General features: G+C 37.9%; 1 protein-coding gene and 1 long non-coding RNA gene across 2 annotated transcripts; one reads left to right on the top strand and one right to left on the bottom strand.

Annotated features, from left to right (window-relative positions):
* The first annotated feature begins 6,877 nt into the window (after positions 1-6,877).
* Positions 6,878-12,276, top strand: LOC124898200. Its single transcript, XR_007055176.1, has 2 exons — positions 6,878-8,308; positions 11,873-12,276. It is a non-coding gene; the product is annotated as an uncharacterized LOC124898200 (long non-coding RNA).
* A 15,101-nt stretch (positions 12,277-27,377) lies between these two features.
* On the bottom strand, positions 27,378-67,987 carry LOC107867996 (AUGMIN subunit 5). The gene is made up of 10 exons (XM_016714530.2): positions 67,003-67,987; positions 61,596-62,132; positions 60,494-60,635; positions 59,965-60,141; positions 54,942-55,151; positions 52,712-52,897; positions 50,602-50,761; positions 33,792-33,987; positions 33,438-33,573; positions 27,378-27,878 (listed from the first exon to the last, which is right to left on the bottom strand). The coding sequence occupies exons 1-10, from the start codon at positions 67,536-67,538 to the stop codon at positions 27,753-27,755; spliced, it is 2,406 nt and encodes an 801-aa protein (XP_016570016.1). The 5' UTR covers positions 67,539-67,987; the 3' UTR covers positions 27,378-27,752.
* Between the last annotated feature and the right edge of the window lie 4,102 nt (positions 67,988-72,089).

The following is a 72,089-nucleotide window of genomic DNA, read 5'->3' as shown; positions in this document are numbered from 1 at the left end:
ATTCTCTAAATTTTACTCAATTAGCCAGATATGCCCCTCATGTGATTGCAGACGGTAGAGCCAAGATGAGTAAGTTTGCTTCAGGGGTAAATGATAGTGTCGTTAATGAGTACAGACCCACCATGCTAAATAGTAACACGACATTAGCCAGACTTATGACCCATACTCAGATAGAGAAGCAGAAGATTAAGCAGAGGGAAAAGCAAAATAAGAAAGCTAGGACAGGTAGCTTCAATTTTAGTCAGCCTAAGTTAGGAGAAGGAAACCGTTCTCAGTTTCATCCTAAGTCATCATTTCTAGATCCTTCTTCAACCAGTGATCCAGCTTTAAATTCATAGATAGAGTGCCAGGCTCTAAGTCTCAGGGCTGTGTCAGCAATAACCAAATAAATCCCCTTTGTCAGACTTGTGGTAAGAACCACAAGGTGCTTGCAGAGCTGGCAGTGATGTCTTTTTTAGTTGTGGAAAGACATGCCACAGAGTTAAAGACTTCTCTCAGTCAAGTTATCAGAGTCATCTCCGCTCCTCAGCTCAATCCAGTCACCCGAATCAGTAGGGTGCCATCACCAGTGCTACTAGCACGTAATGCCCAAATAGATAGTAAGATCATCAAACCCAACAAGATCAGGAAAATTCTCCTGATATAGTTACTGGTATGCTATAGATCTTTCATGTGCATATTTACACTTTGTTAGAGCCAGGAGCTTCTTTGTCTTTTGTTACTCCCTATATAGCAGTTGATTTCAGAATCAGTCCCAAAATTCTAGCAGATCCCTTCTCAGTCTCTACCCTAGTGGGAAAAATAATCATAGCCCGGTGGGTATATAGGAACTGCCCGATTATGATATTTTAGAAAGTCACTTTAGTAGAGTTAGTCGAATTAGAGATGACCAATTTTAATGTCATTCTTGGCATGGATTGGCTTTATTCCTGCTATGCCACAGTCGACTGTAGAAATAGAACAGTCCAGTTTCAGTTTCCAAATAAACTCGTCCTTGAGTAGAAGGGTAGTGTATCCGCTTGTAGGTGTCAGCTTATTTCCTACCTTCAAACAAGGAAAATGATATCTAAAGGATGTATCTATTATTTTGTTCGATTTAAGGACACTGGTTCCAAAACTCCTAGCCTTGAATCAGTCCCAGTAGTGAATGAATATTTTGATGTCTTTTCCAAAGATCTTCCAGGAAGTCCTCCCAAAAGGGAAATAGACTTTGGCATTGATCTTCTTCCAGATACTCAGCCTATCTCTATTCCGCCATATAGAATGGCACCAGTAGAACTCAGAGAATTGAAAGAACAGTTGAAGGATCTCTTAGATAAGGGATTCATCAGACCCAGCATTTCTCCATGGGGTGCACCAGTCTTATTCGTGCATAAAAAAGAAGGTTCTCTCAAAATCTGCATTGATTACCGTCAACTCAATAAGGTCACGGTCAAAAATAAGTATCCTCTTCCCAGAATTGATGACTTGTTTGACCAACTTCAGGGTGCCAGCTATTTCTCTAAGATAGACGTTAGATCCGGCTATCATCAGCTCAGAGTTAGAGAAAGTGACATTCCAGAAATATCTTTTCATACTTGGTATGGTCACTTTGAATTCTTAGTCATGTCATTTGGTCTTACCAATTCCCCAGCAGCTTTCATGGACCTGGTGAACTGCGTGTTCAAGCAGTACTTGAACATGTTTGTCATAGTCTTTATAGATGATATTTTGGTCTATTCCCGCACTGAGCACGATCATGCAAACTATCTCAAAACAGTACTTTAGACTCTCAAATATCATCAGCTATTCTCCAAATTTAGTAAGTGCAAATTTTGGCTAAGGTCAGTAGTATTCCTTGGTCATATCATTTCTGGTGATGGCATTAGAGTTGATCCTCAAAAGATCGAAGCAGTAAGAAATTAGCCAAGAATTGTCTCTCCATCAGATATCAAGAGTTTCTTGGGTTTGGCTGGCTATTACAGACGGTTTGTTAAAGGATTTTCATCTATTGTATCCCCTATGTCAAGATTGACTTAGAAAAAAGTCAAGTTTCAATGGTCAGACCCTTACGAAAAGAGTTTTCAGGAGTTAAAGACTCGACTTACCTCATCCCCAGTCTTAGCTCTTCCAGATGGTTCAGATGGGTTCATGGTGTATTATGATGTATCCAGAGTAGGTTTGGGTTGTGTCCTCATGCAGCATGGTAAGTTCATAGCCTATGCCTCTAGACAGCTTAAACCCTATGAGAGGAATCATCCTTCTCATGATCTTGAGTTAACTACCGTAGTCTTTTCCTTAAAAATTTGGAGGCATTATCTCTACTGAGTTCATGTAGATGTCTTCACAGATCACAAGTGTCTTCAGTATGTCTTTTCTCAAAAAGATCTCAATCTTAATAAGAGAAGGTGGTTAGAGCTCTTGAAAGACTATGACATAAGTGTTATCTATCATCCGAGCAAGGCTAACATAGTGGCCAACGCTCTCAGTAGGCTATCCATGGGTAACATTTCTCATGTGAAGGATAGTAAGAAGAAGTTAGCTCAAGAAGTCCATCAGTTTGCCAGACTAGGCATTCTCTTAGTCGATTCTTCAGAGGGTGGTGTATGTTTTTAGAGTAGTTCAAAATCATCTCTAGTCTCTGATGTGAAAGAAAAGCAAGATAGAGATCCCAGCCTTTTCAAGTTGAAAGAGTCAGTTCAGGATCAAAAAGTAATGGTTTTCTCCAAAGGGGGAGATGGTGTTTTGCATTGTTAAGGTCGTTTGTGTGTTCCAGGTGTAGACGACTTAAGGCAGCAAATTCTTGTGAAAGCACATGGCGCGCGCTACTCTATTCATCCAGGGGCCACAAACATATACCGCGACTTGAGGGAAATCTATTGGTGGAGTGGGATGAAGAGAGACATTACAGAGTTTGTGGCTAAGTACTCTACATATTAGAAAGTTAAGATAGAGCATCAGAAGCATAGAGGTCCATGCAGGAGTTCATTATTCCTACTTGGAAGTGGGAAGTTGTGAACATGGACTTCGTGATGGGTTTACCTCGAACTCGTCATTAGCATGATTCAGTCTAGGCCATTGTAGACAGAATGACCAAATTAGCCTATTTCCTTCCAGTTTATACCTCTTATTTAGCCGAGTATTATGAAAACTCTATATCAAGGAGTTGGTCATATTACACGGTGTTCCATTGTTCATTATCTCAGACAGAGGTACCTAGTTTACCTCTTATTTTTGGAAATCATTCTAAAAGGGTCTCGGTACCCTAGTTCATCTCAGTACAGCCTTTCATCCTCAGATAGATGGTTAGCAGAAAGGACCATTCAAACTTTAGAAGATATGCTAAGGGAGTGTACAATTGATTTCAAGAGAAGTCGGGATGACCACTTGCCTTTGATTGAGTTTGCATACAATAATAGCTATCATTCCAGTATTCGGATGTCTCTATTCGAATCTTTCTATGGTAGGAGATGTAGATCACTAATTGGTTGGTTTGAAGTTAGTGAGGCCTTATTCATAGGTCCTGACTTAGTATTCGACGCCTTAGAAAAAGTCCAGTTAATCAGAGAAAGACTCTAAGCTACTCAGAGCCGATAGAAGTCTTATGCAGATGTTCGTAGAAAAGGTCTCGAGTTTGAGGTTGGTGATCATGTCTATCTAGAGATCTCTCCCATGAAGGGAGTGAAGAGATTCGGCAAGAAGGGAAACCTTAATCCCCGATATGTCGGTCCCTTTAAGATTCTCAATCGTTTTGGTAAGGTAGCTTATGAGCTCGAATTGCCTTCAGATATAGCCTTAGTTCATCTAGTTTTCCATGTCTCTTTGCTCAAGAAGTGTATAGGTGACACATCAGTCGTAGTCCCTATTCAGAGCATTAATGTTCTGAACAATCTCTCTTATAAAGAGATTTCAGTCAAAATCTTAGACTGTTAGACTCATAGATTGAGGAACAAAGAAGTCCTTCTAGTTAAAGTTCTTTGGAAAAATGAGTCTGTCGTGGGAGATACTCGGGAAGCAGAAGAATACATACGTACTAAGTATTCTCACCTCTTCTCCGCCAACTCAGATCAAGCTCAAGGTAACAGTTCTCCTTAAGCTTACTCAGTTTCATGATTAGTGTTCATCACGAACTTGGTATTAAATTTCATGTTCCTATTACCAGTATAAACTTGGTATCAAGTACCATTGCATATTCAGTCATCCATTCATGTATCAGCTCAGTTATATAATTATGCATTAAAAATGCATTCTCATTGTGAGAAACTTTATTCCTCGGAACATTCAGTCATCATTCATGAATCAGTTACACATGCATCAGATATGCATGTTCAGTATGTTATGTTCAACTTGTCAGTCATGAGATCATGTTCCATTTGTTCATGTTCAGTTCATTTTCAACTTATTGTTTCCCCTCTCAGTCAGTCTCATTCGAGGACGAATGTTCTCAAGGGGGAGATATTGTAATACCCAAAGATTTCTAGCAAATTTCATTCCAAGAATGCCTAGTATTGGCTTCTAAAGTGAAGGATAATTATTCAAAGATGAATTTTCAAGTTTTTCATTTTTTTCATGTGGAAAATTCAATAAGCTTTCCATCGATAGATGATTCACTTAAATCCGATAACCGGGTAAGAAGTTATGACTATTTTAAGTTCTCATCATAAATTAGCGCCATATTAGTCAGTGGCACACCGCGCCACAAGAAGAAATGGCATTTGGAAATTTCCAATAGGATTCCATGATTATGGCGCATCGTGCTACCACTCAAATTCAAAATTGTCCTTTTTCAGTGGCTCAACACGATTTCCCCCACATTGCACATAAGTTCCAGGTCACGAAGGAAGGGGCAACGCAATGGCTCCATGTCGTGCCATCCCTCAATTTCCCAATTGTCAAATTCCAATTACATAGTGTGATAGCGTCGCATCATATCAGGGTTTCAATTTGGAAAATTTTTACTGAAATTAAAATGTGTCCAAGGTTAAAAGGGTCAATTTCCCAGCCCTATTTAAGCCATTTAACATGTGATTCAGCCATTTTTCACCCAAAATACACTCTCTTTTCTCAAGTTTCTCTCAAGAACAAGCTAGGGTTTTCATAAAAGATCCAATTTCAAGGAGGTTTCACCATCAATCTTTACGAAATCATGAACTAAGGTATGCATAGTGTTCATTCATGGACTCCTTTCATCTATGAATCCCAAGAATCCCTTTTCTAAATTCAAGTTATGGATTTTCTTATTAATTTCATAATTGGGTTGTTTTTGTTCATGTTGATAATGAGTAATTGAATTGTATTCCATGAATGAGTATTAAATTCCACATGGGTTAATTTGTATCGGTATAAATTCATGAAACCCTTGGGCTAAACCCTTGAATGATTAAATTGGAATTGAATCATGACAGTTAATTGTTGTATGATGTTGTTTACACATTATACGACTACTATGTGTTTGGTTGAATGCATAGATGAAGGAAAAGTGTCTAATTAGCATGATATCATGAAATCCCCATGTACGTACAAGCTTATGCCTATCACATGTTTGATGAAATGCTTCAGTAAATGTATTATGATGATTATTACGTATTAAAGTAAGTCATGCTTTGTCTGTTTTCTTCCATCGAGTCCTGGGGGTACTTCTACCCGAAACATTAGCTGTGTACCTAGAGCCATGTCATATTTTCACGATACTCACAGTCAATCTATGAATTCTTAGACTTCAGATTGTCTTATGACTCGGCAAAAAAATCTCTTTGATCTCATGACTCAGTCAGTTGTCAGATATCAGTAGTATTTCATCAGTCAATGGAACCTAGTAACTCAGCTCATGTTCAGTTCAGTAAATCATATTCAGTGTCCATTCAGATGGGAGTAGGAATTAGCACCGAGTGAACCCAAGGATGAGGACACACACTATCATATAAGGGTGTGATCCTTAAAAGTTATCCTTGCATTTCATAACTATGCACCCAGCATAGTTTGAGACATCAACACTATCCGATGAGGGTTGATAAGGTGGATAAGCACTGTCAGATAAGAGCCCTACCATTTTCTTTTGGGGACACTATTAAATAAGGGTCGCACATAGCTTGTCCTTACCAGTGGCATGGTATTAATACCCTTCAAATTGGGGTTATAGATTGGACCCCAACTAAGCCATAATGGCGTATCAGGAGCATATCGGTTAAATACTACCTCCTATAATTTCAGTACCAGTCTCAGTAAAAGAACTCAGATAGTTCTTCAAATTCAAGACTATTAAATACAGGACTGTCAGATTCAATCACCCACGTTATCAGTTACATTCAGATATAGCTATTTATGCTATCAGATATATCAGTTTTAAGTATGTTATGTCATCAGTATTCAGATTCAGTAATTGTGATATCACAGTGTCAATTACAGTTACGTATTTATATATGCATTCTTCCATTCATGTTAGATAGTCAGCTAGTATTATTCATGCATGTTAACCCTTGCGTTAGCCTACCTCACATGTATACTCAGTACATTACATTGTACTGACATATTTGCACTATGGTGCTTTCTTTTTATGTTACATCATAGGTTCAGAGACACGAGTTCCAGAGCAACAGTAGATTCCAGTCTCCGCAATCAGAATAGTAGTGAGTCCTCATCCTTTGAGAACATAATTATTTCTCCACTATTTCATTGATTAGTTATTAGTTGGAGTTAGTTGGGGACATATCCCATCAACTCTTTATTCAGATTATTCAGATAGTAGAGGCTTTCAGACTAGATGCAGACTATTATGTTTCGGACTTCAGTGTTTATAGTTTTGTTTTGGGTATTGTATTACCCCACAGATGTTAGCTCATCCATGTTATATTTAGTATTAAACCTTATGGCCTTTCAGTGCATGTTTCCATATTATTCAGTATTTTATTCAGTATACAGGTACAGATATCAGTCATGGGTTAGCTTGTGGTCTTTCGGGGTCATGAGCAACATGTAGCATTCTGGTTCAGCAAATTGGGGCGTACACAAATCCTTAAAACAGTTAAGATAAGTATGAAAAAACAACCAAATATTATAATAAATCCAAATAAATTCAATTCATAATAATAGCAAACATGTTCTTGGCCTTAACCTCAAAAAGGGGGTGTTTAGCCACTAATGGACAAAACCATAATTCAAATACATGAATACATGGTTAAATCTATTAAAAAGCTAGAGTTAAAGAATATAAAACCTAAAAAACATTTGTATATTCCTCCTCACCACCCCAAGACGTCCAAAAGTATATAACAATAAGTACATGAATCCTATTTATATTGGAAGATTTTAGCCGGTAGGGGAATAAAGGGTGTGTCGTATTGGTGAGCCCTTATAGAGGGAGAAGCACATTGCTTGGATTATTCCAATAAATATAGCAGTGTGGAATTTTTCTTATCCCACCAGGGAGAGGTCCGCATCGCGGCTAATTCGCGTGGGCTCTCTGGAAAGTGTCTTTTTGATGTTAAGCTTCACCTTGTGCTTTCCTCTTCCATCTTGTGGTGTTATTTTCATTCAATTACCAGATTTTATTTTGTTCATATATCCTCAAAATCAACTAATCAAGCATCCTACATCAACATACCCCATGGATTAGAGCTCAAAACAACACAAATCAATAACGGTGAACTAGAAACATGAGCTAAGACTAGGCTTGCCCACATTGATCTTTAACTTATTGTTTGGACTCTTTGCTTGAGCCAATTTAACTTTGCACATTCTAAACAAGTTTTTCACTCTTATGTACACACTCAAATCAGTAGGAACTCATTTAACACAGTAGAAACCACCATGATAGATTCGAGCAGCACCTATCTCAAGTTAGTTAAACTAGCTTTCTTATTTCATCTCTAAATGATCAATTTGGATCCAAATTTGTTTGAAAACACCTATAAACATCATAATTACATGCTTAAACACTTATATGCTTATTTATATCATTATTAACACATAAAGAACACAAATCATCCTTACAAGGCTAAATAAGCAAGAATAACAAGATTAAAGTGCATAGATACATCCAACATCACTACTCTTGGGCACATACTTCTAAGAGATATATACAACCTATTTTAGTTAAGTCGTACCCTAATATAATATGATGGTCCTAATAAAATAAAATACATATATATTGTTGGCATGTGACAGTATATATAAGTAGGTGATAGAGCAGCTTGCCAAGAAGGTGGATCAGCAGCTTGTAAGCTCCTTACAAGCCGGTGTCTACCAAGTAGCTGGTTAAGAAGCTAATAGTCAAACCAACTAAAAGGGTAGGATAACCCAATAGTGAGGGTTTCATGGTAAACTCTAGAAGGTAATTCCATGTGGCTTGTAGTAAAATGGTACTTCTTACATATGTTATCTAGCGTCATATGTTAGGTAGTATTGGATGTTGTCGGTGATGAACTCATGTATCCTTCTTCAATACACCAGACGACGCCATGTTTGATGTGTCGTCAGATGAGGTTGATGGCCGATTTTATATTTTCCATTTTTGTTGAATAGTGTTTGCAAGAGAATTCCTTCAGTCTTGATAGAAAGTCTTCCATGATGTTCTCCTTTCCCTTCATGTGTTTTACTTGGAATTTGTAGAGAGAAAACTATTGAGACCTTTGGAGAATCTACAGATTTGGTATGAACTTTGGATTTAGCTGGACCATTTTCAAAAAAGCTCGCATATCTATTTCAATCTAAATTCAGTGTGAATTAAAAAGAAGTTAAACTTTTTATTTCCATTCTTTACAGAAAGAATTTCTTTGAAGGTGGAGTGGTAGTGTCGTTCTCCTTCTTTGAACTTTCCACTTGCATATCCGCATAATATTTGCTGGCCATCTTTTTCTTCTAGGAGAAATGCGGTCCAGTAATCATTGCTGGAATCAATTTGTAATATCATCCTTCAATCTAATGGGATGTGGAGTGTCCTGACTTCTTTGGATATCCCTTTTATTTCTTAGATTGCATCATCTTAGTCCTTTCCCTAGGCTTGTGCATTTTTCCTTAGCATCTTTGTAAGTAGAGAGAAATATGTAGGGACGTCGAAAATAAAATCTCTAACATAATTAATTATACCAATGAACTGTTGGAGCTGTTTAGCAGTTCGTGGCATATATGTGGTCCTGGAGTGTAAGACCCATGGGTAAAGTGCATTCCCAAAAAGTCAATTTCATCTCGCATAAGGGCCATCTTTTTTGTTGAGAACATAACTCTATACTACTTCACCAGGCCATGAAATTGACGAAGGAGGGCAAGGTATTTTTATAAGGTATTGTTGAAGAGTAGTATATCGAAGATATAGACTAATGATGTATAGAGGAAGGGATGGAATATCCTAATCATGGACTTTTGGAAAAATAAAGGGGAGAGTTTGAGTCCGAACTACATAAACTTCCTTTGGTAATGGGCGGTCGGGAATGCAGAAGGTCATCTTAGCACTATCCTCTAGGTGTATGCCTAGCTACTAGAAGCTTAATTTGAGATCAAATTTGGAGAAATGTGTGGTTTTTGCTAAGTGAGAGAATAGGGTCAGCTTTTTTAGAATAGGGAATTTATCGTCTAGAAGGAAGTGGTTTAGAGGTTGGTAGTTTATGAAGAGATGGAGCTTTCCCCTTGTCTGTTCAGCATGTTTGATGACATAGAATGTCTCGCAATCCCATTGGGAATTTGATGGATAAATGAGCCTGAATTCTAAGAGCTCTGTACACTCTTTTTTGGAATTTGGAGATGTTTGGGAATTATGCTTGAATGGCTAGCCTTTGTAGGATTAATATTTTATTTATTCTTGAATAGGAGCTGATTAAGAACCCCTGATTGATCCATAAGGGATTTTTATTATTTCTAAGAAACTCTTTGTCATATTCTGCACAGACTTATTCTATTAGCTGGTTCTCAATCTTCTTTACTGGATCTTAATCATCAAACTAGAACAACCTTGGTATGGTAGAATATTGCTTTAATCAGACCATGAAGGCTAACCTTCCGTCAGGATGAGGAGGTGGTTCCTATGTTGCCTATATATGTCGAATCTAATAATTAAGTCCTTCCTTGGGATATTAGAGCCAAAGAAGTTTTTTCGGTAGAGTACTCCTAGGAAGAATTCAATCATGATCAGCTACATCGTTATTACCCTAATTGTGAGGACTCCTCCTTTTGATGTTGTGCCAAAGGTCCTGAAGTGAGGAACCTATTAATCTCTAGGGATGATGTCAGGATTTAGTATTGAGACCGTTATTTCAGTGTCCATGAATGCGATGACCTGAAGGGGTTTTCCCTATTTTGATGGATATATTCTTAGTTTGACGTGAAAGGTTCCTAGGTTAGAGATCATGTTGATTCCTTTGGTGAGCATATTGATCCTATTGATCTGTTCCATCATCTGATTAAGCTCACTTTTATTGATAGGCAATGATACCTTATCTAAGTAGTTATTAATAATAAGGTGCTAAGGTTGGCTGTTAATAAAGAGGGATAGTGAATCCTCTGCCTTGTCAATGGCTGGGGGTTGAGCAGTCATCATTTTATCTGAGGATTGAGTCGCCCTTTTAGCCTTCCTAGATTAAGTAAATGCTTTTGAAAAGTGGCCCTTGTCATGGCAGATAAAGTATTTGTCCTTACCTGGATTCTCTTTATGGAGGATCCTGTCATTTTGTTGCTTGTGGGTTCTTTATCCGTTGGTTTCTGCTTTTTGGCTTGTCGATATTTCATATACCTCTTGTTTCTTTCTTGGTATTTTGAGAGCTGGTGAGACTCGTCTGGTTTTGGATCTTGAATCAGCTTAATTGATAGAAATCAGACCAGTAATTTTGTCATTGTCTCCGAGAGGGGCGTGATCTAGATTTATGGGCGGCGAAATAGAACTTGAGATCATCATGTGTGCCAGATCAACTAAATGGGTATTCATATTATGTTGTCGTTGTCCTTCTTCCTCTAGATCAGTGTCATCAATAGGGTTAGTATCCCTTAGATATTCCTCAATAGGGTCATCATTGAATTGTTGAGGAGTGTTATTCCTGGTTTCTGCTTAGTCTGGATCTAGGATAGAATAATCTGGCATAGTGGGATTATCAGTCCAGAAGATCTGTAGACATGACTAGTCATTATTGAGAAGGCATAGTTTGGTGGATTCCCAGACTTTATCTAGTGGTGGATCTTTCTCATCTGGTATGATAGGATCTAGACTAAAGAAAATATCATCGTGTAATGAGGGAGAAGACATTGCGTTCATGTTATTTACATCATATGGGACCTTCTTCCTTTTAATCTGACCTAGTGCCTTATCAGCTTGCTTATGGTCTATCATGGCTTCTTTTCTCTTTCATGAGAACCTAGCAAGGGTAGATTCTTGTTCCATAGGTGGAAGAGTCAAAAATGGTTGATATAGTTCTTGTAATGATGTGGGAAATATGGTATTTGTTTGGATATTGTGTGGATTAGTAGTACCGTACTTCAAAAGAGTAATCTATTCCTCGGATGATGTCATTTGTCTTTATTATAGGTAAATAAAAGATAGTATTAAGGTTCCTAGCGGACATATTTCAGCTTGGATAGTCTGTCGCCTTTCTTTGAGTATTTTGATGAGTCTGGCACATGGGTTGGATTCTTGATGGCCCTTGCATGGCATTTCTAAAGCATGGCTTAGGTTATTTCTTTTGGGTTATAGGCTCCACTCCTAGTATTCATCCCACACTATTTCATTGTCTTCATAATCATAATCCTGTAATTGGTACTTGTCACATTTCACACAGTTACAATTATTAACCCATGGACTGTGTTTTGTAAAAGGATATTTGAACCAGTGTACGTTGCTTCCCTCATTATTGCATTATTGTATCCAATTATTATTTCTCATGGCTTCTTCAAGGAGATTTGTGATATGTGTCAGGTCTGGATTTTTTTCGTTGGATATTTACCAACAGGGATAAGCATGCGGATAGGCAGATATATGTGATGAGGTTTAGTAGCTGGGATGGGGTAAAAGGATCTGAGACATCGAGGATATACTCTCAACCTCTCATAGTTATTAACCCATGGAATTGGAAGACTTGTGAGCAATTCCTCTCTAGATAGGTGCCTTGAGATTTGTGCACCCAGAGTAGAGTTATTGGTGGCATCTATGACTAGATATAAGGAGGTCCGGTCACCTAGCATGGATATGGTTTATCATGGTTTGCTAATGTGTGAATTAGGATACACAGAATTGAATATGTAAATGTATCTCGGCATTTGTCGATATCCATCAGTCGGACCACCTCTAAGCATTTCTATAGGACGCTCTTTTACTAGCCATACCTTCATACAATTAATATCAACACCATAAACCACTTTCATTTCTTCAATAATGCCTCCTGTCCTGCGTTTTCTCTTATGATTAACTAACTTAGGTGCTATGAATTCACTTACAAAATCCATTGTCACCAATACATTTTTCAGCACCAATCGGAACGTATGTTCCGTATTAAATCTCTGAAAACATCACAGTTTTTGATGTATATGTAAGTTCTTCTACATAATATTTTTTTTAATATACAAACCACAAAAAAAAATCATCACATCAACACTTATAAAAATATGCTCAAAAGAATTCATTGTACAATAAACTATAAATAACAGCAGATAGAAGTTATTTACACATAGTTGATTGTATATGTTTAATAAAATATATTAAGACACCAAATTTAAGTTAATCATAAAACAAAAAAGTACTAGACATAATACCTCTTTTTGTCAGGACGTTTAGTTCTGAAATTAAAACCATGGGTTAATGCATATTTTGCCATTAGTAATAAAAGTGTTGACTTATCCTTATGCAACTGTTTCACTTTCACATCAATACTTTTGCTCTCACAGATTAAGTTTTTAACCTCAAACTATGGCACGTACAATCTATATTGGTTTTCTCTCTCAACGACGAAAAGAGCAAGCACATCTGTTTCCATCCCTTCTAAACAAACCACAACTTCCATCGAGCTCTATATCCTCTGCATATTTATCCATTGTGGTTATGCACAACAGATACATTATGAATCCAGGAAGAGTTTTCTTCAACTCGACATATACTTTAAAACTATTATCATTCCTAATAACAATAGGTGAGTCATTTCCATCAACAACATAACGGACATCAATTGTTTTTTTAAACTCTTCAATGTCTAATTCAGCAGTAATTGATGAAATCAACCTAAAATAACTAATTATTTTTGCAACAATAATTCCTTTACTTTTATATCCTACATATTGTATATCAAATTTCCATTCACCTGAGTTCCTAAATAGAATTGGAATATTCATCTTCTTTATGTTCTTTTCTAAAAAAAAAAATAATAATAATAAATTTTGCGTTTGGAAGCAATCTGACAACAACAGCCTGATTGTTGTGAAGTATGTGTTCTTTTGATGTTTGTATTTATGTTTTTAAATTTTTGAATTTGTATGACTGTTACAAAATTTAAGGGATACAGTAATCCAATACTAACCAAATTGGCATTAATTGCATTCCTTAATAATAGGATATCCATTATTTTCCTTATTAACCATTGTTGTAATTAGTTTATATACATAAGGTTATCATGTATATATTTGGCTACTAATGCATAAGAAAAGGGAGAGAAAATTAAATCTACAAAAAGGGAAAGAAGGTAAATAAGTTTCAAGAAGGTGTGTTTTATGTTATTTATACCAAAAAAATTTGTATATGCATGGCTTGGCCTAATAATGACTCGAGCCCAAATGAAATAACAAAGTAAATATATAATGCCACTAATCATCCTAACAGATCCTACAAATAAATGTATATCAAATGACATAACTAAGAGATAGAATTCTAGGAATATTAGGCGATTCATCCCTGAGTTCGGAGCCTAAAGGATAAATTTTTTTATTCAAAACTACAAAGGGTTATATGAAAATGAAAATATTTTAAAATGGACATGAAAAACAAAAGTGTTTCTTTGTCCATTAAAATTTAAAAACATTAGGTATCTGGTAAAGGGCAAGGTAAAATCACAAAGATTTTACCTTGCAAGGTAAATAGCATCATTTATCTTATCATTGGACTGAAAAAGTTTGTGGGGCTAAGAATTTAATGACACCAATGTACTTAACCTTTTCACTTGAAAACGGCTGAAGTCACTATAACCTTACAAAATATGAAACTCATGTTTGGAATGGTCTTAGATGAAACTTCCATTCTTCATCCAGGCGCTACTCAGATGTTACTTATTAATAGGAAACAAATGTTTGCCGAATTAAAAGGATGAATACTTGACCTAGAATTTTTTCAAGGAAGTAGAATTTTTTTATTGATACTAGAGTAATGCATGAAAAATCTAAATGAAATAACTGATGAAACTGAGGAAGAAGAGGTGCGAAGAATTAGGTTTACCTTTTTTGGTTGTGTGGTGGAAAAAATATTCTTCAACGAGGGAATAAATTTATTACTGAATTTTTTATTAACATGTGCGACTTACCCCCAATGTCAACACATGCTTGAGGAGCCGTTGCGCTATCATACCTTTACTTTGTTGGTGTCTTGTGTCGATGGAAAAGTCACACTGCATTAGTGGTAATGTTTTGTTATGGTAACATGTGAAGTTTATAATATTTTTTCCATTTTGTACTACTTAGTTTTACTATGATGATAAACATTGTTGATTATATTTTTATAGGTATGGGTATGGGAGCGTTTTTCCCACTGCAACCACTTCAGCTGCCTCTAAGCAATGAGAATTCAGAGGTGTGAAGCAAACAAAATTTATTTCCAGACTTGTCGTAAAAAATGGAAAAAAGTATTATAAAATTCACATACAAGCTATAACTAAACAAAACTACTAATGCAGTGTGACTTCTCCATCAACGCATGACACAAACAAAAGTAGAGGTACGATAGCACAGTGGCTCCCCACGCATGTGTTGACATTGTGGATAAGTCATGCATATTAATCAAAAAGGTTGTACTAAATTTATTTTCAAACTATTTGGAGAATATTGTTTCGCCGATGGAACACCCCAAATTTTGATCCTTGAAAATTCCTTGATCTTTGAGCTTACTGGCCAGACTACAACTCTCCCTACGAGTCATAGGGTGTCTTGACAGGTCATAGGATCCAATTCATAAGGTGTCCAGTGAGATTTGCCTGAGTTACTTCCTTGGTGAAAACTTGAGGTCATGAGTCACAATGGCTCCATACAAGCCGTAAAGTGGAAATCATAGAGTGTTCAGTGTATGCCATAATACAGGGCATGGAAATACATCTAGTTTTCCTATTGTAGTGGTTAGGTGTATTCTGTATTAATCGAGAGTTGACTTGAAATGGTGAGCTTCAATACTTTGGACGACCCTCACTTTATGTTTGGTTTCCTTATGTCATATACTCTTTTTTAGACTTGTTTTGGCTATTGCCGGGGGCATGTAACATCTTTTTATTGGTATTCAATTATTAGAGGCTTTGTGGATATTATTGTGGACTTTGATATTAGTTATTGGTTCTTTTGGGATAACTGTATGTCTGAAATTTTACCTTTTTTGTCTTGTTATATGTTTGGAATTCAGTCTATGCTGGTGTGTATGTTATATTGATTAGGCTAAGGGGGTAGTCTTTGGTACACGGCGGACTAGAGATACCCATCACGGCCAGGCCCTGGTTTGGGTCGTTATAAAGTTGGTATTAGAGCCTAGGTTCATGGTCAATTGGGTGTCCACTAAGTCATCCCAAGTAGAGTCTCTTGTATGGGTGTGTAGCATGCCACACTTATAAGAGAGAGACTACGAAACATTTAGGAATGTTTTCTCTTCTTGTTGCTCTATTGTTGGGCTATAGGGTATAGGGCCTTGAATCTTCTCTAATTCCCATTTGTTCGTGTTTCAGATCATGCCTTCCCAAAGATATGATGCTCATGGAAACTCTTTTGTCCCGACTGAGGAAAATGTGGATAAAACTCATCCTACTTATAGGGTACAAACCCAATCTAGGGCCACTACTTCTAATTGCCTCTGTAGAGTTCCACTAGTCTCCATTGATCTCTCTCCAAATGGTAACCCTCTCACTTAGTCACCTCAAGGAGATATTACTAATTCCAAATTTTATTATTCCATTCATCTGTTGACCTAGTAAGTGATATCTCAGTCATGTCAATTAGGTCCTACTGGTACTGATGTGAGTTCATTTGAGGCTACCCGAGTTGGGCTGTTCATGAGGCTGAATCCTCCGACCTTTACTGGCTCTAGGTTTGAGAAGGATCCTTAAGGGTTCATTGATAAGATGGAAAAGTTTTTTGAGTTATGCATACCATTGATGTAGGGAGTGTGGATTTTGTTGCTTATCAATTGAAGGATATATCATATCAGTGGTATAAAGAATGGGAGAAGCTTCAGGGTGATGATGCTAAGTCAGCCTTGTGGGATGACTTTCCTAGTGCCTTCCTGGATTGCTTCTTTCCTCAAGATTTTACAGAGGTGAAAGCATAGGAGTTTGTGAATTTAAAATATGGAAAGATGACTTTGAATATGTATGCCTTGAAAATATAGCAGTTGTCTCGCTATGCTCCTGAGTTAGTGTCTAGTATGAGGGCTAGAATAAGGAAGTTAGCCTCAAGATTGTCTTGAGATTTGGTTTTGGAGATCAAGGATGCCTTGTTGAACAAAGATATGGATATCTCTATACTTGTGGTGTATATGCAATAAGTTGAGAAGGAAAATAAAAGGCAAGTGGATATGGGGGAAAGATAGATTAAGAGGTTCAGACATTCGTATTAGGGTGGAGGTCAGTAGCACAGTGGTGAAAATGGCAAGAAGTGGTCTAAGAAAAAGAGTTTGGGGAATCCTAACTCCTATTTGCTAGCTAATGCTCCTATCCAAAGCCATTTGGTGATCGTCATTTCCAGAATAGTGATAGCCCTAGGGAACAGGGTTCCCAATCTCAAGTTAGTAGAGCCCAATCAGCTCCATTATATCCTCTTTGTTGGTTTTATGGTCAGCTGCACCAAAGGGTGACACTTCTAGTACTAACACTGTTCGAAACCGCCTGTATGCTCTTGCCACCCGTCAGGACTCTAAGGCATCTCCTGATGTCGTCACTGGTACGTTAGAACTCTTTTTTTACTATGTTTATTGCGTGCTTCATATAGGGTCTACTATTTCCTATGTGACCCTATAAGTGGCTGTTTGTTTTGGTTTTGTTCCCGAGTATATCTCGAACCCCTTTTCTAGGTCCACCCCTGTGGGTGACTCTATTGTGGCTAGAAGAGTCTATAGGGGTTGTGTGTATCTATCTGTGGCAAAGAGATATTGGTGGATCTAATTGAGTTGAATATGTTTGACTTTGATGTGATCTTGGGAATTGATGTGCTCTAGAAATATAACACTTTTGACGCTTAAAACGAATAAAATATGCAAGTTTCTAAGGTTGTTTTATTAGACATGATGTGTTTTGGGTATGTTTTGCAGGAAATCAGATTTAGGATGCTAATTTCATGAAAAAGGTGTTTTGGTCTAGTTATTGGAGCAATTATGGATGTTCAAGATTCTTTCCATCTTGTTCATGATCAAACCATGTGCGAAAATTGAAGAGGACCTGACAAGATAACTCCCGGCACTTGTTAAGTCAATATATGGACCTCAAGTAGCACTTATGGACCGCATACGGGCAAAGAAAGTGCCAAAAATCCAAAATCCCGAGAGCTGACTTATTCTAGTCTGGCACTTGCGGACGCCACTTGCGCTTTCCCTGATGACTGCAAGTGCAACCTGCATCTAAGGACAGGGTGCAAGTAGTAACTATAAGTTGTCACCGACCTTATTTTCTCCTGTTTGTTCGGGCTTTAGTTTTAGGGTTTCCCCATATGTTAAAAATACCCTTCATGTGTTTTTTAGTAGGAGTTACATACTTTTGATATTCACAAACATATTTTGATTCCAAGATTAGATTTTGATCTTGTTATTCTCTTTTATTAACTTCAGTTGATTAATTCATTTACGGTTGTGGGTTTTCTACTTCTAATTATTGGGATTTCATCTATTCTTTCAAGTATGAATGTTAATTATTTTTTCACTAGCAAGAGCACCTAAAACCCATAGCTAGGGTTGTGGAAACCCTGGCAGATTGACGAAGTAAGGAAAGTGCTATTGTTGTTCTGAACTGACACTCATGTATGCTTTGTATTATCTTCACTTTAATAGTTATTCTAGCGGCTGCAAATGTTAGGATCCCACCTAGATTATTGCTACTTCCTCCAAAAGAGGAGTAGTGACTAGGAAAAGATAATGACAATAATAATTTGGAGTTTAACTGAATATCCATGCTTCTAGGTATTATCTAAGTAAGATGGTTATATTTCATATAATATTCAAAGCTCTAATCCTCAACTGGTGATAACCGGACCTCAAATCAATCTCTGAAAACACCATAACACCCAAAAACTGGTCAAACATATCATTAATACGAGGAAGGGAATGCTTATTCTTAACCATCACCTTGTTCAACTGTCGATTGTCAGTACACATTCGCATAGACCCATCTTTCTTATTCACAAATAAAATAGGTACACTCCAAGGCAATATACTAGGATGGATAAACCCCTTATCCAACAACTCTTGTAATTGATCCTTTAATTCATTCAACTCAGTTGGGGTCATCCTATAAGGAGGAATAGAGATGGGCTTCGTGCCCGGCTCAACAAAAATAGAAAAATCAATATCATAATCCAGAGGCATACCAGGAAAATCCGTAAGGAACACGTCCATGAACTCTTAAACAACACAAACAAAATCTAGAGAAGGAGGTGAAACAACACTAGTATCACAAATATAAGCCAAATAAGAAAAACATTCCCTCTCAACTAATCTACAAGCCTAAACATAAGATATGATTCTTTTAGAACCCAAATAAAGCGCACCCTTCCAAGTTATCCTTGGCACACCTGGAAAAGCTAAAGTCACTATGTTAGCATAACAATATAGGACAACATGATAAGGATCCAACCAATCCATACCAAAATAATATTGAAATTAACCATATCTAACACAAGAAAATCTACCAAAGTCTCATGACTAAAGAAAGTCAGAACACAAGATTAGTATACCCGATCTACCATAAAAGAATTACCTACTAGGGTAGATACATGAATAAGCATAGCAAGAGGCTCACTAATAAAATCAAAACCCAAAGAAAAATACACATAAATATAGGATAAAGTCGATACGAGATCAAATAACACAGACGCAGGTCTAAACAAATGGGGACGATACTTGTGATCATAGCATCTGAAACCTCTACCTCAGGTCTGGGTCGTATAACGTAGCACTTCCCATGACCACCAAATTCCTGAGTGGACCAATGAACACTACCATGAGCTCTACTACCTCTGTCCATCGTACCTCTAGTAGCACCCCTCCTTATAGCTGAAATAGAAGTGGCTCTAATTACAAGGCAGGTGCAGTCATTGCCGTATGGCCAATATTATTACACATAAAGCATCCTTTATCTCCTGATTCAATAATAAAAGGTACAACTAGGCCCACAAGAACACCCTGAACTGTTGAACCAAAAGATCCACCACTCAAACTCTGCAAAGATGCCTGTACTAGCCTACATTGATATCCATGAGAACGTCTAAAATCTCTACTACGATAAACTTGACCTCTAAACTCACCAAAGTGATGCACCTTCTTGGTGTCTCCCTGAGATTCCCAAAGAACACCCTCAATCATCTTAGCATAATCCACTATACTCTAAAAATATGCCCCAAAAATATAACCATCTACGATGTAGCCAACTGAAGGGAGACATCCAAACCCTTCACAAACTTTTAAATCTTCTTAGACTCGATGGAAATACTAGCATAGAAATAATTGGACAAGGCATGGTAGCATGCCTCATACTCTGCTACAGTCATGGAGCCTTGCTCTAGGAGGTCAAACTTATTACACATCCAATCCCTCAAATTGTAAGGCATAAACCTATCTACAAATGCATTAGCAAACTGATCCCAAGTCATATCAGGAGAGTCTAGAGCTCTACAACTAACCAGTGACCTCCATAAATCTCTAGCAGCATCTCTCGACTAATAGGTAGTATAAACAACCCATGCAACTCAAGGGAACCCAAGTTATGCTACTTCTCATGGAAATCAATCAAGAAATTATAAGAATCATCATCCACAGCACCACTGAATCTAGGAGGACCCAAACAAATAAACCTCTCGAACCACTTCTGATCCTCAAAAGACATAACAGTACTCATAGTAAGAGGAGGCATAGTAAATCTGGCAAGCTGAGATCCCATCTAAGGAGGTAATATAGATAAAGGGTAAACTCCCAAACTCTGAACACCATACTCAGATGCTAGCACTAAAACAGGAATAGGACTCGAGGTATGAGAAGTACCCAAAATAGAAGCTAGTGTAATAGTAGGATCCACACTCAAAATTAAAGGGATACCCACAATAACCAAAGTATAACCCTATAAGCGGGTCAACAAATGCAAAAACAACCCCTCCAAAATTGGGGAAGACGAACTTTGAGGAACTGGAGTAGAACCCACACTTCCATCCTGCTCAACACAAGGCTCAGTGAAGAGTCCCCTAGAATTTCTTTTTGATAGGGTTAATCCACAAGCCTGTCCACTTCTTCGAGTCCATCCATGACTCGAGGCTCGTCCTCTCGACTAAATTCTCTCTCCCAAAATAGACTCCACATTTCTGACCTTACGGGACCTAGTCAACACTATCTAGTGAAACACAACTCAGCACACAAGGTATAAAAGAACTTTGCATGGTAAGAAATAAAATAAGGGAAGCTTCCTAAAGGCATCCTATACCCTCTCGAATATAGATATGGACGTCTATTTTTACCAATCTACGAGACTCTATTATACATCCCTTTCTTACACTATTGAGACCAATGAAACCTGGTTGATCTGATACCAATTTGTCATGACCCAAAATTAAGGGTCATGATGGTACGTGGCGTAGGGTACCTTAACAAATAAGCCTATCACCAAAATCGATACACAAAAAGGGAAAAGATAGAAATGCCCTCAATGTAAGGCTTTTAGAATAAAGTCAAACCATATAAGATAATAAGTGTGAAAAGAATATAATCAAAAATATAGCCATAACTCCCAAAACCTGATGTCAGCAGTATAAGAGCGTATCTAGTACAACTTGAATTCAAAAGAAATACGTAAGATATCAAAATACAAGAGATATGTTATCTCTGAATGAAGTAAAGACATAGTCTATAAGAAAGGTAGTAGAATACATCTCGACGCCAGATTGTCAACCACTACCTTGAAAGCACCAAATATTGCCTAAATAAATCAAGCTGGGATGCATTCATACTAGGACCTGCACAAAAAGAGAGTAATAGGCGTGAGTACGATCCACTTGTACTCAGTAGCTATCATACGACGATTGAGCAAAGTAGATAATAAAACATACAAAATACACATAAAGGGCATGTCACCTGCAATCAGAAAATATCCCTCAATGGTAGACCACATCGCTTGCACTAACTGTTCTAATATATCATATATATTTGGAATAATAACCAGATAGAACACAAGCATACATCATATAACATATAAGTAGAAATAAGGGAGAACATGAATATGCAAGATAATCAAGCACAAATAACGAAAGATAGATCAAATAGATATATGACAAGTCAATATGGCAATTTGATCATAACATAAACACAATAAAGCAAGTGCAATGTATAAGATGATAATAATGATGATGATGATGATGATGATGATGCACGAGGTTGTCGCACAACCTCAGTATACACCTACGGAGGCAATCTTCCTGATGTGGGACCTATGTGGGTTTGTCAACCCATATATAATCCATATCCATATTTCCTTCTCAGCACATCTTTTTCACCAACTACCGGAGTAGCCCCACGACCACCACCAAGAACTCTACTACCTCTTCTCCTCGCACCCCTGGTAGCACCCTACCCTTCACAGCTGAAACAAGAGTGGATCTAATCACACAGAAGGGGAAATTCTTAGCCACATGGCCAATCTCATCACACACAAAGCAACCTCTACAATGCAAATCAACAGGAAAAGGTATAATTAGGCCCGAACGAACACCCTGAACTGCTGGACTAGAAGACCCACCACCAGAACTCTACAAGGTCATTTGCACTATCCTACCCTGATATCTACGAGTACCTCTAAAATCTCTACCACGAGAAAACTGACCTCTAGATTCACCAAAATGGCGCACCATCTTGGTGCCACCCTAAGATACTTAAAAAATACCCTCTAGCATCTTGGCATGATCCATAATACTCTGAAAAGATGCCCCTAAATACAACCATTAGTGTTGTGGCTCGCTGAAGAGCAGGAGGCATAGAAAGTCCAAATGGTTGAGACCCCACCAGGGAAGGTAACATATATGAAGGTTGAACTCCTGATCTAGAAACTCCATACTCATAAGCCAGTTCTGAAAGAGATACGGTACTCGGGGTCAGAGGTGTACTCCAAAAAGACGTAGGTCCAATTGTAGGATCTACACTCGTGACCGGAGGAACACTATAACCAGACTCTGGCACATATGGAGGTACAACTCTCGAAGCTGGGGAAGTACCAAACAAACTCAAAGGAGCACCTCCATATAGGTCAACAGACGAATCAGTAATCCCTCCAAGACTGAGGTAGAAGAACTTTGAGGAACTGGAGTAGAACCCATACCTCCAACATGCTCAACACGAGGTTCAAGGGAAAGTTCCCTAGCACTACTACTGGACGGGGCTGATCTGCGGGCCCATCCACTCTCTCGAGTCAGTCCATGACTTGAGGTTCACCCTCTAGGTGAAGGCTCTGCATTTTTTATCAAGCTAGACCTAGTCGACACCATTTATGCAGAAAGAAGTGAAATATAACTTAGAACACAAGGTATGAAAGAACAATGCAAAATAACGAATAAAATGAAGGATGTTTCCTAAAGACATCCTATAGCCCCTCGAAGATAGATACAGACATCTACATATCAATCCGTAAGACTCTATTCGACATTTCGTCCATACACCATTGAGACCAATGAAACCTGGCTACTATGATATCAATTTATCACGATCCAAAAATACGAGGGTCGTGACGACACTTGTTGCGGCGAACCTTGACAAGTAAGTCTATCACCCAAACTGATCCACAAAGAAAAAAGACAGAAATACCCTAAGTAAGGCTTTTAGAATAAAGTCGAACCACATAGATATGGTAAAAGAGAAAAGAATAAAATCAATATATGTAGCCATAACTCCCAAAACCTAGTGCCAATAGTATAAGAATGTATCTAGTACAACTCGAATCCAAATAAAATACATAAGATGTCCAAATCCAAAAGAAAATTATGTCTCTGAAGTGAAAGTAAAGACATAGTCTATAAAAAAGGTAGTAGAATACATTCGAATGGTTAAAGGTCAAGCACTACCTTGAAAGTATCAAATCTCGCCCGAATCAACCTAGCTGGAGAGCACGCAAACTAGGACCTGCACCGAAAGGGCACAATAGGCATGAGTATGGTCCACTTGTACTCAGTAGGCATCATTGGATGGCCGAGCAAAGTAGAAAATAAAAAAAAAAACAAAATACATACTAAGAACATGTCATATGCAATCAGAAAATATTCCATAACGATAGCCCACACTGCTTGCACTAACAGTTCTATAATATCTATATATGATACAATAACACACTAGATAGCAATACAAACATACACAATATCACATACTAGTAGAACAAAAGAGGAAATGTATAATCAAGATCATCAAGTACATTTAAAGGGAGATAGAATAATTAGACAATAACAAGTCAAGATATATAACAAATAGATAGATGACAATTCAATATGGCAATACAAGCACAATATAAACACAATAAAGTGATGATGATGCATAAGGTTGGCACACAACATTGAGGTTGGCACACAACCTTAAGATTGGCACACAGCCTAAGGTTTCGCACACAACCTTAAGTTTGGCACACATCCTTGAGGTTGACACACAGTCATCGAGTCTTCTCTGGCATAATACTTTAGAGAAGTTTTATAATATCCAATATCCGGTACCAATATTCAGTATTTTCTCATGTGTTTCGTAATTTCAGTATTTCCAGTGTTTTTCAAAATTTCAGTGTTTTCAAAGCACATACATAGCATAAGACACAAACCAAGTACGCATACATAAAAACAAGCATATATAAAAAGCAATAAAACAAACAAGTTAAATGATGCGTATGATGATATGAAAAATGATGATGCAATGTTTACAACAATTCAAAATGAATATTTCCATAACCAATCCATAATATTTCCATTCCACCACCACTGAGCCAATATCCACTCATTACTTTCACTATCCATGACTTCTCCACATGATTCATATGCCCACACAGTATAAATGTGTGAGTGTATATGTATATATATATGTATATATCACAATGCGCCAAAGGAACCAGAATAAGTATTTCTAACAATACAATACAGTTATTCACATATATTCCAGGCTATCAACATCATAAGACCCCGCACGGTCACACATATCACATAATATTTTAATTTCAATAATTTCATCACATATAGGCTCCCACACGGGCACAACACATAAATAGTCATTTGTTATGATTAGTTCCCACCCTTAACATGCATTTTGTACCAATATTTAATACCCAACTCAATCTGAAATAGTTAAGCCATAACCTACCTCGAAGGCCGAAACCAATCCGCAACACTTCAGCCACAAAGGCCTACTTCTCATAAACGGTCTCGAAATCAACTAAAATCAATAGATATAGAATATATGTGTAGAAACAAAGTTAGCGATACTCATATTTCCTACTTTTGATTCAGGATCAAAACGGACCCTAATATGAATTTTAACAAAAAAAAAAAGGCAAATCAAAACTTTATTACAAGAACATGTTCTCCATACTTTTAAGAATCTACAGCTGAAAACCCAAGTCAAATCGAGTAAAAAATGAGGTTCAAATCAAAGAAAAATTATTTTTTTTATCGGGTAAAATCTTTGAAATCCGTGTTAAAGTCAAGAATCAAAGTTTTTTTGAATGTTAAATTGATGAAAAACTAGTAATTATAGGATTAGAAACATTATTCAAGTAAAAAGGAGTGAAATTTGGGGATAAATCAAGTAATAAGGTTTTGGGGGTTTTGAATAATTAAATCAAGAATTAAAGTAAAAAAAGGTATGAAATCTCACCTTAAATCCGTAAAAGAATCAAGAAATAGATGTTAATTTAGCTTACCAAGCACCCACAAGCTTCACTTTTAAGCACTCACACTATTTTAGGGTTTAACTCTCAAGAGGCAAGATGAAAAGATGAGCAAAGTCGAATAAAAGGGGGCTATTTATACAAACCAGGTTGCCAGGAAAATAAGGCATAAATCAGGTTCCTCAAATGAGTTTTACCCTTTTCCAGCAACCTGGTACACTAGATTTTTAAGTCCAAAATGGACTTCGATGAGGTGCTTGAAATTCGTTCAGAGTCCGATATATGCAAACAAACTATGTAATCACACTAAATTCGACGCTCCGGACTCAATGGAGATATCAAATTTTTGAAAGAAACTTCTTTTTAACAGAGTTAACCCCCGCAATTCAAAATCACAATTTTTTTAATCGATGATCAAAATGAGTTAAAAGTCGTAATATTCAATCAAACATGTTACCACCCTAAAATCGACGTTTTAAATTTACTGGCGCAGTCCATTCAGCCATCTATCGCACAGATCAAAAGATAACCACGCAGATCGATAATAAAGCTCTCGAAGCCACGAAAAATCACAATACGCATAAAAAACACTAAAATGCATCGGAAACCATGTCAATCACTCCCACACTTGAGAAATACCACAATGCTACTATGGGGGAGGGGGGGTAAAATAGTCAAAACACAAAGAAACACAATTTTCATATATTACATCAAATATCATGTCGTTACACAGACATATCATGTCACTACTACCACATTCACTTTAGGGAATGGAGCATATTGAACCCAACATCTTATGATCATGGTGCACCAAGACTCTAACTCAATGTCTTACCCTTTTAAGTTGTAGGACTTGAATCCACCATCTTAACGTAACCAAATAATATAATAAGTCAATGTATTATCCTCAATTAGTATACATCCCGAATCACTGGGTATAAATTTTTCTATTATATCATGAAAATTATTTAATATTGAAAAGTTTCAAAAAATAATTCTCAGCACATATTTAATTTATTGAAATTCTTGAAGTAAACATACTTTTGAACACATATTGACAATTGACTTTCATAACGTGCAGGAAGGAACCAACATTTTCTTTTCGCTAAACCCATCTTAATTAACAAAATCACTTCTCATAATGATAGATGGTATGCTTACCTTTAGCAGCTCCACTTACGTAACTCGAGCAGCTTCGTCAATTTCACAATTCGTACTAACGGCATTTGTCTAAATCTAATTAAGAGATTAGAGTTTCAATTCAGAGATTAATTCGTGCTGATAACGTGTTATGAAATATAAAATAATAAAAACAAGAACAAAGAGAAAAAACTAGACTTATTTATTTCTCTTGCGAAATTCTCGTGGGGTATTTTACGGTGAAGGAAAATCACTATATTTATGGAGAAAAACTTTGTTTCAAAAGTTTCCATATTTCTAACTTTTTCATAAATAGAATTCATTATATATGATATTACATTTATAACATTTTCTTTATTTGTATATTTTTTAAAAAATTGCTACAACCTGAAAAATATAATAGCAAAATGGCTTAAAGTATAAGTATAATTACACCAACTTGAAGTATGACTTGTATAACAATACTTCTAAAACAATGAAAACAAATTCAATGTCCATAATGTACTCTTTCACACCCAAGAGTTCCGCCCCAATTCTAGAGTGTACGCCCTACGAATCTAGTCTTTCATTTGCGCCTGAAGCATTTTCTGGTACGCCCCACCTCGAAAAAGCTTCTGAAAACACTACTTGCCAGTGACGAAGTAGCTCAAATGTCTTCCCTACCACTAGTTGCTCAAAACATAATATTTTATTGAGATGAAGCTCCATAAAATAAAAACCCGTTGAGATTTTTCTTTTTTTTCCCGCTATTACATCAATCTAGTATGGTACCCGCGACGTGCGAATCATATTAAAAAGAACATGCATAATGCAATATGAAAATAGGACGTTCATCTCTGTTCGAATCTTTTCTCCACGAAAACATAGCCATATCATAATAAGAAGCATTTAGTTACCAAATTCTATATAAAATTTGCCAATTGGTAAGCCATTAAAGGAGAGAAAAAGAAAATCCAAACCAAGCATGCCTGGACTTTTGTGTTTATCATTCAGACAGCTCAGAAAGAAGCTCAAATAGTGAAACTGTCATTGAGATTACCAATGCATGCTATTCTCTCTTCTTTCTCGTTACCAAAAAAATGACGGAAGAAACATCTGTACAAAATAGGGAACGTACAACATATTGTACTCGACCTACATTTCAGCCTTGAAACTATGTAAAAGGAAGACAAACCCCCCATCATTATTGACTGAATTTTTCTTACAGACCAGGTCTAGGGTGGAGATTGAATTGCAACAATTGCGGCCTAGATTTGCAGGTGGCCTGCTTTGCTACTGCTGCTAGAAGATACCAGTCTTGAGAGAACCAAAAGCAACATGAAGTTGCAAGGAACTAGCGACCAGAAAAATGAAAATTTACATACATTATGTTACAGCTGCCAAAGAGGTGATTCAACGAAGTTGATCATGAAATGCCTTGAGCTGTTTCACATCATTCCACCAAGCAGCAACATTTTGTCCATCAACAGTAACCCAGTCAACTACAGTTGATGCTGGTTGTTCCCACCATTCATCTACCTGTAAAGATGCCACAATATCACGTTTCATAAGCAGGAGTTTCCCAGAACAGGTCAAAGAAGAGTACGTGAGAAAGTTTATTGGAATAATGTTGTATTCGATCATTGGACTGGGCTGATTGACTTGTTTCATCTCATTGTATATTCGTCTGCTGTAGAACATAGTTTGGGCCGTCACTGGTTTCAGCCACCTCAACATATTGATTTCGGTCTAAATTCAAAAAATACTTATATATTATTTAATTCCTTTCCATACACCCTAGGTAAATCTTTAGCATAAATCTCTAATATCCTATACCTTATTTAGGAGTATATCATACCTTATTTAGAAGTGTATCTCTCTATTATTATGTACCTTATTTAGACTTCTACCGTATTTAGAGTTCTTGAAGTTCGTTTAGTATTAGTTTTGAATTTGGTATATTTTGTTCTTTTACTTGTATCAATAGGGCATTATACATCAATTTTATTCAATCAATTGATTCAATTCATTGAACTTGTTCAGCTTATTCATGTTCATCAATCATTCAATAAATTCGAGTAATTCAATTCTCTTTTAATTTTTCCATAGTCTCCTTTAAATTTTTTCAAATTCTAATATGATATCAGAGCAAGGTTTCGATCATCGTATAATCTTGTGTTAATTTCGTGTTTTCGTGAATATAAACACTTCTCCACTTTCTAATTCACAATGTTTGGAAAATGTCTATTGACATGGTCCGTTCACGGCGCTTGCACTCGCCACCCTCTCTCTCATCACAATCATTATCATTTTGGTATTACTCAAGATGGAACAACTCTACTTCCAATTCAATCATCTTTATAGTATTCACAATGTACCGAACAAGCCTACCTATATGGTCCTTTCATAACGATTGCACTTGCCAATCTCATAAATTATCAAAATCATCCATCATCAATCTCTTTCTCCCTACAATTTTTTAAACCTGGGGTTCATTCACTGTGGTTGTATTTTCTCTTTTTACAATCCCATCTTTTAAAATTTTTGATATTTTTCTTTTTTAAATTTGTGTTTTGAATCATTATGTTTTTGGCATCTGAATTTTTGTTGGGGTCCTGGTAAATATCCCTGATCTTAATCATTTTTACTCACCAATTCATCCTACAATAAGCACAGGCTGCTGGTGATGGACTTGTGTATCAGAAAGAGCAAGAGTAAGGCTGGAGAAGGGCGGCCTAGAATTAAGTGGGGTAGCTTGATGCCAGTTAGTGCGCTGGAGATAGGGGCGGAGGTGGCGGGTTTAGGGGTGTGGGAGAGTAGGGGGTACGTGGATGTCTTGTGGGATAAGGCGGTCAGCTGCATCCGGGAGACGGCTAGAGAGGTTTTGGGTGTTTCGAGGGGTCGGGCAGGTCGACATAAGGGAGCCTGGTGGTGGAATGAAGAAATTAAGAAGAAGAGGAGACTAAGAAAGGGGTGTATGTTAAGTTGATCGAGAGTAAGGATGAAGAGGAGAAGCAGGTGAATAGAGAGGCTTACAAAGTTGCAAGGAGTAAGGTTAAGTTAGCTGTTACGACTGCTAAGACAGCGGCGTTTGAGAGCTTGTACGCGGGGTTGGAGGAGAAGGGGGGGAAAATAGGTTGTATAGGCTTGCTAAGGCTAGAGAGAGGAAGGGGCGTGACCTCGATCAAGTGAAGTGCATTAAGGGGGAGAACGGTAGAGTTTTGGTGGAACATGGGCACATTAAGAAGAGATGGCAGGAGTATTTTCATAGACTTTTAAATGAGGAGGGGGACAGAGGCATTGTGTTAGGGGAGTTGGAGAGCTCGGAGGAGAGCCGTGATTTCAGTTATTGTAGACGTTTTATGGTAGAGGAGGTCAGAGCGGCTTTTCATAAGATGCGGAGAGTTAGGGCGACGGGGCCTGACGAGATTCCGGTGGAATTTTGGAAATATGCTGGTGAGGTAGGCTTAAGGTGGTTGACTGATTTGTTCAACGCCATTTTCAAGACAGGGAAAATGTTTGAATCTTGGAGATGGAGTACGTTGATTCCGTTATATAAAAACAAGGGTGACGTTCAGAGTTGCAATAACTTTAGGGGTATTAAGCTGTTGAACCACACTATGAAGATTTGGGTGAGGGTGGTTGAGCGGAGGTTGAGGAGGGTAGTGTCCATTTCGAAGAATCAATTTGGTTTTATGCCTAAATGCTCGACGACAGAGGCAATCCACCTGGTGAGAAGATTGGTGGAGCAGTTTAGGAAAAGGAAGAGGGATTTGCATATGGTGTTCATCGATCTGGAGAAGGTGTACGACAAAGTCCCTAGGGAGGTTCTTTGGAGATGCTTAGAGGTGAGAGAGCTCCGGTGTACATCAGAGTAATTAAGGACATGTACGATGGAGGAAAGACTCGGGTGAGGACGGATGGAGGAGACTTTGGGCATTTTCCGGTCGAGACAGGTTTGCATCAGGGATCGACTCTTAGCCCGTTCCTTTTTGCGTTAGTGATGGACGTGTTGACGCGGAGTATTCAAGGTGAGGTACCGTGGTGTATGTTATTTGCAGATGATGTAGTGTTGATTGATGAGACGGGGGGTGTGAATGAGAAATTAGAGGTATGGAGGCAAACTCTTGAATCCAAGGGGTTCAGGTTGAGTAGGTCCAAGATGGAGTATTTGGCATGCAAGTTTAGTGACTCGAGTCAGGAGGACTGTGTGGTGGTGGTGTTGGATTCTCAGGATGTTTGAAAGAAGGATAGTGTTAAGTATCTGGGGTCTGTAATTCAGGGGAATGGCGAGATTGATGAGGACGTCACTAAACGTATTGAGGCAGGTTGGATGAAGTAGAGGCTCGTCTCGGGAGTGTTGTGTGATAAGAAGGTGTCTTAAGCTTAAAGGCAAATTCTACAGAGTGGTAGTCCGTCCGGCCATGCTGTATGGAGCGGAGTGTTGGCCAGTCAAGAACTTCCATATTCAAAGATTGAAAGTGGCAGAAATGAGAATGTTGCGTTGGATGTGTGGACTAACTAGAGAGGATAAAGTTAGGAATGAGATTATCCGGGAGAAGGTGAGAGTGGCTTCGGTGGAGGACAAGATGCGAGAAGGAAGGTTGAGATGGTTTGGGCATGTGATGAGGAGGGGCACGAATGCCCCTGTTCGGAGGTGTGAGAGGCTAGCTTTGGATGGCTTCAAGAGGAGTAGAGGTAGGCCTAAGAAATACTGGAGGGAGGTGATTAGGCATGACATGGAACTGCTTGGACATGACCCTAGACATGAAGGTGTGGAGGTCGCGGATTAGGGTAGATGGCTAGGGTGAGTGTGTAGGTAATCCCTAGGTGATAAGGGAGTTTGGGTATGGTGGGTGTTTTAGGCCTGTGAGTGCATGTTACTACCACATGTGTATCTATGTTCTTATTTCATATTCCGTATTATTTGTATTTCTCTTATTTCCCATTTCTCTGAGACTTAGTGTTATCTCTTATTTCTGTTATGCTATACAGCCTGTTTCATGTCTCATTACGACCTTGGTATACTATTCTCTATCTTGAGCCTGAGGGTCTATCGGAAACAGCCTCACTACTTCCTCGGAGGTAGTGGTATGGACTGCGTACATTTTACCCTCCCCAGACCTCGCTTTGTGGGAATATACTGGGTCTGTTGCTGTTGTAATTCATCCCATAAACAACACAATTCCTGTTTCTCTTTCTATACTATTGTTTCACAAAATTATCCAAAAAAAACTTGGTGATTTTCTTTCAAAAGGATCAAAATCATCAATCACCATTCATATTCTCATTTCTTTTTTTTTTTAAAGGACCTTATTTTGGTGCCACTCTCGAATCAACCATCTTTTACCTTTACTCCATTACTTCAACGGCGCAATCCTCAATTTTATATACCCATTGTGAAATTTTTTTCAATATCTTCATCATCCAGAATCAATCTGACACCATTGTTTTAACTTTTTTTATTACCAACTTACATCAATAAATTTAATTGATGTCATCACTGGACCAACTGTTTCACTCATATCATATGTATGGTTGATATTAAATTCTATTTTTCAATTTTTTTTTCAGTTTGATTATATTCTCTAGTGGCAACAATATCCATGCTATTCACTAGTTCAATCTTTTTCTCACCGGTTCTTTTCATCACAATAATTTGGACAAATTAGGTGTCTGTGCCCTCCAACTTGAGGGGGGTATTGGAATAATGTTGTACTCGTTCATTGGTGACAGGGTTGATCGACCTGTTTCAATGAACAAATACGGCATTATTCTAATATCCCCTCTCAAGTTGGAGGATATGAATGGTCACCTAAATTGCCAAAATATCGTGATGAAGAAAACTGGTGTGAAAAAGATTGAACAAGTGAATGTAACAGTAGCGGAGATACTATCATCACTAGAGAATGTGACCAAACTGGAAAAAAAATTAAAAGAGAATTAAAAGATTAAACTTGAATTACTTGAACTATACTGAATAGTTGATAAACATAAATAAGTTGAACAAGTTCAATGAATAGAATCAATTTATTGTTTTTATTGATTGAATATAATTGATGTACAATACCCTATTTATACAAGTAAAAGCACAAAAAAAAACTAATTCAAAACTAATACTAAACGACTTCAAAAATTCTAAATAAGGTAGAAGGCTAAATAAGATACAAAATAATATAGAGAAATACTCCTAAATAAGTTGGAGGATTGATTGACTTGTTTCATCTCACTTCTGCTGCAGTATATAGCTTGGGACAGCTTTTGTTTCAGACACCTCAACATATTGTCTCAGCTCAAATTCAAAAAATACTTACATATTTTCATTCCTTTTATACACACTACGTAAATCTTCGGTATAAATCTCTAATATCTTGTATCTTATTTAGGAGTGTATATCTCTATTATTTTGTAGCTTATTCAGACTTCTACCTTATTTAGAGTTCTTAAAGTCGGCTTTTGTTTATTTTGTTCTTACTTGTATAAATAGAACATTGTACATCAACTTTATGCAATTCATTGCACTTGATTCAACTTATTAGAGTTCATCAATCATTCAATATAATTCGAATAATTCAAGTTTACTCTTTCAATTCTCTTTTAATTTTTCCGCAATCTCCCTCAATCTTCTTTCAAATTCTAACAAAGTTTTTTATAAAAAAAAAAAAAACATAACAGCATCATCATATCCTAGCTCATGAGGCAAAGACTGCCCAAGACCATATAAGGATTCCACCAATTCCCCAACGACTTAACATCACCCGAGGTTAATCGGAATATATGAAAATTTTTATTAGGCTGACATGAAATGATAAAAATCAAAGAAAATAATTTACAAAATGAACTTGGTAAAAAATAGTCTAGTGGCATGTCCTACATTCATGTTGGACACTTTCACGTCTGTGTCCAGATAAATACTTGACAGCATGCAATACATACTTGGTTATTGACCGTCTATCTCAAAGTATTAAACAGGTTGAACATGCCAACACTGAAATAAATGTCTAATTCCATTATTTTATCCATCCAAGTTCTAAGACCTGTAAGATATTACCTAGAACAAACTGCTGAACAAATAATCAGCGACGAAAATTTACTTACCAGGCCCCGAACATACTTGCATTCCTCATCAAGGCAGTGTTTAGCAGTACCAATAGCTACATCCAGTTCCTGTAGCCAATTCTCAGTAACTGTCTTCTCTTGCTCCGCAGCCAGATTTAAGCAGTAGTTTGTCGTCCTACAAAGCACAAGCAATAGACAAAATGTTTCTAAATATTGGTCCAACAAAATGTCCAATAAAATATTCAACGCACTAGAGTCCAATCTAATTTTGGAAAGGTTCCCCAGTTTCTGGTTTGACTAAAAATTAGAAACTTGTGCATTGCAAATAAGCAGGCATGCTTACTTGACCCAGGGGTAAAAAAAGGAAAAATTGATATTTGATATTTGTCGCACCTTTCATACTCATTTTGTGCCTTGTTAGCATGATCTAATAAGGCACGACCACTTTCAACAAGATCTCGCCGTGCGTGAACCAAGTTGATTGCCTTTTCCAAATCTTCCAACATGGAAGCTTCAGAACCACGAAGCTTCAAACAAAATCCCAAAGATTCTAAAACTGTTGCTAAGCCAGAATCCGAGGCATCCAAACCTAAATACACAAGTTAAAAGGACAAAAAATAAGATGTACATACAATCATCATGAAATGTGAAAGGTAGACAGTGAGGTTTGCGGACCCAAGCTTCAAAATAAAGAATGTTTGAACCAATAAATCAAGAGCGTCATGGTTGAATTATGTACCTTATTTCGTAAGTTCGTGTCAAGGAGTTCAATCCAGTAAAATGGGTTAAAGAAAGGCATACTGAAATGCCAAACTTAGATCCATCTCAAGACTCATTCATATAGGTTCATTTACTCGGAATTATTAATCATGAATTAGGTCATCTCTCGTGATTCTTTTATGGGACAGAATAATTATAAGCTTGTCATAAACCTACATGAGTTTAATGTGATTCCTATCGCCTTAATTGTTTTAAGGTTTTGCAAATCATCATCCTTCTTGGTCTCTCATTCTTCTACTAGCGGGTTATATTGCATATTGTCTCAAATGGTTTCTAAGGGCATCGATAGAAGATCATATGTCTGGAAATCCGATCAAGTCAAAATTCGCTTCACTAATTCTAACACTCAGATGGCCCTTAGTCCAATTAGGAAACTATAATTGAAACTATATTCATCTTAAAGTCCCTTTTAACATGCTAGCTACACCAGAGACTATTGGCCAATAGCTGTTCCAACCAAAACAGACAAGTCAGCAGACTAAGCACTTCAATTAACAGCGATTGAACTCACTTTTCCATCTAAAACACCACCTTATGTTATACACTAACATTAAAACACAAATCAACAAGATTAACTTCCAAATGAATATAAAGCCTAAAAGTCCAAGAACTGGAAACAAGTAAAGAGGTTGTATTCACCGGAAAAAGTCAATAACACCCATGCTATTCGCTACTGATTTAAGGCCTCCACGTGATCCCAAATGCATGTTTTGCTTTACAGATTGTTGTGAACAGAATAAATGATAGGTGAAAGTCAAGGTGCGGGAAGCGAGGTTAAGATGGTCCAAGCATGTGATGAGGGGCATCCCGGTGCGGAGGTGTGAGAGATTGGCTAGGGATGGATTCAGGTTAAGAAATACTGGTAGGAGGTAATTAGACATGATATGGAGCAGTTTCATCTTACCAAGGACATGACCCCAGATAGGAAGGTGTGGAGGATGTGAATTAAGGTAGAAGGATAGTAGGGAGGAATGCATCCTTTCTAATGGGTAAGACTTTGTTATGGTATTTGTGCTAGTAGTCATAGTGCTAGTCTTGTTTCTAAGTGTGTTATTGTTTGTCATATTATTTGGTGCTAGTCTTATTTATTTTACTAGTTTAATCGCACGTGCCTAGCACGTGTAATCTTTGATTATTTAAAATTAGATGATTTTGTCTATTGTGAAGGCTTTTAATGAAACGTAAAAAATTTAAATCACTTCTCAAAGATCCTTCGCACTTTAATATAATATTGTAAACATAACATATGTTTTATTTTTACATATATTTTATTGTAAGCACATATATATTTTACCACCAGAAATTTCAAGTGGTTAATGGATCGTCACTTTTGCGTTTGTAATGCAATACCTCCTTTCATTGTTGCATAATTATTTCTTTATTTTTCTATATTTAAAATCTTTCCTTATTTTTAAATTTAAATCTTTTAAAAAAAAATTGATTACTTAAAACTTTTAAAATTTGGTACTTCGTATATTTTTCTTATTCTAACACTTCTATATTTATTTCTAGATTTTTCAATCTTATTAAAATCAACTTTAGTTGATTTTGAATTCATAAACTACAACTACAACAACAACAACAACAAAAAACTCAGTGTATTCCCACATAGTGGGGTCTGAGGAGGGTAAGATGTACGCAGTTCATACCACTACCTTCGAATTCATAAACAAATGAAAAAGATATTAGTTGTCATTAATTATGATGACTTCTAATAAGGAAAGATTTTACTATAAATATTTTATTAATTTTCAATTTTGCAAATATTAGGAAAATAGTGAAAAGACATTTTATCTAAACCAGAAATTTTTAATGAAGGACAAAAAATTCAACAACATTTCTAAGGCCCTTTACACTTTTAATATAGTATAGATTATCTAGTGTGTTAATACCTATTGTTTCGTGTTCCTTTACTATTTCTTTTTTGGACTGTTTTTGTTTTGATTCGGGGTTTTATTGGAAACAACCTCTCTATTTTACCTCTGAGGTAATTGTATGGACCGCATACACACACCCTCCCCAGACCCCCACTTTGTGGGAATATACTAGGTTTGTTGTTGTTCTTGTAGTAGTATTCTTCTAGAACACTAGCTAAGCTAATCATGTTAGTTCCCTTCAATAAAATCAATAAGCTTCTTGATTGGTTCTCTACATTCAACAATGAAAATTCAAAAGGCGGTTCATTCTCAACTATTTCCTCAGAAATCGATAGAAAATAATTGCCTAGGCTTCTGTCCATTCTTCACCTTTTTCCACTCTCTGACTCGGAAAAACACAACATGTACAGTATGATCTATCATACCTCTACAAAGCAAGGAAGCAAAGTAGCACCTCTCCATAGCCCCTCTATAATTTATTCGTGTCAAGTGCACACACGAGAGAGAGAGGGGAGGAGGGAGGCAGTCAGTTCTAGACACAAGAAGTGGGGAAGACAGATATTAGGGGAAAAGAAGGAAATGAGAACTGATGGGGAATAATTGGATTGGGCCTTTTAGCTGGTTGGGGGAAGGGGGACGCAATTAGCTCCTAATATCTAAGGTGACTGAAAAGGAAAACATTAAGACAGGTTGAAGGTTCCTCTCTAGTTGATAGCCAAATGCTTCAGTCACTGTTTGCTTTCCTTTTTCTTTCTGTTTGTTTGGCGGGTACTGGTTTAAAAACTTCTTTTTGAGTCTTATATGTACATAGCAACGAGCAATATCACAAGCTTTAATATTTTTTCATTTTTTATAGTGGTTAATGAAATGGGTTGAGAACCACGAAGTTTCAAGTTTCCTCGGAGGCAAAAAATTCTGGATGATGTTTTCGCATCCATGTCTTGGTAGATAGAATTGCTGATAATTGTACTGGTGGGGGATAAAAAGTACCCCTTGTAATTGATGGAGGTACCCGCAAGGTGGCTGGACACCGCACTTATCAAAAAGAACACAATTAATTCATAATTTGTGGGGAAATTCAGTGGTCTATAACTTGTATTCATTCAAGATTTGAGTTTAGGAGGAAAATAATAAAAATGGACCTGTACGTATAATGGTAGGATCATAATAGTCCTCTAAGTATGCACTAAAAAATTATGGCCTTTTAAGTTTTTTAAAAGTAACACTTTTAATGTCCGCAAAATATTTAACCATAATTAACTGGGTTTGTTGTTGTTTTGTTGATGTTTTGTTAGATTTGACGAAAATAGTGAGGAAAAAAAATGTAACCATAAACGCCATAAAAGTCCCATCAAATCCTAAAATATGCAACACAAAAAATTGCACTAGACACTAAAAAGATTCTTTAAAAAAAAAAAAAAAACAGAAATTACACCTCAAAAAGTTGCATCAACCTCTAGAAATAAGTCAAAGCAGCAAAAACTAAAAAATTAACTCTAAATGTGAATTTGCGGTTATTCCTTTTTTTTTTTCACAGCTCTCCTCAAATCTACCGGACAAAGTTCGGTAAACATTTGACAAAGACAAAGTGTTAATTTTTGGAGAATATAGAGGACCAAATTGTATCAAACATAAGAGACCATTTTAGTCATTTTCTCAAGTTAAAGATATCCAAATATTATGAGAAGTGCATATTGATTGTATCTGATCATTGAAGAATAAGCTATTTTCCAAATTTCGGCACAGTTACAGCTACAACAACATACCCAATATATTCTTAAAAAGTGGGTTTGGAAAGGGTAGAATGTATGCAGTCTGTACCACTACCTCATACTCATAGGTAAGACAGAAAGGTTGTTCTGATAGACCCCCGACTCAAGACAAAAAAGTCTAAAAAAAGACATAATATAAGAACAAGAAACAATAGGTAGTAACACAATAATAGACGATTACAAAACAAGACAACCACAAAATAACACTACAATCGATCTACCCAAAACAACAGACATAATCAAAACTGACTACTAGCACAGATAACAAAATAAAGCACTCCTACCTACTAGCAAGGACGCACTCCTTCCTACTAATATTCTACCCTAATTTGCATCCTCCACACCGTTCTATCTATGGTAAGTTGTAACTGCTCTATGTCATGTCTAATCATATCCCTCCAATATTTCTTCGGTCTACCTCTACCTCGCCTGAGTCCATCCCTACCCAAACTCACACCTTCGCATTGAGGCATCCACGAGCCTCCTCATCACATGCCTAAACCATCTCAACATCGCTTCTAGCATCTTGTCTTCCACCAACGTTACTACCACATTGTCTCGAATAACCTCATTTCTAGTCCTCTCTCGTAGTAAACCCACATATCCATCACAACATCCTCATCTCTGTCACCTTTATCTTTTGGATGTGAGTTATTATTGACTAGCCAACACTCCGTCCCACACAACATAGTTGGTCCAACCGCCACTCTATAAAACTTGACTTTAAGTTTAAGAGGCACCTTTTTATCACACAGGATTAATGCAAGACTCCATTTTGTCCACCCTGCATCAATACAGTGTGTGACATCCTCGTCAATCTCTCCATCTCCCTGGATCATAGATCCAAGATGAAATTGTCTCTTTTTAGAATGGACTAAGAATCCAGCTTCACTACCACATAAACCCTAGACTCTAGGGTTTTTCTCCGAACCTCCAACTTAGCATGAACTCCTCTATCGGTCTTGTCAATCAAAACTACATCAACAGCAAATAACATACATAATGGCACATTGGCACCCCACCTTGAATTTGTCGCGTCAATACATCCATCATCAAAGCAAACAAAAACCGACTAAGGATCGATCCCTGGTGCAACCCCATCAATCCAGGAAAGTGCTCAAAGTTTCCTCCCACAATTCTTACACAAGTCTTGGCTCAATCATACATCTCCTTAATCAATCTAGTATACACCACAGGAACACCTGTGGCCTCCAAGCATCTCCGAAGAATCTCCCTCAAGCCTTCTCTGGATAGGTGAACACCGTGAGTAAGTCCTTGGTTTCCCTACATTGCTCTACCAATCTCCCTACCAGATGAATGGCTTTTGTAGTCGACCATCCTAGTATAAATCCGAACTGATTTTCAAAAATAGTGACGATCCTCCTCGACCTCAACTCAACTGTCATTTCTTAAATCTTTATAGTATGACTTAACAACTTGATACCACTATATTTGTCGCAATTCTAAATGTCACATTTGTTCTTGTACAATGAAATCATTGTACTACATCTCCAAGCTTCGGACATTTATCGTCCTGAAAATGACATTAAACAACTCGATGAACCACTCCATGTCTACCCTGCTTGTGCTCTACTGAAGATTCACCGAAATCAAATATGGCACAGTTGCTCTACCCCTACGCATCCTACAAATAACACTCTTAACCTCCCCAACCTTTATGTCTACAATAACCATAATCGTAATGCCTCTCTGAGTGCTCCAAGTCCCCGGCACAATGCGTTTGTCCCCTGCTACGCTCAAGAGATTATGGAAGTATGAATGACATCTCCTCCTAATGGGTACCTCGTCTACCAATACTCCGCCATCCGCACTCTTGATGTACACTTCACTTGGTAAAGGTCACAAGCTCTTCGCTCCCTCGCCTTGGCTAGCCTGTGTAACTCCTTATCTCTGTTTTTATCTTCTAATACTCCGCCATCCTCACTCTTGATGTACACTTCACTTGGTAAAGGTCACAAGCTCTTCGCTCCCTCGCCTTGGCTAGCCTGTGTAACTCCTTATCTCTGTCTTTATCTTCTAATACTCCGCCATCCTCACTCTTGATGTACACTTCACTCGGTAAAGGTCACAAGCTCTTCGCTCCCTCGCCTTGGCTAGCCTGTGTAACTCTTTATCTCTGTCTTTATCTTTTAATTCTTTGTGCAAGCTTTGGAAAGTTGTTTTAGCAACTGTAACCCTTAACTTTGCCTCCTTCCTAACCATCTCATACTACTCCTTATTCATCCGTTTCTTCTCCTCGGTCATAAGTTCCACTAAATTCTCATAAGCCCCCCTTCTTTTCCTCCACCTTCCCTTATACTTCTCTATTCCACCACCAGTCCCCTCGACGCTTGCCAAACCGACCTCACGAGACACCCAACACCTCTCTAATTGTTTCCCTAATGCAAATGGCAGTCTTCTCCCACATACTGTCTGCATCCCCGCTACTACGTCAAGCCTCCATATCCATCAATTTCTTCCGCATCTCTGGGGCAATAGGCATAGTCAAGCTACCATATTTGATCCTAGGTCAATCATCCACAAACCTTTTTTTCCTCTTCTTCTTGATCTCCAAAATCCAACACCAAAAGTTTATGTTGGGTCGAAAAATTCTCACTTGGGATAACCTTAACAGTCTTTACAAACACCACTATCCCCCTTCCTAAAGTCTATCTGAGTCTTCGCCACCAAACTACGGACCCATATACATGAACTTCTTCCCTATCTCCTAGGCATTAGTCATAATCAATCTACCCTATTTGATCCAGGGTATCATCCACAAACCTCTTTTTTCTCTTCTTCTTGACCTCCAACAAATCCATTAGTAAAAATTTGTGTTGGGTCGAAAGATTCTCCCTTATGATAACCTTACCACTATCCCCCTTCCTAAAGTCTATCTAAGTCTTGGCCACCGAACTACAAAAGGTAACCAAGTATTCCTCCTTGGGGAAGCTCAAACTCGCTACCATCAACCCAAACTCTCGAGCAAAATCCAAAAAAGAAGCTTAACCTCTATTTCTCTCCCCGAAACCAAAGCCTCTATGCACATCATCATAACTCCTCGATAATGACCCATGTGCCCATCAAAAACCTCCCAAAAGCTTCTAGGTGTTAGGCACACCTCTCATTGCCTCGTCCAAAACCTCCCAAAAGCTCTTCTCCTCCTCCTAATCCAAGCCCGCTTGCATAGCGTATGCACTAATAATGTTCAAAGTAGACCCTCCAATGACCAACTTAATCAACATCATCTTATCGATAAACCTCCTAACCTCTTCCACTTACTCCTAAGCTCTTCATCTACTAAGATTCTTACCTTATTCCTATTCCTCGCACCTCCTGAGTACCACAACTTATAATCGTCCACATCCCGCGCCTTAGTACCTATCCATTTGGTCTTCTAGACACAAGACTATATTTATCCTCCTCTTCCTTAGAATCTTCTTTAGTTCTATAGACTTTCCTTGTAAAGTCCCTATGTTCCAAGACCCTACTCTCAACCTAGCAGCTACCTTAACCCACTACCACTCTTGTCCCCCACCCTCGCCCTCAACCCTAACCCCAACCCCAAGCCTAAACCCAACCTCGACCTTTACCCTAATCCCAACCAATGAGATGACCTAGTCTACCATCATCCACCAAAGCCACTAAAGAAAGTGCAAGCCAAATACTAAACCAACTAATATAAAGTATAACTACAACACAGGAAGTACGAACAAGATGGGGCTAAAAGACATTAGATCAATTCAGGAAATATAGTGCAGAACCACAATAATCAAGAATAAAAATAATCAAGAACTACAATACCAATCAAGATCTACTAGACGGGAAGAATGGGAATATGACAGGAAAATAAAGAGGCAATAAGTGTTTTCAGAATACACAACCAGCAGAAAGCAAAATAAAAGTAAATAATCAACGAGTAAATATACCAAGTATACTAAAAGGAACAAATTTAGAACTCTATAGTACCCTAAACACAACAAGCCAGCAAGCAAGAACAAACAATGGCTGAAAAGCAACAAATTTCAATCTAAAAAGTCTACCAAGAAAATAATATCACAAGAAATCTCAAGTAAAGCTGGAAGAAATAAAGATTCATGGATAGAAATCGCCGGGATTATGCTAGGAGAAAAGGAGGACGGATTTCTTGCTCGATTTGGTGAATTCCGACAAAATTTGGTGCAAAAATTGGTATTATAGTAGGTATTATACTTCCTCTAAAATTGGATCACCTATAAAGAAATGTATTTTCTTTTCATACTCACTGTGGCACTAGTTCATCTTCATTCTGAAGTCTGATTTTAATAAGACTAAAGAGAGAAAGCTTGACTCCCTGACAACCAAAAGAGACAGAAGCTCCTCTCCCTGCTACACAATACACCCTTACTTTCTCTTCTACAAACAGTTTCTTCATGTCCACCTTACCCGTCAAATTTATGCCAATATTAATCATTATTCATATAACAACATGACCCGATGCCACTTCAAATCAGTAGGCATTCTATCAGCTGGCAAACATGAGCGATCAACAATTTTCCAGCAAATCTAGATGGATAATACATCAAGTTTGAGTCAACATCTCTTCTTGCCTTTTGTAGTTGTGAAAAATATAGGTGAAGAACAACACAAAAGTTGTATTCATAGAATTCATAACCAAGGAAAAATTGGCATGGACTGTATTATTGATTTCTGCCAATAAAGTAACAAGAGAATCTATGGACACTAAAATCACAAGTTGGTTTTTTGCTCGTCTTTGTCCAATTTGATTGTTTTATGCCTACAACATACCCCTTACTTTCGAGGAAGTCCGCTTTTAATTTAAAAGTCTAACCTTTTTGTTTTTTTATGTGTGTGGGTGGGTGGGGTGGGGTGGGGGTGAGGGGTTCCACTCCGGCGACTGTGGCCGGAATTATATCACTGGGGGATAGTAGCATATACGACAACGCAGGTTTCAAATCTTACGAAATCACTAGGTGCAAAGAAGGTGCAGATACATGGTATTATTTGACAAGAGGAAGTAGGAACTTAATGAGGAGGGTGAAGATAAGCATTAAAGTTCTGAGATGGTTGGTCTCTGTTTATATTGAGCATCTAAGGTGCAGGGGAATGTAATTAGGAGATGGAATTTAAAGGATCACATCTCAGAATTTTATTGCTCTCTTAAATTACAATGAAAATGGCCGATATGTCAGTTTTATTGCTATTCAAGGACAGAACAAATCTGTCATTATTACACCGAAAACATCGTACAAAGGGGGTTGGGGAAACATCGCTCATAAAATAGAAAAGTTCATATATGAGCCAACAATAGAGCCTACAACAGAACAGAAATCACAAAGAAACACCGAAAGGCATATGGATATCTCCTTCAGAGAGGCATTCAAAAGTAATCGATGGACGACGGAACCCACGAAGAAGGCACAGGTGCAAGCAATAGGCACTCGCATAAGGGTACTGAATGGAGCAACGACATCGGAGGCAGATCTACTGAATAGATGCATTGTCGGCAAATTTCACAACTCTCTACAGGAGTTCCCTACTCTAAACGATGTAAGAAGATGGGCATGCAACACATGGAAATCAGCCATAGGTGTCGGTGTCTTCGCTATGAACGATGAACAACTTTTGTTTGAACTTTCATCAAGAGTTGCAGCAGAGCATGTCATGGCAGAGGTCTAGGTCTGGAAGAAGATGAATCTAAGCCTTGAATGGTGAGACCAACTAAAGGGTGCTGGCCGGAAGAAATGACGAGAGATTAGGTGTGTTTAAGAGTTCTAGGACTACCTCTGGGCATATATCCCAGAAAATCTTCAAGCAAATCGGAGACCAGTGTGGAGGTTTAATCGAGACTGAAGAAGAAACAACACTGAAAAACCACCTACACTGGGCCCACATCAAGGTAAAGGGAGACGGGAGGATGGTGCCGAGGGAAATGTTCACCAGTGAAGGCTATGTCTACCAGATTCCGATCTAGTGTGAAATTCCGGTGACCGTCAGTAAAGAGGAGAAGAAGAGAGAGGAAGACCAGATCGGACCAGCGAGTAATAAAGGCTTTGTACCCACTACGGTGAAGGATCCAGAAGTCCACAGATCAGACCACGTGGGGACTTCAACAGCTGGCAAAATTTAAATTGGAAGACACGTGAGTGGTCACGCGAGTCAAATTTAAAAGAGAAAGGACCATTACGGGCTACTGCTGGCAAAATCAATAAAAGGGTTTTTATGGGCCGAGAAATTTCAGGCCCAACAAAAAAGAAGCCAAATTATCAAAGATCTAAAGCCCGAGAGATGGACATAATTAATATTGAGATCATGGCCAAGTTGATGCAAATCTCTACACACAATAGCTTTGAGAAGCTGGAACCAGAAGATAAAGGAAAAATATTTTCTTCAGTGTGATCAAAACGATGAAGGGGGATTGAAGGAAGCAGAAACAGTTATAGTTGCAGTAGAAGTTGGAGAGGCAGGAAACACAACTAACACAACTAGACATGCACGGAGAAATTAACAGTGATACCTCAGAAGATGCCATCCTTTTGATGATAGAATCATCAACAGAAGACATTACTCAATCAAGGAGTACACTGAGTTGGATTAGAAAACGTATAATCAGACTGAGTGCAAAATTTGGGGTTGAATTTAGAGGTGAGAAGAAAGCAGAAGTCTCTTCATGAAGATAGACAACAATAAGCAGGAAAATAAAGAAACCAAGGGGGTACAATCAGTTACTGAAGTTACTGAAAAAACATGGGAAATGAGCTGAAAGGTCTAGAGTTGGATACTAAGTCCATGAGTTTTGGCACTAGAAGTAGAGGAGGATATCTGGCCATAAAAGATCGATGAAACTAACTACAGTATCCTGGAACCTAAGGGAGATGAAATTGTGCTAGGAAAAGGGTAGTGATAAAAAATATCTTGAAAACTTGGAAGGCAGATGTGGTATGTTTTCAGGAGAAAAAAGTGGAAGGAGAAATCACAGACATAGTCAAAGAAGTATGGGGAAAAGGTGGGTAAACTACATAGTCAAAGAAGTATGGGGAAAAGGTGGGTAAACTACGCTCAACTGGAGGCTAGCAGAATTACGGGTAGTATAGTTATCATGTGGGATAAGAGCATGTGAGAGGGAAAATTAGTAATGTGGGGAGGTATTCTGTAGCCTGCAGCTTCAAAGGGAAATGCCAAGATTTCAGTTCATCTTACAGGAGTCTATGCTCCAAATGAAAGAGAGGAGCAGGAAGAAACTTGGTGGGAAATCGGAGCAGCCAAAGGTCTAGTTACAAGCCGTGGGTCCTTTGTGGTGACTTTAATACTGTTAGACATCCATCGGAAAAGAAAAACTGCAGCAGAATCAACAAAGGCATGACAGATTTTTCAAATTTCATCGAGGACATGGAGCTGGTGGACAATTGTGGACATAGAATTGTTAGGAGGGATGTCCGGTAGGGGACAGACACACAACAACTTCCAGACTGGACAGAATACTTTTCTCTGAAGAATAGGAATCAAATTTCAATAATATAAGGCAGAATCTAATGCCTAGAGTAAGCTCTGATCACTCGCCTATAATGTTACAATGTGGTGATTAGGAGAACATTAAATCTTATTTCAAGTTTGAGAATTGGTGGTTGGAGACGGAGGGCTTCAATTAGAGGCAGTAGAAATAACCTCTAGACTAACTCTGAATATGAAATTTGAAAACATAGCCAACAGGGGAAAAATCACATGGAGGCAAAGGTCCAGGGCGGTATGGTTAAAGCAAGGGAATAGCAATACTGGTTTTTTCCATAGAACTGCCAATGCATACAAGAGTACAAACACAATTGATAAGTTAATAAAACTAAGAGGTGTGATCCGAACAAAAGCAGAAGAGGTTCATGAGGAGATAATAAGTTACTATGAGAAGTTATATTCTGAACCAAAAGATTGGAAACCACATCTTGACATGAGGAATCGTCCAATCATTGGAGAAGAGGAAAATAGCTTACTTACGGCACATTTAGGCAACAAGAAATTCTGGAGAGTATAAAAGCATATGCAGGTGACAAAGCACTAGGCCCTGACGGTTTTTCCATGGCTTTCTTTAGCCAATGTTTGGAAACCATCAACACTGGCCTAATTGCAGCAGTACAAAATTTTCACAAGGAAGAAATATTCGAGGAGAGCATCAATGCCACATTTGTGGCTCTAATACCTAAGAAAGTAGAGGCTATGGAGTTGAATGATTTCAGACCTATAAGCTTGGTAGGAGGGGGGTACAAGATCATAGCCAAGCTCATGGCAAAAAAATTGAAGAAAATTACACATTCTTGTGGACAGACGACAAATAGCATTCATAAAGAAAGGCAAACCATGAATGTAGTGTTGATAGCAAATGAGTGTGGGGAGTCCAGACAAAGAAGCAAAAAGTTGGGGTTAAGCTAGACATACAGAAGGCCTACAACCACTTGTATTAGAACTTGTTGATCCTTATGATGCAGAGAATAGGATTTGGAGCTAAATGGATCAACTGGGTGAAATATTGTATTAGCACAGTCGAATTTTCTGTATTAATTAATAGAACTCAAGATGGTTTTTTCCCTTCACAGAGAGGAGGGGCATGAGACAGGGAGACACTTGTCTCCCTTCCTTTTTATCCTAGCAATGGAAGGACTTAGCAACATGATCCAAACAACCAAGGAAAGAGAACTAAGGGTGATTTTCATCATATTTGAAGCAGTTTTTGGTTTACACATCAACTGGAGAAAGAGTTGCATTTATCCTATAAATGAAGTGGCGGAGGTGGACAATTGGGCAGCAATTTTGGGTGGCAAAGTAGGTGAGCTACCAACCATATATTTAGGCATGCCTTTGGGAGCGACAGGCAAGTCTAAATGGATTTGGAATGGGGTAAATGGAAAGTGTGAGAAGAAGCTTACCCAATGGAAGAGTCAATACCTCTCTTTAGGAGGTAGATTAAATATGATTAATAGTGTGCTTGATGCACTTCCGGCATATATGATGTCTGTTTTCCCAGCACCAAATAATGTGATAAAGATGATAGATGCTCTAAGAAGAAACTTACTCTGGCAGGAGAATGAAGACAAGAAAAAATTTCACTTGGTCAAATGAAAGGTGGTAACAAAAAGCAAGAAACGAGGAGAAATGGGGATTAGGGATATGAAAATGCAAAATAGAAGTCTAATGATGAAATGTCTTTGGAAATGTGTTACAGGGGAAAATGTGTTATGGAAAGTGGTAATCAGGGCAAAATATAAAACGAAAGATAGGTTGATAACAAAGATAGTGGTTACTCCATACGGATACAGCATTTGGAGATCCATTAGGAATCTCTGGCCACTAATCTTATCTAGGATTAGTTTCAAATAAGGAATGGTTAGAAAGTATGATTTTAGGAGGATAAATGGATAGATTAGAGGCCCCTGAAACAACCGTACCTAGACATTCACATCCTAAACCTACAGCAACAGGCCAAGGCCACTGTATCTGAAATGTGGACAAGACAGGGATGGAATTTGCAGCTTAGAAGAAATTTAAATGACTGGGAGATGGAGAGGATAGGTATTTTCTACAATACTATGGAACAGTTTAACAATCTAACGGGGGAAGAGGACATAGCAGTATGGACGATTGGCAGTAAAAGGGTTTTTAGTGTAAACTCTGGATACAAAGATCTCATCATCTCACAAGGGAGAAGAATTCTGGCCATGGAAGATGATATGGAAGGTCAAAATCCCTTACAAAGTCAACTTTTTCTCCTGGTTGTTGGCTAAGGAAGCAATGCTACACAAGAAAATATGACGAAAAGGGGTTTCCAACTATGTTCTAGATGTTATTAATGTGGGGAACAAGCAGAGACAGTTAACCATCTCTTTTTACATTGTAAATGGGCGGATCAGCTTTGAGAAAGATTACTTGGGAAAACCAAAGAACATTGAAGGTTTTTTAAAGTGTTGGATCAGAGTAGGAAATACTACAGAAAAGGAGGAGAGATGAAAGATTGTCCCAACATGTATATGGTGGACAATATGAAAATTAAGAAATCAAAGATGTTTTGAGGGCAAACAGAACAATTTATGAATTGTTTAGCTCTTTATTATTTTTGGTGTGAACAAAAAATGTTAAGACAGGCAAAAGATATAAATTTATGACACTCTAGACTACTTGTAACAAAAAGTACAAATAGGAATCAAATAGTTTATGTAATACTTTTGGAAGGGAGACTACATATTTTGATGCAGTACACCTATGGATATATAGAAAAAAAGTTACCTTTCTCAAGAAAAAAATATAGGTGAAGAATATTATTAAATTATTCTAACAATATTATTACAATGAGACTAAATAGACAAGACATTCCAATCCTTTTCCAAGTAGGATACTACATTAGAAGCCGTTTCCAAGTAGGATTCTATATACTATTCTTATTCCTACTCATATCAAGCTGGTACATATAGGTTATATATATCAAGCTTGTTATGGATGTAACTAATACGAGGATTAGTGAGGGACTTGGTTAAAATATCTGCAGGAAAACTAGTACGAATGTCTGGGTGATCACAGTTGAAAAAGGAACAAGCTGAAAAAGTGATCGAAAAAGTAGTAAACGTCTCCAAAAAGTCGATTGACCCTGGAAATTTGTCGAAAATTGGTATAAAATATATGGGTCTTCTCGAAATCAAGAGATGAGTAGATCTTAAACAAGAAAGTCCCTGAAAAAACAAGTTGAAACATGCTCATGCGCTGGCTTATTAGATTGGACAATGGAAAAGTGATCAATATCTGAGAAAAATTATATGGGTAGGGTGGGATTGATGGCACGATCCTACCGAGAAAGAACTTATATGAGTAGGCTCAGAATGACGACACAACACTACTGGAAAACAAAAATTATATGGATAGGGTCGGAATGATGGCACGACCCTACTGGAAAGCATAAATTATATCGGTAAGGCCGGAATGACGGCACGATCTTACTAAGAAAGAGATTATATGAGTATGGTCGAAATGACGGCAGAACCCTACCGAAAAATAAAAATTATATGGGTAGGATCGGAATGACGACACGATCCTACTGGAAAACAGAAACTATATAGGTACGACCGGAATGACGGTACGACCCTACTGAAAAAGAGAAATTATATAGGAAGGGTCGGAATGACGACATGACCCTACGCAAATCAAATTTGAGGAGTCACTTTAAAGACGTATGAAACTACGAAAATCAGATCTGAGGAGTAACCGTAAAGACGCATGCTACTATGCAATTCAGATATGAGAAAGTAGTCCGAAAAGATGATACTACGCAAATTAAATATGAGGGAGAGATGCACGGTGCTATGCAAATATGATATGAGAAAGTAGCCACAGGATAAATGCACGATGCTACGCAAATCAAATATGAGAAAATAGTCACCAAAAAGATACACGGTGACCCAACTTTTGCTAACATAATCATTCGCCAGACGAGCGGCAAATATATATTATAGCCGCCCGCCGGCAGCGGAGACTTTGATTCTTTACCAAGATCATGGAAGCTTTATACCACTTGTTGGTTCGAATTCAAGAGGGCGTCATGCTACAGCTAATAGTTGCAAATCAGACGACAAAGAAAACAATACTAAAAAGCATAAAATTATTATATATTTTGGCCAATTGGCCTACATATTATAAAACCTAATGTAAAAGAAATCATAATAACTTTAGAGAACCCCCACCTCCAAAACAAAACTCTCAAATCTTAAAGGACTACATTGTGAATGTTATTGTGTTATGTTATGTGTCTTCTATTTATAGAGATCCAAAATTTTTCCTCTAAGAAAGAGGTTAGCCAAATATGGAAGAGTTTGATATTCTCCTTTTAGGAAAAGCAAAAGTAATTATGCTATTATTTTTATTTTCCTACAATAGAAAATTAATACTCAAATTTGATAAGAAAATCAGGGCTAAAAATTCTAACAAATCTCCCCTTCTTGGGTTGATTTTCTTGACAAAATTTCATCTACCTTCTTCACAAGTGTAATTATTGTTCTTCACATAATCTTCATATGTCGCTTGGCATGCTTAAAAATTGAGCTTTTTGGGGTTAAAAGTATATGACCCCTTTCAAGTTAAAACTATTGAAGCTCTTTGAGGATTAAAAGTGAGCTTTATTTTTAAAAATGTTGTAGCAGGATTGTTGAAAATATGATTGACAACTGTCTATACATGTAATTTTGGACTCTTTTTTCTTTTTAGTTAAAAAAATCTTCACTATCGTCTAGTTGGATGCAACTTTAATCTTGACTTGTCTTCAATTTGAACCATCGAATTTTTGAAATATCGGCTCTAATGCCATGTGAAAAATATAAGTGAAGAATATTATTGAATTGTTTAACAATATTATTACATTGAGACCCTATTTAAAGACAATACATTCCAATCCTTTTCCAAGTAGGATTCTATATACTATTCCTATTTCTACTCATATTCTAACAGTTGTGGTTCATATTCTAGGCAAACTAAAGGAGGTTGGTAGCACAGGTGTCTGTGGCAAATAATATAAATTCTAGGTCCACATAAATAACATTATTTTAGATAAACAGGTCCATATAAATAATATATAAGCAAGCTCAGAAAACACTTATTCTTAAACAAGTTCTCTTATGCATTTTAAGAGTTGCTAATGATAAACTATGGCGGTAAAAACCGTTTTAGAAGTTTGGGTAAAATAAAACTTGCTACGTAGCACCTGATTCAAGTGAATAATAACACATTGAAATGAAGAAGAAAAATCACCTGCAGGATATTGCATAGCAGCAGAAATACGGCATATAGAAGGAATTGCAGACGGGTCTCTGGCACCAGCTCTAGCAGTCAATATAGCAGCATTCTTTTCAGCAGCAGCAACGGCTTCTGGTCCAGTAGATCCACTGACACCCATAGATTCCAATAGAGCCTATAAGAATGAAACAAAGTGTCATGAGTACATGAGAGGAGACAGCGCAAATGTAAACTGCAATAGGTTAAGATGATAATATAAAACAGAATAGCGACTGATATTTACTAGTCATTTCGTTTGTCAAATTATAACTTATCATTTCTGATCTTTTGGCTTACCTCAAATATCCAGAGAAAAAAATAGATAAATAAATAGAAAAAACTCCTTCATTTGTCTTGTGTGTTTAGCAGGGAGGCGAACGATATACTTAGTTATTGCCAGCTGAATACATTCTAGCCATCAACAAACCCAGAAGCTTTCATATATACAACTTATCAGGAAAGAAAGAAGAAAAAATGTATATCCACATATGCATATATCTACATATATACACATTTTTTCTGTATGCATATACCATGACCTAATAAAGGATGTCCCTATTAGTAATAAATATTTTGATAATTGCTCGTGGTAGGAGTTCTCATCATGAGATATATGTTGTGCCTGTGACAAATAAATATCAATGTCAGTGCTGAGAAAATGGAAAAGACCCCCTTCATAAAATTGTTAAAAGGCTTGTAAACAAGAAATTCTAGTACAAAAAGAAGATATTTTTGATGTTTTAGATTACTTGTAAGAATTAGTTTCTGTTGGGAATTTCTGATAGCTTGTAAACTTTTGTAAGGAACTACATTTTTTCGATGTATTATTATGCCTAGTGAATATATAGAGTAACTGTTGCCATCCTCAAAAGAAATAATTGTTAAAGGCTTGTTTGAAAAGCACTTAAACCCTCTAGTTCAGTTAAAACCAGGTTTTGAGCTCTGCTCACTTAGGTGGTGCTTTACTTCAGGAGTTAAGGTGCTATGGTGTGTGTCTGATCACTTATGAACTATGTCTTTAAAAGCACAGTACTAGAGAAGAAATACAATTGATAAACTGATATGTTAATTGTTAAAAAATTGCTTAAGAACTAAAATTTTAGTGTGAGATAATTAGCTAGAAAAAAACTTAAGCTACATCTTGTGATCTCAACTAAAAAAGTAGTTGCTTTAAAACTTGATTGACATGATTTTACTTGAACATAGCTTGCTTTGTCCAAACAGGAGAAGCTAATTGTGGCCTAGAATTTTGAGGAAAAGAATCATAGGTAACACCAGTTTTTCAAGTTTAATTTGTAGTAATATTGGCAATCACATCAATTTATGACAGAAATCTACCTTTCTTTAATAATACCTCTGGTGAATACATAGAAGAGTTTCTCATTGACTTAATTAAAAATGTTCAAGAGGTGTTCCTTATATAAGAGTCTTAGGCTATGTGTAATATGGTAGATAAACGATCCAATACTAATAAGGTAAGGAAATAATCTATATTAAAATATAGAATACCCTATGATATCATATATAACAAGAAGTTACACAGTGCATCCCCACAAAGTGAGGTCTGAGGAGGGTACAGTGTACGCAGTCCATACCACTTTGTTTCCGATAGACCTCTGGCTCAAGACAGATAGCAGTATAACAAACAAAAAAAACATAAAAATAAACAACAAAATGGGATAACACACCGCTAGATAATAAAAGAAACAAGACACCAACAGAGTAATGCTATAATATTCTATATGATTTTCTTTTGAGTACAATGAATCTAAACACATATTGCTTGATAACATGCACCCCCAAATTCAAAGTGAGGAACCAGCTTGAGACTGGTTACTTTGCTAATTTATTCACTCAAGATGTGCACCTAGTTTCCAAAGCATTAAAATATAAACCTTAAAAAAAAAACCATAGAAGTAAATAATTAGCAATCAACGTAGCAACAGATTCCACTAGTATTCAGAAAGAAAGCTGTTTTCACAAATCTATCTTAAAACCAAGCAGTGTAAACACCTCTTTTAAATTTCTTTCTTGCTGAGCAAAAAACTCATTTATTAGATTTGAAGATTAGTGAAAATCTACAAACCTGGGGTGTTGATGGAAGCATGTAAAGTGTATTATCTGGAGTTCGATAAAATGCTGAAACTTCTTGCTCAATAAGATCTTTTGCATTGTGTGATATATCTAAAAGCACAATGCAAGCAGGAATTATAGTACTTGATGAATAATCCCTCACGGCTAACGGCTGCTGACTCCAAAATTCTGCAGCATCCTACACAGTGACAGGGAAAATTTAAGTAATCAAACAACAACATACCCTGTGAATTCACACAAGTAGGACTTGGGGAGGGTAGATTGTACACAGACCTTACCACTACCTCTTGGAGGAAGAGAGGCTGTTCCCAAGAGACCTTCGGCCCAAGCACAACAAATCCAAGTACGAGAAGAAGAAAACAACGAATAAAACATAGCAATTAATAAGGAAAGCAGTGCAAAGCCTACACGAAAGAAAAAATAACCACAACAAAATAATATGGTGATCGAAACACAACATACAACATATGATGATAGATATCAAAAGCAAGAACTACAAGGATGCCACAAAAACTATGACAGACACCAACCACCCTAAACCTCCTAAAGGCACAACACTTCACTCCCTGCTAACCTTCTACCCTAATACGCATCCACACCTTCCTATCTAAAATCATGTCCTCGGTAATAAGAAGTTGCACCATATCTTGTCTAATCACCTCTCCCCAATACTTTTTAGTCCTCCCTCTACCTCTCCACGTACTCACTATAACAAGCCTCTCGCACCTCCTTACTGGGGCGGCTGCGCACCACCTCTTCACATGCCCAAACCATCTCAGTCTTGCCTCCCTCATCTTGTCCGGCACGGAGGCCACTCCCACCTTTTCCCCGACAACCTCATTCTTATTCCTGATCTTATCACTCCTAGTATGCCCACACATCCATCTCCGCATCCTCATCTCCGCAACGTGCATCTTCTAAACATGAGAGTTCTTAATTAGGCAGCACTCCACCCCATAAAACAAGGAAGGTCTAACCACCATTCTGTAGACTTACTTTTAAGCTTCGGTGGTACCTTTTTATCACATAAGACTTTGGTTGTAAGCAATCAACAAATTTACCACATTCTTCAGCTTAAACATAAATACATCAGCGGAACAGCTAATTTGTTAACAAATTGGAAAAATTCCAGTGAGGACTCAGTGACAAATATTGGGATAGACATTCATCAAGTTGAACATCGGTGCAAACCTACTCCTTCCACCCCATTTTGTTAAAACAAATGCTGGCCAATAAATAATCCAGTAAACCTTTCAAACAAGATCAAACAACCATATATGTTAAAACTTCAGTGTCATAACATGTACAACATTTTGGTACTGCACCTTCGAAAGCATCAATAAGAATCCTAGATGACACATCTCTTATACCTATCTTCACTCACTCCTCACACAAATGGGAGCAGAACTAGTACATTACAACTAGGTTGGGCTGCTGAAGACATATTAGTTATGCCAATAACTTCAGCATGTGATCCCTTCGCTTCAATTTTTATGACACTTACCATTTAGGGAAGTCCCAGAATATTTACACAATTCCATATCTATAAAACCTTTTTTTAGGAAAGTAACATGGGCTGTAATACATTTTTAAGAATTCAAAATCATTATACTATCCATTTAGCTTTTCAACCAGTAGTTAAGTTTATTTCGCCATTGATAATATAAAAATCTAAGTCAAATTAACATCTTAGACACAGTGACTAGTCAAATGTTGTCATAGAGAATAGAATTGACCATTGAGAGAGTAATAGAAAGTGATCATCTTGGTAATAGATCAACATGATTGTGAGCCCTGGGAAATTTCATATTTAGTTTCCAACAAAAATTATTTAGCCCATGTCTAAGGCTACACATGACCATACAGTAAACTCAAACATGATTACATGCTGAAGGAGTCCCATTGCATGCCTATCTGGTTTAGTGGTCAAAGAGCTCAAGTCAAACATAGACACAAATCAAAGCAATTCAAGTTAGTAGTTTCAACACACCTTAAGTAAATTTGAAAGGATTGGTATATCATGACCAAAAAGAAAGTCCCTAGCTTCGGTTTATTTATACTTTACAAAAGGTCGTAAACTATTTATCTAGGGGAAACTACATCAAGGTAGATCTTCAAACCGCAACAACATGCAAACCCCCACCCCTAAAAAAATAAATTAGAATAGAAGGCTGGTATCGTAACACACTGCACCACATAGATACGCATATTTACAGTCATACCATGCTTGCCTTAAGTAAGGCACTATAAATAGATTCCAGCTCTGATCTGCGAGCATCAAACTCTTCAATCTTCTTCCATTTCTTTCTCAAAGAATCTTCAGCTTCTTTTCTTTCCGCGCACAGTTTATTTAAACGTTGTATTTCAGACATCAGTGTGTTCACACTAGCTTTTAATCCAGCTGCTTCTCTTTCCTTTGTCCAGACCTCCAACTACAAAAAGAAGAAAATTGCTAGGACATCCCACAAGTACAAAATGAATAAGTAGGTTGAATACAGATAATTGAGCTAGAGAAGATTATAAGATTACACATAAGACCAGCATTTTTTAAACTACCAAGAGAAAGCACATATAAGTACACAAACTAAAGGAAAGTACATATTTTTTTTATAACAGAAAGGGGTCATATTTGCCTTTGTAATCTTACAAAAAGGTTGTATGTACCCCTCGTCATACTTTTTTGATATATTTGTCCTCGTCATCCAACTTTGGGCAAATATTTTCCCTTGGACAGTTAAGTTCCATTTCCTCACTTATTATTCTAAGTGGCACCTACGTGGATATATTTTCATCCTAATTAAAATTTGCTTTTAATTTTATTCTTCTACCCACCCATTATTACATCTAATCCGTATATTATCATTTAAACGCACAATAGAACATGCCAATGTCTAGCATATGCTATCAGTACTCCACAGCATAACACATTTGCTCATCTGTTTGGGGTTCTGTATATTTGTGTTAAACAGTGTTTGTGTGGAAAATAGAAAAAGTCGACCCATCTCATGGAATGCCCACTTGAAATTCTCCTTGTCTTCTTATTTTCTTTCCAACAACAAACTACGTTCATGCTTTATCCTCTTCCACTTTTTCTGAACTTTTAGTATCTCCCTTTTCACTTTCTATATACATATAAATGCCCTCTTACAGCTTTGACTAGGAGTTTGCTACTTAATGTCTTATTTTTGGCTGGGCATATTTCGGCTCAAACCGAAAGAACAGACCCAACCGAATATTTTTAGTTTCGGTTTTGGTTGTTTTAAAAAAAAAAATCAGTTGCTCGGTTTGATTTTTTTAAAAAAAAAAATCGGTTAATCAGAAAACAGAATTTTATATACTATTTGCAGCAATACAGAATATATGTAACATAATACCCAAGCCAGCCTATTAGCCCATTTCCTATGTACCCATGACTCATAACCCTTTAGTTCATTACTCCATTTACCCCAAATTCCCCAGTCAACTCTCACAGACCACAATTGTCGCAACTCTCAACCCCTCACGGCTCACTCTCATCTCTCACACAGTCACAGTCATCTCTCACTTTCAGCTCCAATGAGGCGACAACCATCGCCGACGGCCCACAATAATGTCCGCGCATTGATGAGGGGGGATCTCAGATCTGAGTTCTGACAATGTAAAACTCGAACTTGCGTTGCTTTTGAAAAGATTTGTTGGGACTTGGGAAAGGCATAAGTTGGATATCAGTTGAAAGTCACAAGAAATCGGGCTTAAAAAGTCTCTTTTTGAAAAAATTGGTTCAATTTTAAAAGCCAAGTTATGACAAAGAAAAGGCCATGGATGATATTCAAGCCGAAAAAACGAATAGAAAAAAACCGAACCGAAAACTGAACTGAAACGAAATTAATTCAGTTTGGTTACTGTTACTATTTTCACCAAACCAAAAACTGAAAAACCAAACCGAATTTGGCAAACCGAACCGACCGAATACGCACCCCTAGTCTTATTGCATACTCTTGTCTAATTGTTGTTATAACAAATTAGAATAAGAAAAAATATTCTGCTAATTTCCAATAGTTCATGAAAACCCAACCACAAGAAGGCACGCTTGATATTTTTTTTTTTATGGTAAAGTGAAGAGAGAATGGTATTAGAAGCCAAGTTGCGAGAACTCTTCACTTTCAGTGCCGCACCTGTGCCGGAGTCTTCAAAAATACACTATTTTTGGCGAATCCGACACACACCCATTAACTTTTTTGACGATTCCGAGCAACATATATTAGAGGTTGGGTTTCATGGGTCAGATGGGTTGGGTGTAATATTAGGTGGGTAGAAGAATTAAATTGAGAATAAGTTTATAATTGGGATAAAAATAAATCCACATAGACGTCATGTAGGATAATAAGAGTGGGACATGGAACTTAACAGTTCAAGGGAAAATATGTGCCCAAAGTTGGATGGCGGGGAAAAATATATCAAAAAAGTACGACAAGGGGTAAATATAACCTTTTTCTAAGAGACGAGCAAATATGACCCTTTTCCCTTTTTTATAATGGTTGTGTCAGGACCGACTTGCAAGATTATTTATAGTGTGCCTGCTAACTCCGACCAACACTGGGGAGAACTCACAAAACGTTCTTTTTCCTTTTTCCTATGCTTAGAACAGCAAAACGGTGTCTTCAAATGCACGCAGCATTTTTTGAATAATTGAACAGCACTAGCAGCTGAATATCAACCAGTGTTCCGGGAAGTGTAGCATGATGCGGAAAAAAAAGCGACAAGGGCTCCACATCACACATTACGTGAAGTGTGAAGCAATACAAGTGCATATTGAAGTGAAGCGGTGAAGAAGAAGAAGGCGCAGTAGTGGCAGTCGCACAATGAAGAAGAAGTTGCAGCAGTGGACTTCAAAGTTAACCTTAGAAAATTGTAGCAGTGGTAGTCACCGCAATACTCTATTTTATAAAATTTAAAATTGATCCTAAATATAAAATCAACACAAAGTGACTCTTTAACTCTTTATTTAATTTAAAATTGACCCTAAAAATAAAATCAGCATGATGCGCTCGCATCAGCCACACGCAGCAAGAGGGGCTGCATCGCTTTGCATTGTTGCATAAGAGCGCATTCCTAAAGACTGATATCAACACATCCCTTATAGGATATTATTCCTCCCAAATAGATTTCCTAAACCTACCTTATCAAAAAAAATAGATTCAACCTTGTTAAAGTCTGTGACCTCGTCTAAAAGATTAAGCTATTAGAAATAGCACACTTTAACATATTTATGTCTTTAATAAACCCCTTCAAGTGCGAATCTAATTCTTTTTATGAGCAAGAATAAATTATTTTTGATAATGGTGGCCGTGAGACTTAAACACAAGACATCGAAATTTGTGACCATTTGATTTAAACGTTAAGCTATTTGAGAGACCACAGTTTTATTTATTCTGATTATATGTTAAACAAATCTAAACCTCTTTGACAAGCTTTTCAAAGAAAAGGGGCAGAATATTATGGACAAGTCAGAACAAAAAACTTCATCCTATACTAAGACAGAATCAACCAAAACCCTACGGTTATGGGTAGAGTAGCCCAAAACATCATAAACACCTTTGAAAACCCATAACCGATAAGGGGCAAGTGATTCTCTAACAACCTACCGAACACGTGTAACACATTCTTAAATTTACACGTGAATGATGGATTGGAGATCTATTTTTATTTCTTAGACAATTGAAGAGTGGATGGTATAAAGAGAGATAAAGCTCAACATTTGAAAAGTGGGCCTGGAGCTCAGATGAGAGTAGGCTCAACAAGCTAAGGCTGACTTGGATCAAAGTTTCTGGGTCAACAGTTTAAACTGAGAGAGGGTAGCTCAAACCAACTCCATAGGTTGATATTGAGAGAGAGAAGCTTACAGCAATAGATCATGAAGAGAGAATGCGAGTGTGCACATGGTTTCACCAAGTTTAGCTCTGATACCATGCGAAAGAATCTAACCGTCCAACCCAAAACTTTAAGGTTGTAGGTGGAGTAGCCCGGGATATTAAGTAGGCGTTTGGCCATGGAAATTTTTTCACTTTCTTCGGAAAATCATTTCACCTTAGTGAAAATAGTGGTGTTTGGCCATAAAAATTATTTCACTTTAGTGAAAATTGTTTTTGGAAAAGTGAAAACAAGTTTTACTTGTTTTCACTTTTCTCACTCCTATTTCTCTCACAAAATTTCAAAAACAACTTCAATTTATGTTCATGGTCAAACATAACACCAACTTCAACTCCAACTCCAAAAAATTATTATTTTCATTGCCAAACAGGGCCTAAAAATCACTTTGAAAACCCCTGCACAACTAATGAGAGACAAGTATTTATCTAACACAAGAGATCTTTATTTTCTCCATCTATTACCTTACCTCCTTCGAAGTTCAAAAGTTAGCTATGCATATTCTCATGGAAGAGAAGATACATTTGCCATGAGTTTATTATAAATAAACTTGGTACAAGATTTCACAAAGCTCCGTAGTTCCACGAATAAGCTAAAATGAATGTTACCTGGATTTTCATTCCTTAGAGTCATCAATACGAAATGATTTAAGGGGGGTGGGGGATGTTTGGCCATGAGAATTTTTTACTTTTTTACGGAAAATTATTTCACTTAGTGAAAATCGTAGTGTTCGGCCATAAGAATTTCAAATACAATTCCAAATTGTATTAGGAACTTGTTTTCACTTTCACTTCTCTCACAAAAAGTCAAAAACAACTTCAATTTATATTCATGACCAAAAACAACTCCGAACTCCAACTCCAACTTCAATTTCAACTCCAGAAAATTTTGGTTTTCATGGTCAACACCTACTAAATCATTTCTCTGGTAAGTTGTCTACTCCACAATACATCAGTCTCATAGTTAGTGCTTAAAAGATTTAGTTTTAACCAGCAATGACCACGTACCATATACAGTAAGCTAATAATTTTAAGCAAGCATAGTATTTGTTCTAAGGGTCAACATAGCTGTTACTCTAAAGAGAAATATGTGAACGAGAATGTAGCGGGTAGCAAATATCAGTTCAGTGGCACTATTTAACACCTCGAAAAAACAATATGCTTAATATTTACATCTATAAACTTAATCAGAAAAAATACAGTAAGCCTTTTAGCAGTAACATAAATTCAACTGATAGTTGCCCAGGCATAATTTAAGGATGTTCTCCAAAGAAATCCAGAAAGGTGTGGAATCCCATTTACCACATTATTTTTAAGCTTTACAAATGAAAAGTCAAACCTCAAGTTGCCTAAGGCTGCTCATACTCTTTGATGTTCCTCCAATTACTAGCGAGTGCGAAGAGATTGCATCATCAGTTCCTTGCAGATGCTTTAAAAGCTGTTGGCTCATATTTCTTGCTTCTGCGGCTTTATTCAATGCATCTTCAGTAGCCATGAATTGCTGAACATGGGCTTTCTGAATAGGACAAAAAAACTCAGACCACTCAAATATATACCAGAAAAAAACAGATTTCCCTGCATATAAAAATGGAAGGTCTTACAGCTATAAACACAAGTGCATAACAATCGATCCACAGAATCCATGTCAGGTTGACAATTGAGAAGGAAGTGTAATAGACAGGAAACACTCAATCAATAGCCAGGTCAAATTGAAGATCCAATTCAGATTAAAGGGAGCAACAGTTTACAAGGAGTTCCAAGAGGATTTCAAGAAGCAAGAAAAAGTGATCCACAAAAAAGTCCAAGAAACTTTGCAAAAGTAAAAATTTGAAGGTGGCAAACTATTGTAAGGAATGAAATAAAAAAACCTGTCTCTCAAGAAGTTGATTTTGACTCCCTTTTGAAGACGTATCACCCCCAATTTTGCCATTGCCATAAAGCTGATAGTGTAAGGGTGATGTTACATCAGGAGTAGAAGCATCCATTACTCTGTCATTCTCGTACTTGTACCTGATTCAAAGGGTAAAATTGACATCAATGAATAGGTTCATCATCATAAACTAAGTTCAAGGAGATATAAAAAAACAAGAGAAAGCAAAACAGGCCTCCATCCCTTCAAAACCGGTTGCCTTGTCAGACATTACATGTAAAATACATAATTGAATTAGTTTACCCTTTTCATTTCATCAATATTTCAAGTACTTGTATTGTATTACTTTGGGGTAAGACACCAGGATAGCAATCCCACACACCTTCTTTAGCTGGGCATATATTCCATTTAAGAGACAGCGACCTAAATTATTAAGTGCTTAACGGATAAGACGGGTGGCCGATGCACTGCATCATGCAGGTCAGACAGGTGGCCAACACACACACAAGACAGGTAAGACGTGTGGAACTATGCTTTGAGACCAAATAATTGGGATCAGCTTCATGAATCTTCTGTATGTATCCTGCTCTCACGTCCATTTCACTCTGATATTATATATTTTACCTTGCAAGGGAACCCAGGGATCTTCTATACTAAATTTTGTAAATATTACACTTAACCCCAGACAAGTATACAAGTCTAACCAGAATAAGAAGACTCCTCACAACTCCGAACCTAATATAAGCATAAGATTAGCTGAGTATAATTCTAACTAGTTTGTATTGACTATAGTCGGTATGACAATTAACTCTAATAAGTTTGCCTTTTGATATGTTAGAATATGAGGAAGTGCAACATCTAACCAATTAAACTATTAGTCATAAATAATAAGAATCAAAATCCCCGCTCCCGAAAGTGGACCTGTATTTCCTATAAAAACAAAATTTATCAAATCATGTAAGAAACACGAAAATAGAAAAATATGAGTTATAGTAGTTTTCAGTTGTTCATTCAAATGCAGAGAAAATAATGATCAGAAACCAGGGCAGACGCAATCCAAAAATGAAAATCTTAGAGGTATTCCTAAGAAGATCAATTACCTTAGAATCTCTGCATCAGCTCTAACATCAACTTTCTCTATTTCTCGAGTAATTGTAGTCTTCAGCTTTTGAGCATAGGCATTGATTGCTTGTAGCAACTGGGGAGGACTTTGCAGGCAACTTACAATTGCATCTCTTACTTCACCGGGTAAATCACCATCGAGGTCAATACCCAACTTGGCAGCTTGTAACAGAGAATTCATATGGATACCACTTCCTTCATAAGCAGGAAAAGAGCTGCGAATTTTTTCAGCCATCTGCATGGCAAGACACTCACATGCCTTCCTGATATTTCTTTCCCAGGTTGTTTCAATGAGAATGACATCCTCCACATTTTTGGTTCCTTTAAAAGTCGAATAAACATCGTTCTCATTTGCCTGAAAAGTTGTAACCACCTCAGCAGAAGAATCTACATTAGACCGCTTAACATTCCTAGCTTGGTTAATATAACAACTTAGACGTTTATGGTACTCGGAAAATATTTTTGCAGCTTCATCACACTGTTGATCATAAGCCTCCAGCATTACTTGTTTATGTCTGCATTTAAGAGTGTATAAATATCAGCTATACTCAATGCACCTGCGCTAACCAATCTAGACACGGGTTCTTGTTTCTTAGGGACAGAAAATAAGCAAATTTAAAAATTATGAAAGGAATAACCCAGCCTGTGATTCCCACCATCCACACCTTCAGTGAATCAGTTGTAATGGTCACAAGGTTAACTCGGGTTCATATTATCTCAGTGGTTCCAAAATTAGAGTGGCTGTAGTCTTTTATACTCCCTTCATTTTACTTTGCCCCTTATGAAAAGTAGTTGTTTCAATTTACTTGGCCAATTTATAACATCGAGAAGTTTATCATTTTTCTTTCAATATTACCCCTATCATTAAATGATTACAAAAAGTATTAGCAAAAACAAATTAAGATTTCCAAAGCATAATTAATAAGGTTAGTTTTGTAAAATAAACCCCTAATAAATGTTTTCTTAAAGGGATTGTCAAATCAACATGGGCCAAGTACAATGAGCAGCAATAACAACAGCAACAACAAACCCAGTGTATTCCCACAACATGGGGTCTAGGGAGGGTAAGATGTACGCAGTCCATACCGCTACCTCCGAAGAAGTAGAGAGGTTGTTTCCGATAGACCCCCGGCTCAAGATAAAGGATAGTAAACAAGGGGATGGATGACATAACCGAAATAAAGAATAAGAAACAATAAAATAAAAATCAGAGAAATATGAAATACGGGAAATAAGAGCAACACGGAATAAGAAAAATAGAAACTAAGAAATAAGAAATAGGACACCCACCTAGTAGTAACATACACACTCACATACCAAAGACACCTATGTACACTGTCCTATGATTACTAACCCGGCTACACAAGAACTCTCCTAACTGCTTGCTACAACCCACACACTAACACTAGCCTTCTACCCTTATCCTCGACCTCCACACCTTCCTATCTAGGGTCATGTCCTCAGTAAGCTGAAGCTGCTCCATGTCCTGTCTAATCCTCCCTCCAGTATTTCTTCAGCCTACCTCTACTCCTCCAGAAGCCATCCAACGATAGCCTCTCACATCTATGAACCGAGGCATCCACGTCCCTCCTAATCACATGCCCAAACCATCTCAGCCTTCCTTCCCGCATCTTGTCCTACACCGAAACCACTCCCACCTTCTCCCGGATAATCTCATTCCTAACTCTGTCCCCTGTAGTAAGCCCACACATCCAACGCAACATTCTCATTTCCATCACCTTCAATTTTTGGATGTGAACGTGCTTAACTGACCAACACTCCGCTCTATACAACATGGCCGGACGAACTATCACTCTATAAAATTTGTCTTTAAGCTTAAGGGGCACCTTTTTATCGCACAACACTCCCGAGGCGAGCCTCCACTTTATCCAACCTACTCCAATACGTTTAGAAACATCCTCATCAATCTCACCATTCCCCTAGATCATAGACCCAAGATACTTAAAACTATCTCTCTTACAAACATCCTAGGATTCCAACCTCACCACCACTTCGTCCTCTTGCCTCGAGTCACTAAACTTACATTCCAAATACTCCGTCTTGGACCTACTCAACCTAAACCCCTTAGACTCAATGGTTTGCCTCCAAACCTCCAATTTGTCATTCACACACCCCGCGTCTCATCAATCAGCACTACATCATCTGCAAATAACATACACCAAGGCACCTCTCCTTGAATACTCCGCGTCAACACGTCCATCACCAACGCAAAAAGAAACGGACTAAAAGTCGATCCCTGATGCAACCATGTCTCGACCGGAAAATGCTCTGAGTCTCCTCCCGCCGTCCTCACTCGGGTCTTCATCCATCGTACATGTCCTTAATAGCTCTGATGTACACCACCGGAACCCCTCTCACCTCTAAGCATCTCCAAAGGACCTCCCTCGGGACTTTATCATACGTCTTTTCCAAGTCGATGAACACCATGTGTAAATCCCTCTTTCTTTCTCTATACTGCTCCACCAATCTCCTTACCAGGTGGATTGCCTCTGTCGTCGAGCGACCAGGCATAAATCCAAACTGATTCTCCAAAACGGACACGACCCTCCTCAATCTCCGCTCAGCCACTCTCTCCCAAATCTTCATAGTGCGACTCAACAGCTTAATACTCCTATAGTTGTTGCAACCCTGAATGTCAACCTTGTTTTTATATAACGGCATCATCGTACTCCACATCTAAGCCTCAAGCATTCTCACATTCTTGAAAATGTCGTAAACAAATCAGTCAACCACCTTAAACCTGCCCCACCAACATACTTCCAAAAATCCACCGGAATCTCATCAGGCCCTGTCGCCCTACCCCGCCGCATCCTATGAATAGCCTCTCTAACCTCCTAAACCCTAAAACGCCTACAGAAACTGAAAACACGGCTCTCCTTCGAGTGCTCCAACCCCCCTAGCTCAATGCCTCTGTCCCCCTCCTTGTTCAAAAGTCTATGAAAGTACTCCTGCCATCTCTTCTTAATGTGCACATCCTCCACCAAAACACTACCATCCTCCCCTTTAATGCACCTCACTTGATCGAGGTCACGACCCTTCCGCTCCCTAGCCTTAGCAAGCCTATACAACCTTTTTTCCCCGCCTTTCTCCTCTAACCCCGCATACAAGCTCTCGAACGCGGCTGACTTAGCAGCCGTAACTGCTAACTTAGCCTCCTTTCTACTTTGTAAACCTCCCTATTCACCCGCTTCTCCTCTTCATCTTTACTCTCAATCAACTTAACATACGCCCCCTTCTTAATCTCCACTTTCTTCTTCACTTCTTCATTCCACCATCAATCCCCCTTATGACGACCTGCCCGGCCCCTCGAAACACCCAACACTTCTCTAGCAGTCTCCGTGATGCAACTGGCAGCCCTATCCCACATAACATCCACGTCCCCCTGCACTCCCACACCCCTATTCTCGCCACCTTTTTCCCTATCTCCAGAGCACTAACTGGCATCAAGCCACCCCACTTAATTCTAGGTCGACCCTCCCCGGCCCTTCTCTTCTTGCTCTTCTTGATAGACAAGTTCATCACTAGAAGCCTATGTTGGGTCGAAAGATGCTCACTCGGAATGACTTTACAGTTATTACATAACACCCTATCCCCCTTCCTAAGCAGCAGAAAGTCTATCTGAGTCTTGGCTATTGCGCTTCGAAAGGTAATCAGGTGATGCTCCTTCTTCGAAAAGCTCAAATTCACGACCACCAACCCAAACGCCCTCGCAAAAACCAATAGTGTAGCTCCCTCACCATTTCTATCACCGAAACCAAAACCTCCATGCACATCGTCATAGCCTCCCGATAAGACCCCAATGTGCCCATTGAAGTCCCCTGCTATGATAATCTTCTCCGAGCCAGGCACGCTTCTCACCACCTCGACCAAATCCTCCCAAAATTTCACTTTCACCTCCTCTTCCAAGCCCACCTGCAGCGCATAAACACTACACGCATGCAGAGTAAAACCCCCAATGACCAGCTTAATCTTCATCATCCTATCATTGACCCTCTTAACCTCCATCACCTGTCCTCTAAGCTCCTCATCCACTAAGATGCCCCCACCATTGCGACGCCTCTCACTCCCTGAGTACCACAGCCTGTACCCATCCACATCCCTGGGCTTAGAACCTACCCACCTAGTCTCCAGAACACAAGCAATATTAATCCTTCTCTTCTTAAGAATCTTTACCAACTCTACGGACTTGCCCTGAAGGGTCCCAATGTTCCAAGATCCTACTCTCAACATGTCTTCTCTCGCCTCTCGCCTACCTCTAACACCCCTCACCGCCCCAGCCCTAACGCCCGACCTATACCCCACACCCACCCTGCCCTCCTCTCCTCACCCCTCGCAAAACATCCCTCACCCCCAACCCACTCGAACATGACCCTAATTCACCATCAACCCCTCCAGCCACTACTCAAAAACCAACGCAAAGCCCCTAAACCGACAAACAAACAAACACAGCAACAATGCGAAAACAATAAGAGAAGGCACGCACAAAGTATACTATTCAGCCTAGCAGCTAGAACAACACAACAATAATCCACCAATAAGTAAAGCGGCCAGTCACCACTATAATAGCAAGAAGGGAACCAGAAATCTAAATTTAGGGCTCAATGTGCAGAAGTCACCACTACGGTTAGAAGCCAAAAATCAAATTGGAAAAACAATACAAAATTCTACAAAAATTTTAGGCAACAGACGAGTAGAAATTGATCAAGTAATCTATTCCTAAATGCTTCTACCTCTAGCTTCTTACAAGTACAACAATTGAATGTATGCTAACGCAAACCAGATGCACAATAGATTATCAAAACACGCCAGGGAACAAAACAAGGAATAATGAACTGTACAACCAATTTACTAAGTCCAAAAATCCGATAGCCAAAAATTAACAACAAGAAATATACCACCAATAAGAAAGATTTAAGAATTTACAGATGGATAACAAGATAGAATACAACTGTAGAATAAGAAAAAAGATGGACAAGAAAGGTTTCAGAAAATATAAACCCAAATCAAGAACAAGAGAAACATTAGAACTTGGTCAGGACGGCAAGATCTCGGTGATACTTAGGAGATTTCCGATCTTCTAATTAATGCCAAGTACAATGAGCGGAGGGGGTAATATACACATTTACTTTCTTCTTCTTTTTGGGGTAATGTATACATGGTATGAGCGAAATATAGTGGATTCAGTTAACTGCTAGAACAACTCGATTTGCCTTTGCATATTACAGCTTTAAGATGAAGAAATGAAGTAAGATTTGCTTCTATACATAAGCTCACCACAATAATCAAAATAAAGAACAACACAAAGCTTGTGGTTATTAGTAGATAAGAGATAACATTACAATAGGCTGATTCTAATGGACAAACCTGTAATTAGACCTCTCGTCAAGCATGCATTTACGCTCAGCCTCCTCCCTTGCGACCTCCAATATCCTGGCCTTCAACTCTTTCCGCTGACGCCTCACTATCTGTCTAAGCCTTTCCACCTCTTTCTCTGCCAAATCTCTCTCCTGTAAAGCAAATTCCCTACTATTCTCAGCTGATGAACCCAACCCCACACTCGAGGCAGAGCGCGAACAACTGTCTCTAACCACACCTCCTACCTTCTCCTTCCTCCTCCCCCCTTTGCTCCTCCCTGAATCAACAGCATTAACATTTCCATTTCCATCATCTCGGCCGTGTACGAGGATATTGCGGCGGACATTTTCAACAGTTTTCTCGGATTTAACTCTATTCAAGAGGAAATTCCAGATGGATATCATGTTACCGCGGCAAATCTTGCGAAGTGAATCGATAGTTGGCATTGCTGCTTTGCTTGAAGCTGCATACGAACCTAATGGTTGGTACCCCATCTCCTTCTGAAGCCATTCCAGTATGGCTTCTGGTTGGACCGACCCTGCCATTTGACTATATCAACACCTAGGGTTTCCAATTCTCCGATAAATTGCACTACATCCACTCCAGTATCCACAATTCCAACCAGTTAGACTAGTTAATTGAAATCCCAAAACGAACAAAACCAAAATGGGAGATAAAGGGCAGTCTGATGCACTAAAGCTCCCCTATGCGCTAATGGGATAAACACAAAAATATGAACAGATCTGAAGGCGGCGAGACTGACAATGGAGTTGTGGTTAGCGTAGAAGTAGCGTCGCCGCAAGGATATTGCAGCCAAGTGGATCCACACTCACTAGCACTGTACAGAATTTTGGAATTGGAAAGGGCAATTGGAAGAAAGACAAATTAGTGAAAGTTTAAAATACAAGGTCCCGCCGAAAGCCATGTGGTACCAAATCATTACGCGTGCTTTGCTGCCGTCCGCCCCGGAACAGTTACTGTGTAAATCCAAATTAACTTGGAGCCCCTTTTGGAAGACTAGATATTTAACTCGTGTTTTAGTTTTAATTGATATGATATAAATAAAATTTTGATAGTTAATTATATTTTAAATTGTTAGCTATTGTAATTTATAATAATTTTTTGATATTGTAATTTACTATTTTAAGTTGTTAATCATTATAATTTATAATACTCTCTTTATCCAAACTTTTATAGCACTAATAGTCAATTATATTTTTAAAATAATTTAAATTTTTAATTATTGTGATTTATAATATTTTTTATTTTTCTAACTTAAATGGCATTGATATAATTTCGAGAGTCAACCAAATATCACGATTAAAGTCGCGAAACAAACATATATTAAATAACTTATAATAACTTATTAGAAGTGATACAATAAAATTACTATAAAAAATAGTTGTGAAAAAAATTAAACGAACTTCATATAAGATATTAAGTTAATTTAAAACATCAATAGTTAATTTATCATTTTTTATTTATTTCATTATTTTTATTAATATTATTTTTTAATACTTAAATGACTCATAATAGTAATTAATTAGGGATGAAATAGCAAACTTATGGTTGAAACAGCTGAAGCAAATATGGCATAAATGTCTATTTTATTTTTTTATTAAATATTATTAAATTTTTTAATACGTAAATGACATATAATAATTAATTAGGGATAATTTATTAGAAGTGATATAACAAAATTAATATAAAAAATAGTTGTGAAAATAAATTTAGATGGGTCTTATATATGATGTTAGTCTTGGGGGTCCTGGGGGTCATGGGGGGCTAGGGGTAAGATCGGGGACTGGTGTTGGATTAGGCCCGAGATGCGGAGTGTAAGTTTTTAAGGGAAGGGATAAGAGAGATGATAGTTTGAGGGTAGGGTCGTGGAACATTGGGACCTGCAGGGTAAGTCGATAGAACTGGTTAAGATTCTTAGGAGGAGAAAGATTAATATTATTACGTGTGTCCAGGAGACCAATTGGGTAGGTTCCAAGGCTAGGGATGTAGATGGATATAAGTTGTGGTATTCAAGTAGTGATAGGCATAGGAATGGCGTAGGTATCTTAGTGGACGAAGAGCTTAGGGAGCAGGTAGTGGAGGTTAAAAGGGTTAGTGATAGGGTTATGACTATCAAGTTGGTCTTGGGGGGGTTTGCTTTGAACATCTGTAATGCGTATGCGCCTCAGGTGGGCCTAGATGAAGAAGAGAAGAAGAGTTTTTGGGATGTGTTTGGATGAAGTGGTTAGAGGCGTGCCTAGTTCGGAGAAGATTTTCATAGGTGGGGATTTCAACGGGCACATCCGGTCTTTGATGTTAGGGTATGATGATGTGCATGGGGGCTTTGGGTTTGGGGTTTAGAATGATGAGGGAGCTGCTCTTTTGGATTTTGCGAGGGCCTTTGGGTTGGTGGCAATGAATTCCAGCTTTCCAAAGAAGGAAAAGCACTTGGTTACTTTCCGTAGTAGGATAGCCAAGACTCAGATTGACTTTTTGCTACTTAGGAAGAGGGATAGAGCTTTGTGTAAGGATTGTAAGGTAATTCCGAGTGAGAATCTTGCGACCCTGCATAGACTCCTCATGATGGACTTGGTTATCAAGAGAGGCAAGATGAGGCGGGATGGGAAGGGTCAGCCTAGGGTTAAGTGGGGTAGCCTGACCTCGGTTAGTGCTTTGGAGATAGGGGTGAAGTTAGAGGGGATGGGGGTGTGGGAGTACAGGGAGACGCGGATAGTATGTGGGATAGGGCTATTGGTTGCATCAGGGAGTCTGCTAGAGAGGTGTTGGGTATTTCGAGGGGCAAGTCTGGCCAGTATCGGCGGGATTGGTGGTGGAATGAAGATATTAAGAAGAAGGTCAAGATGAAGAAGGTGGCCTACGCTAAGTTGGTTGAAAGTAAGGATGAAGAAGAGAAGCGGGTGAGCAGGGAAGAGTACAAGTTAGCAAAAAAGGAGGCTAAGTTAGCAGTCACGGCTGCTAAGACAGTAGCTTTTGAGAGTTTGTATAACGGGTTAGAGGAGAAAGGAGGGGAGAAGAGGATGTTTAGGATTGCCAAGATTAGGGAGTGGAAGGGTCGTAATCTGGATCAGGTGAAGTGCATTAAGGGGGAGGATGACAGAGTTTTGGTGGAAGATGACCTTATTAAGAAAAAATGGCAGTCCTATTTCCATAGGCTCTTGAATGATGAGGGGGATAGAGGTGTAGTTTTAGGGGAGTTGGAGCATTCCGAGGAGTGTCGCAACTTTGGATTTTATCGGCGTTTTAAGGTAGATGAGGTCAGTGAGGCTATTCGCAAAATGCGAAGGGGCAGGGCGATGGGGCCCGACGAGATTTCGGTGGATTTTTGGAAGTTCTCTGGCGGGTCAGGGTTGAGGTGGCTAACCAACTTGTTTAACAATATTTTTTTAAGTCAGTAAAGATTCCAGAGGCGTGGAGATGAAGCACGATGATTCCTTTATATAAGAATAAGGGTGACATTCAGAGTTGCAACAACTACCGGGGTATCAAGTTGTTGAGTCACCCGATGAAGATTTGAGAGAGGGTGGTGGAGCGAAGGTTGAGAAAGATTGTGTCTATTTAGGAGAATCAATTTGGTTTTATGTTTGGTCGCTCCACGACTAAGTGTAACACCCCGATTTGCTGAACTGAAAATGCTACACAGTGCTCATGACCCCGAAGGACCACAAGCTAACCCATGATTGATATCTGTACCTGTATACTGCATAAAATATTGAATAATGCGGAAACATACACTGAAAAGACATAAGGTTCAATACTAAACATAACATGGATGAGATAACATTTGTGGGGTAATACAATACCCAAAACAAAACTGTAAACACTAAAGTCTGAAACACAATAGTCTGCATCTAGTCTGAAAGCCTCTACTGTCTGAATAATCTGAATAAGGAGTTGATGGGACATGTCCCCAACTAACTCCAACTAATAACTAATCAATGAAATAGTGGAGAAATAATCATTTCCTCGAATAATGAGGACTCACTTCTTTTCTGACTGCTGAGACTGGAATCTACTGCTAATTTGGAACTCGTGTCTCTGAACCTATGGTGTAACATAAAAAGAAAGCACCATAGTGCAAATGCGTCAGCACAATGGAAGGTACTGAGTATACATTTGAGGTAGGCTAATGTAAGGGTTAACATGCATAAATAATGCTAGCTGACTGTCTAACATGAATGCGAGAATGCATACATAAATACGTAACTATAACTGACACTGTGATATCGTGATTACTGAATCTGAATACTGATGACATGACATACTAATAACTGATATAACTAATAGCATAAATAGTTGTATCTAAATGTAGCTGATAACATGGGTTTCTGTATCTGACAATCCTAAATCTGATGGAACTATCTGAGTTCCTTACTGTATCTGAGTCGACTGTATCTGTCAGTCTTGAATCTAAAGAACTATCTGAGTTCTTTTACTGAGACTGGTACTGAAATTGTGGAAGGTAGTATTTAACCGACATACCCCTGATACGCCATTATGTCTGAGTTGGGGTCCAATCTGTAACCCCAGTTGGAAGGGTGTCAATACTGCGCAACTGGTAAGGACAAGCTGTGGGCCACCCTTACCTGATAGTGTCCCCAAAAGAGAACGATGAGGCCCTTATCTGACAATGTTTATCCACCCCAGCAACCCTCATCGAATAGTGTTGATGTCTTAACCTATCCTAGCTACATAGTTCTGGAACACAAGGATGACTTCTAAGGGTCACACCCTTATCTGATAGTGTGTGTCCCCATCCTTGGGTTCACTCGGTGCTAATTCCTACTCCCATCTGAATGGACATTGAACATGATTTACTGAACTGAACATGAACTAAGTTACTAAGTTCCGTTGACCGACGGAATACTACTGATATCTGACAACTAACTGAGTCATGAGATCATGGAGATTTTTCCTAAGTCATAAGACTACATGAAGCCTAAGGATTCATAGCTTGACTGAGAGTATCGTGAAAACATGACATGGCTCTAGGTACACAGCTAATGTTTTGGGTACAAGTAACCCCAGGACTCGATGGAAGGAAACTGACAAAGCATGACTTACTTGAATACATAATA

Source organism: Capsicum annuum, chromosome 4, assembly GCF_002878395.1.
Source record: "Capsicum annuum cultivar UCD-10X-F1 chromosome 4, UCD10Xv1.1, whole genome shotgun sequence".
NCBI lineage: Eukaryota > Viridiplantae > Streptophyta > Magnoliopsida > Solanales > Solanaceae > Capsicum > Capsicum annuum.
Note: the sequence above shows the minus strand (reverse complement) of the source record. Positions and strands in the feature narration are given on the sequence as shown.

What these genes read in the sequence shown, in the direction of transcription:
- LOC107867996 (XM_016714530.2), bottom strand. Translation starts at nt 67,538, where the DNA reads ATGGCAGGGTCGGTCCAACCAGAAGCCATACTGGAATGGCTTCAGAAG. An exon ending in GACGAGAGGTCTAATTACAG is followed by an intron (nt 62,133 to 67,002) that starts GTTTGTCCATTA and finishes TCTTAAATGCAG; the next exon opens with ACATAAACAAGTAATGCTGG. An exon ending in CCTTACTTAAGGCAAGCATG is followed by an intron (nt 52,898 to 54,941) that starts GTATGACTGTAA and finishes GTCACTGTGTAG; the next exon opens with GATGCTGCAGAATTTTGGAG.